General features: G+C 32.7%; 2 protein-coding genes across 2 annotated transcripts; both read left to right on the forward strand.

Annotated features, from left to right (window-relative positions):
* Nucleotides 1-21,414: 21,414 nt before the first annotated feature.
* Nucleotides 21,415-39,051, forward strand: LOC115705135 (uncharacterized protein At3g06530). The gene is made up of 39 exons (XM_030632374.2): nt 21,415-21,744; nt 22,023-22,236; nt 22,351-22,446; nt 22,551-22,668; nt 22,745-22,918; nt 23,782-23,952; nt 24,781-24,836; nt 24,943-25,047; nt 25,134-25,282; nt 25,493-25,575; nt 25,653-25,784; nt 25,894-25,968; nt 26,317-26,485; nt 26,654-26,793; nt 26,924-27,016; nt 27,367-27,547; nt 28,138-28,235; nt 28,359-28,511; nt 28,641-28,788; nt 29,019-29,158; nt 29,864-29,945; nt 30,025-30,187; nt 30,586-30,661; nt 30,851-31,024; nt 31,122-31,187; nt 31,332-31,436; nt 32,299-32,388; nt 32,991-33,202; nt 33,330-33,540; nt 33,631-33,813; nt 34,100-34,195; nt 34,302-34,369; nt 34,465-34,801; nt 34,882-35,097; nt 35,233-35,898; nt 35,998-36,404; nt 36,823-37,072; nt 37,866-38,036; nt 38,310-39,051. Exons 1-39 carry the CDS (start codon nt 21,582-21,584, stop codon nt 38,538-38,540), a joined length of 6,462 nt encoding a protein of 2,153 aa, XP_030488234.2. The 5' UTR covers nt 21,415-21,581; the 3' UTR covers nt 38,541-39,051.
* A 27,738-nt stretch (nt 39,052-66,789) lies between these two features.
* LOC115706584 (uncharacterized) lies at nt 66,790-70,520 on the forward strand. Its single transcript, XM_030634283.2, has 8 exons — nt 66,790-67,042; nt 67,347-67,548; nt 67,916-68,129; nt 68,405-68,571; nt 68,881-69,005; nt 69,162-69,222; nt 69,668-69,716; nt 70,267-70,520. The coding sequence occupies exons 2-8, from the start codon at nt 67,357-67,359 to the stop codon at nt 70,335-70,337; spliced, it is 879 nt and encodes a 292-aa protein (XP_030490143.2). The 5' UTR covers nt 66,790-67,042; nt 67,347-67,356; the 3' UTR covers nt 70,338-70,520.
* The last annotated feature ends 1,569 nt before the right edge of the window (nt 70,521-72,089 follow it).

The raw sequence follows: 72,089 nt of genomic DNA on the forward strand, positions 1-72,089 counted from the left end.
CAACTAGTGGGGGGACCATGGGTCTATATAACCGAGCTTCCAACAAGCAGATCAAGAATTTATAACCTAAATTCACTGACTTATTAATTCTTCGTTGAATCCACGCACAGAACTTAGAATTGCACTCTCAGTATATAGAACGCTCTATATGTTCCACCATATAGACACGTCATTAGTTATCCATTGTTATAATCCTAATTTGATCAATGATCCTTTATATGAATGATCTACACTGTAAATGGATTAGATTACCCTTACAATGTATTTTATCCTTAAAACACTTAACCCCGTATAAATGATATTTCAACTATGTGAAATGAGTACTCCACCATTTATTTTTGTTTGGTCAAGCTCGAAGGAAATCATCCTTTACTTTCTATTCGCCAGATAGAAGCTATAAATTCCATATTTATGTTAGCGCTCCCACTCAATTGCACTACCGTGTTCCCAAAATGTACGTATCACCCTGACCCAAAAGTAGGCTTAACTAACAAATCAAAGAACACGACTAACACTCTTGAGATTGAACCTAATCATATCAGGATTTAGATCATTTGATCTAGGATCAACTAGGCGATATTGACTTGAATAGATATTACGGTAAGTTTAATAAATCTATGTCAAAGTTCAATATCGGTCCCTTCCGATGCATACTCTATGCACGCAACCTGAGCTTTACTTTAACCAATGCTCTGGAAAGAACATAGCATTATACCAAATGCAAGTAAACTCTGTTGTAGATTATCATATCAGTAAAACCCTGTGTCTGATAAATCTAGGAATCTTAATTCACATAGTCATGTTTACTTTCCAATGTGTTGACAACACAATAAACAGGATCAAGTATGTGAAAAGGGTTTCAGATGAATTTATAAATCAAATAGACAATCAATTGACAAGATGAACCAAAACATACACAAATGAATGAAAAATACTTCTGTTTCTTTATTGATGTTAAATAAAATGGATTACATTGAAATGGAGTATTATTTAGGGCATAAAACCCAACAAACTCCCACTTGTACTAATATAAAACTAATCAGTACATATCAATTAATCCTGAATTCTGACGGTGCTTTTCAAATGCAGTTACTGACAAGACTTTGGTGAATGGATCAGCTAAGTTGTCTTCTGTGTCCACTTTCTCAACCAGTACATCCCCTCTTGCCACATATTCTCTGATGATGTGATACTTCCTTTCTATGTGTTTGCTTCTCTTGTGACTTCGTGGTTCCTTACTATTGGCTATTGCTCCATTATTATCACAAAGTAGGACCAGAGGCTTATCCATTCCAGGCACGACACCGATACTGGTGAAGAACTTTCTTAGCGAGACAAGCTCTTTAGCAGCTTCTGCTGCAGCTATGTATTCTGCTTCCATCGTCGAGTCCGATATCGCGGTTTGTTTAGCACTTCTCCAAACCACTGCTCCACCCCCAAGAGTAAACACCATCCCAGATGTAGATTTCTTGTCTTCAAGACATGCCTGGAAATCTGAATCGGTATAGCCTATGGGATTTAAAGCACCACCCTTATAGACTAATACAAGATTTCTTGTACTCTTTAAGTATTTTAGAATATACTTAACTGCATTCCAATGTTCCTATCCTGGACTTGACTGATATCTGCTCACGATTCAACCTGCATAGCAGATGTCAGGTCTAGTGCATAACATTGCATACCTTAGACTTCCAATTGCAGAAGCATAAGGAATTTTCGCCATGTCCTCTATCTCTTGAGGATCAGTGGGAGACTGTTCCTTAGATAGACGAATACCATATCTAGAAGGCATGTTCGCCCCATTGGTGTTGTTCATGGAGAACCTCTCTAAAACTTTGTCAATATAGGTTGTTTGAGAGAGAGCAAGAGATCTATTCTTCCGGTTTCTAATAATCTGAATACCTAGAACATAGGCTGCCTCACCCAAATCTTTCATATCGAATTGAGTGTTAAGCCATTCTTTGAAGTTAGTCATTTTCTTGATATTGTTTCCAATAATCAAGATGTCGTCAACATAAAGGACCAGGAATACTACCACTTGGTCTTCCTTGAGTTGGTAAACACAAGGTTCATCTTCATTCTGAAGAAAGCCGTAGGTCTTGATGATTTCATCAAACCTTTTGTTCCATGAGCGAGAAATTTTCTTTAGTCCATAGATAGACTTATTTAATTTGTAAACTTTCTTTTCCTGCCCTGGAAGAACATAGCCTTCTGGTTGCTCCATATAGATGGTTTCTTCAAGTACCCCATTAAGGAAGGCAGTCTTGACATCCATTTGCCAGATTTCATAATCGAAAGCAGCAGCTATGGAGAGAAGAATTCGGATGGATTTGAGCATGGCAACAGGACTAAAAGTTTCCTCTTAGTCCACACCTTCTCTTTGGGTATAACCCTTGGCTACAAGTCTAGCTTTAAAAGTTTCGACTTCGCCTCCAGCACCTCTTTTCTTTTTGTAAACCCACTTACATCCGATTGGATGATAGTCATCAGGTGCGTCTACATATTCCAAGACTTTATTCTTTTTCAAGGAATCCATTTCTGAATCCATGCCGGCTGACCATCGTTTCCGTTGTGGACTAGCCATTGCCTGTTTATAGGTTAATGGGTCGTCATTAATACCGTCACCAACAACCATATTGATTTCACCATCCAAGCCATAACGAGCTGGTTTTGTTGAAACCCTCCCACTACGACGAGGAGCGGTGATCTTCTGAACAAGAACTTTGGTAGTACTTTTCTCAGTAGGTTCGACTGAGGGAGTGGGATTATCCTCTTCTTGAGTGGAAGAGGACGGAACATTGGAAAGAGTTATATCTGAAAACATTTCCTCTAAAACAACTTTACTTTTCGGTTTGTTGTCTTTAATATAGTTTTCTTCAAGAAAAGTAGCATTTGTAGAAACAAACACTTTGTTATCCTTGTGACTATAAAACAGTCCACCCCTAGTCTCTTTAGAATCTCCGACAAACATGCAAACTTCAGTTCGTGATTCAAGTTTGCCTTCTTTCTTTCTCAAGACATGAGCAGGGCACCCCCAAATTCTGTAGTGGCGTAAACTAGGTGTACGACCATTCTATAGTTCGACGGGTGTCTTAGGGACTGCTTTAGATGGAACAACATTTAAAATGTCATTTTCCATCTGTATAGCATATCCCCAGAAGGACGTAGACAGAGTTGAATGACTCAGCATAGACCTAACCATTTCCAAAAGAGTGCGATTTCTTTTTTCTACAACTCCATTTTGTTGTGGAGTGCCTGGGGCAGTGTATTGGGATTCAATTCCAAGTTCAATTAAATGATCTTTGAACTGCATATCCATATATTCTCCACCCCTATCAGTTCGCAAGATCTTTAATGTTTTACCTTATTGGTTTTGAGCCAAAGCATGAAACTCCTGAAACTTTTCAAACGTTTCAGATTTCTTTTGCATTAGGTAAAGAAAACAATATCTAGAGTAATCGTCAATGAAAGTGACAAAATACTCATAACCACCTCGGGCTTTGACATTCAGGGGTACGCAAACATCTGAATGCACTAACCCTAGGGGTTGTTTGGCACGCTCTCCCTTTGCAGAGAAAGAACGTTTGGTCATTTTTCCTTCTAGGCAAGACTCGCATACTGGCAATTCACTTAAGACGACATTTTTCAATGGACCGTCTTTGGTTAGCATTTTGAGTTTAAAGCCTATATGACCTAAACGTAAATGCCATAGATAAGTTTGATCATCATTATCAATCTCTTTTCTTTTAAGGTTTCTAGGTTTAGCTACATTGAAAAGTTCAGTACTTAGTGAGATTTGTGTATTTGGTCTTAAAACATAAAGCCCTTGTTCCATGGGAGCAACACATATATGAAATCCATTACGAGAAATTGAACAATAAGAACTCGAAAAATTCAATGTATAAGATTGTGTTTGCAAACATGAGACACTAATCAAGTTTCTACTAAAGTTTGGAATAAATAAAACATTTTCTAAAATTAAAAATCTTTGTTGAAACTTGATACGGGCTTTTCCTCTAGCTTTGACCAACACTAACTCGCCATTCCCAACTTTAAGCTTTAACTCTTCTGGAAGCAGATTTTCCCAAGTTTCAAGCAGCTGTAATGAAGAACATACATGGTTAGTAGACCCAGAATCAACAATCCAAGTGGATTTGTCGTTCTCTAAAACACATGATTCAAAGACAAAAGCATTACCTTCGTTTGAATTGTTTAGAAGCCGGGGACATCGTTCTTCTTGATGTCCCTTTTCATTACAATTCGAACATAGAAGATTATGTCTGATAATTGTACTTGAAGAAGCAGCTTTGTTAGAGCCTTCATGCTTAATCTTTTTCCTCTGTTTAAGATTTGCAAACCCAGGAGGTCCCATTGCAATCAGATTTTGTTCATGGGCTCGTAATTCTACTTCGAGCTTGTCCATGTCGGAGGAGTTAAAATTGTTGATCATGTAAGATACAACAAATCCATTATACTCTAGAGGAAGACTATTAAGAATGAATTGTACCCATTGTTCTTTTGATAGATCAATTCCTAGTAGATTTGCCTTTTGGAACTTCAGATTCATCATCAACAGGTGCGAGTTTATGCAACTACCAGGATGCATTTTCACATTATAGAGTTCCTTTGCTAAGATATTAATTAGGAGTGGAACGGGGTGAGGGTTATTCATATTGGCACTACAATACGTCAATAAAACAGAAGTAAGGTTTTGGTTCAAATAAATTCATACACATTTCAGAAAATAACAAATAATCACATATGTTATAAAAATACTAAATCTAACATAGTTTATTTTCCAAGGTTTTCAACAAACTGATACAGTGTCCTGTTTAGGCTAGAGTCAAAGCATCATCCATTGAATAGAGTTGTCAATTCATCTAAAATGATAATCATTCTAGCAACCTTTAATTCGATCAAGATTGGAATTCAGCGTTGTCCCGTTTAGGCGAGAGTCAAGGCAATTCTATCTTATGAGCTTTCACCATTGTTTCATATTTTGTAAGTCAAATACAGTCGCCACCATTAAGGTGATCCATACCATATAAAACACTTACAAAGCTACTTATCTTTCGAGATTAAACGGTGCTAACTTGCTAATGAACGCTCCTCCATTAGGGAGGATTACTCACTAAAACAAAAGCTATGTAAAACCAACAATGGAGATCGAATGTCTCTTGATTAAAGCTCATTATTTTAAAATATGTATTTTATTTAATCATTTATTCCGTATAATAATAATGAAAAATTACAAATTAAAGTTGGTTTTAATGAAAAATCAACTTTAATTAAATTTCAATTATTATTTAAATTCGAAAAATAAATTCGAAAATAATGGAACAAATTTGAAAATATCTTGTTCAAGTTGTTTAGAAAAATCTAAAAAATCAACTTAAATATCTTTCAAATTAGATTTAATTAAATATAAAATTAAGTTGTAACCACTTACTTTGAAAATATTCCATTTTAAGTTAATATTTGAAAAAATATCAACTTAAAAAAAAAATATCTAAAGAATCTTAATAACCAATTCCTAAAATTCCTCAACTTAATTTTAAAATTTGAAATTCAAAAGATATTCAGATTTAAGTTGATTAGTTAGAGATAACTTTTTAAACTTAAATAGGAATATTTAATGAAAAATTAAAATTAAGCTTCAGAAAGAATCTAGTTGGTTATAATTCTATATTTAATTAAATACAAGAAAATACATATAGTTTAGCTTAGAATATAATTCATTAAACTATGTTTTTCTTAAATTAATTTTAAAAAAATGAAATTAATTATGTTGCTAATCAATTTTATTAGGTTACACTAATTTAATTAACCTAGTACAGTTATCCAAATCAGGCAAATGGGCCTTCACAATTAGGGTAGTTCATGTGAGGGGAAGCTGGGTTCAGTATGTCGTACCCACTTCTATGGCCCCCAACTCTCACACAAGGCCCAAAAGAGAGGAATTTAACTTTAAAATGAACAACTGTTATTAATTGAATAGGCCCAAAAACTAAATGGGCCTAAATAAAATCTATCAAAAACTATGATATTTTATTTAGCAACAACAAACTATATGCATCTATAACAAAATTAAACATATAGGCTCACACATGCACACATTTGGATGGATCCTATCATGTTGCTAGGTCATACACAGATGAAAGAAGATTGTAAAATTTACCTGTTACAAATTATTTACTTGACCTATTGACAATTGAACCATGGGTTAAAATCAGATCATTGGATCTGTCAACAAGTTAACCATGGCAATTTAGATCAAGCAATAATAGGTTTTATAAAACTTACAAACAAGCTAAAACACATACTCCTGCAACAAGATGAATTGGATAGTTGGATGTAGGAATTATTTAATTTTAAATAATAATTTTCGAAAATATTTAAATAATTAAAAAAAAATCGGTATTTAAATAAAATAAAATAATAAAAAAATTTAAAATTAAACCTACAATTTTTGAAAAATTAGGTTTCAACTAACCTAAATATCATTTCAAAAATAATTGCTAACCACTTTTTAAATTTTTAAAGTTATTTTATAAATTAAATATAAAATAAAAAAAATATTTTTTTGATTTTATAATTTAATTTAAATAAAAAATTAAAAAATTTAAAAGTTGGCAAAATATCTTACTTCTATTTAAAATTACATGATTATAGTAATCTTATTTTAAATTTAAATAAGGTCAAATAATTTTAAGAAAATAAATATCTGACCTTTAAATTTAAAAAATAAGATAAAATAATCAAATTTAAAAATAAGATTTAAAATCAAGCAAAAAGATAGATTTTTACTTGTTTTTCAAATTCAAATTACACTAATATCTAAAAATTAAATTTAAAAATTCAAATTAATTTATTTCTGATATTAGATTTGAAAATTGAAAAGTAAGAATCAAAATACAAAACTACACATAAAATCGGAAGTTAATTCCATGAAATAGCATGAAAAATCGAAGAAAAACGAAAAAATTGCGGGTTGTACGGACAGTATGCATTGCATACTGTCCATGGGCGTGCACGGGCTGGACTGACTGAGGAATGCCGGCGTGCGCGCAGCCCTTAGTTTCAGACACGAATTTGTGTCCGTGTGCGTGCTGTCTGAGGGAAGCCCCTCATGCGCGCGCTTGTGGCAGTGACACCATCCCGATATTTTTCGAAACTTCAAAAAATCATAACTAATTCAAATTAAATCAAAATTGAGTTCGGTAAAAAAGTAAATTGCTTAATTTTTTTCCAAACTATCCAATAAAAATAATTCCAGAAATAGATTTTCAATTATTTTTAACGAAAATTCACAAACATCAATCAATCATCATACAACACACAAAACAACATGATACCATCCAAAACACAAACAAATCGTTTTAAGTCCAAATTTCTTGCTAGCAAATCAATTACCATGGCTCTAAGGCCAGTTGTTGGAAATTATTTTACCAGGATCTTAGATCTACTCACAAGTATGTTGATTAACACCCAAAATATGAACTTCTAAAACGATTATAAATTAAACACATATAAAGTATGAGAAACCTTACATTGGGTGCAACGGAATAAAATGTCTCCCTCCGTTCAGATCTCTAACCCTTGTATCCTTTCTGTCGCAGAGTATTATCAAGATCTGAACCTAGATCTCTTTCTCTCCTTTCTTTAGTGTTGAATCTCCTTCTTGCTGAATGTCTTTCTTCACGATCTTCCTCACTATGATTGAGGTATCACTTGCTGTGTGTGGGCACTACTCTATCACTAAGAGGTTCGAAATTTACAAGAGAGAAGAAGAGAGTGAAGGTGGCAGCTAGGTATAGAGAGAGAAGGCTCAGGTTTTTCTCTGAAGGAAACAAGATGTGAAAGTTGTTTTTTTTTTTTTTCTGAAGCCTTCACTATCTATTTATAGCCTTCCACATAGGGTTAGGTTTGAATTATTTGGCATTAAAATAATAAAAATATCATATGATAATCCCTATTAAAGTGGCCGGCCATGACATTATGGATTTGGGCCTCACTTTTTGCAATTTTGCAGTTTTATCATTTCTGCATCTCATTTTCTCAGAAACGCTAATTTTCAAATTCAACCATTTAAATGCCAATTCTAACTATTTAATAACTATAAATAATTATTAAATAATATTGTCATTTATCATATTTATTAATTGAACCATACAAAGTATCTTAATTAACAAATATGCCCTAAAAACTCTTTCTTTACAATTTCGCCCGTACTTAGTGAAAAATTCACACATAGACATAGTCTAATTTGAGAATTATAATTGATTAATCAAAACCAATTAAATGAGTCTTACAAGTAATATTGTCTCAACTAGTGGGGGGACCATGGGTCTATATAACCGAGCTTCCAACAAGCAGATCAAGAATTTATAACCTAAATTCACTGACTTATTAATTCTTCGTTGAATCCACGCACAGAACTTAGAATTGCACTCTCAGTATATAGAACGCTCTATATGTTCCACCATATAGACACGTCATTAGTTATCCATTGTTATAATCCTAATTTGATCAATGATTCTTTATATGAATGATCTACACTGTAAAGGGATTAGATTACTCCTACAATGTATTTTATCCTTAAAACACTTAACCCCGTATAAATGATATTTCAGCTATGTGAAATGAGTACTCCACCATTTATTTTCGTTTGGTCAAGCTCGAAGGAAATCATCCTTTACTTTCTATTCGCCAGATAGAAGCTATAGATTCCATATTTATGTTAGCGCTCCCACTCAATTGCACTACCGTGTTCCCAAAATGTACGTATCACCCTGACCCAAAATTAGGCTTAACTAACAAATCAAAGAACACGACTAACACTCTTGAGATTGAACCTAATCATATCAGGATTTAGATCATTTGATCTAGGATCAATTAGGCGATATTGACTTGAATTTATATTACGGTAAGTTTAATAAATCTATGTCAAAGTTCAATATCGGTCCCTTCCGATGCATACTCCATGCACCCAACCTGAGCTTTACTTTAACCAATGCTTTGGAAAGAACATAGCATTATACCAAATGCAAGTAAACTCTGTTGTAGATTATCATATCAGTAAAACCCTGTGTCTGATAAATCTAGGAATCTTAATTCACATAATCATGTTTACTTTCCAATGTATTGACAACACAATAAACATGATCAAGTATGTGAAAAGGGTTCCAGATGAATTTATAAATCAAATAGACAAGCAATTGACAAGATGAACCAAAACATACACAAATGAATGAAAAATACTTCTGTTTCTTAATTGATGTTAAATAAAATGGATTACATTGAAATGGAGTATTATTTATGGCATAAAACCCAACAGCTTATGATATACATAGTAATTTACTTACTCTAGTACAAGCAACTTACTTTAGTAAGATGCTGAAGTATTTTTTTCTAATGGATAACTCTATATGAAGTCTTTTGGCTCCTAGACATAGATTTTATTTATCTAAAGAATAGTTTTAACTATTCAAGAAAAGATCAAAGTCATAAAAGAATTCCTTAAGGATCAACAGTGAGAGGTCTTATGTATATTTTGGTATGCATTAGACCAAACACCTGCTGTTGAGTAAGAGTAGTGAGTAGGTATCAGTTTAATCCAGGAAAGGAACATTGGAAGACAATCATGTAAATCTTAAGATCAAAAGAGGAACTATATGTTAGTTGATAAGGGTGGTATTTTAATACTCTTAGACTACACCAAATAAGGTTTCTAGACTTGTGTTAATGCTAGAAAGTCTACTTATGAGATGGTAATTACTCTGGAGGTGGAGCAGTGATTTTTGGAGAAGTGTAAAAACCTATTTGAAGTCTCCAACTCTGCCAATGAGACTGAATGTTAAAGTTGTAGAAATGATACTTATTCAGCCTATTAAAAATTCTATACAATTTTTGGCATTGTACAAATAATGAATTAAATATTAGTGTTGCTTCCTGACCAACACAAATATAGTTGCCAAATAATAAAGAATCCAGTATCCCAATATGAGTAAACATATAAAGAGGAATTTTACAATATCAAGGATTTTGTGACTAAGGAGATGTAATGGTAGAGAAAAGTTTGTATTGAATACAACCTGTCAGATCCTATTACAGAGATAATACTACATACTACACTTGATTTGGACATCAAGGTGTTGAGATTATTGAAATGCACTTTGAGTTTTATATTAGTGCAAGTGGGAGTTTGTTGGATTTTATGCCCTAAATAAAACTCATTTTAATATAATGAGATTTACTAATTAATAAAAGATTAGAATTCATTTTATGTTGCATGAATCACATGATTTATTTCTTGATTATATATGTTTAATGTATGAATTCTATTAAGTTCAGAACATATAATTATTCATGATCATAGTGTTGTCAGCACAATGGAATATAATCATGATTATATGTTCAAAAGTTTAAGTCCCATGATTTGTTAGTACACTGAATTGAGACTGACATGATAATCAGCGATAAGGTATACTTACACCTTGGATTAGTGTTATGTCCTTTATAGGGCATTGACAAAGTATGCCAATATCGAATGTATGAAGTATACATCGGATTGGACCGATATTAAACTTGGATAAGATATCATAAACTTGTCGTTATATCTTTCTAAGTCAATATCACTGGTTGATCTTAGGTCTATAGATCTTAATCCTGAGATGGTTAGGTTCGATCTTAATTGTATTATTTATGTTCTTCAATTTGTTTGTTAAAGTCAACCAATTGGATCTTCTCGTGACATACAGATTAATGACATGGTAGTTCAATTGAGTGGGAGCGCTAATCATAGATATGGAATCTATAGCTTCTATATTTGTTTAGAAGTGAAACAATGATTTCCTTCGAGCTTGGGTTAATAGAGATAAATGATTGAGATATCATTTCAGTAATTATATTAGTTTACTAAAATATCATTTATAGATAGCTAAGTTTTTTAAGGATAAAATACATTGAAGGGTAGAACAATAAATTTGTCCCTATTTGATGTAGATCATCTATAGAGGATCTTTGACTATTTGGATTGAAACAATGGATAATTCATAGCGTATCTATATCTTGGTACATATATAGCGTTTTATATAATTAAGAGTGTAATTTCGAATCTATAGTGGCGCAAGGAGGAATTAATAAGCTAGAGAATTTACTTGGTAAATTCTAGATCTGCTTATTGGAAGCTTGGTTATATAGGCTCATGGTCCTCACACTAGTTGATATAATACTACTTGCAGATAAGGGTGTTCATCCAATCCAATCTGCACTATGTTGCTCATAATGCATCTGATCCGCACTAAGTGCGGATTTTATTTTTTGGACCCAATCCAATTCACACAATAGCTCAAATCCAATCCAATCCAATCTGCAAAAGTGCGGATTGGATCAGTTATTTTGGATTGGTTACTTTTTAATATTAAATTATTTAATATTTATGAAAAATATTTTTTTTTCTTCACATAACTAGCAACAAAATAAAACAAATTATAGTTATTTTATGTCTCCAACAACACATTAAAATAAATAAAATAACAAATAACAAATTCAAAGGAAGAAAAAAAATTATATGTATAAAAAATATTTTTTATTTTAAATTATACGTAGAAAAATATATATAAGAATAGAATATATATTTGTTTATTAAGTTTTATAATATAATTGTATTACATGTATTAGACTTTTAAATTACTATTTTCTTTACATTGAAATGTTATTTATATATATAATGATTAGTGTGGATTGGAGTGGATCGGTTACTTTTACATGTTAATCAACATCTAATCCGCACAAGTGCAGATTTTGAATTTTCCAATCCAATCCGCACAAGTGCGGATATCCGCACTTTACGGATTGGATTGGATCGGCTATTTTATGAACACCCCTACTTGTAAACTCAGTTAATTGGTTTTAATTAATCAAATACAATTCTAAAATTAGACTATGTCTTATTTATGAATTTTCACTAAGTAAGGGCTTAATTGTAAATAAAAGAGGTTTTGAGGTTTATTTGTTAACTAGGAGACTTTGTTAAGTCTAATTAATGAATAAAATAAGTGGTAATTTTATTTAATAATTAATTATAATTATTAAAAAAATAGTTTTCACATTTATAGGATTGAAATTAGAAATGGTATTATTGAAAGAGGAATAAATGGTTGAAATAAAGTGGCAAAATTGTAACTAGTGAAGCCCACAAGTGTGGTCGGCCACTTAAGGTATTTTTGTCCATTATTTTATTCTTTTTTAATCCATATAATTAAATCCTAAACCCTAGTTGAAATACTATAAAAGGAACATAATGCTCTCATTCTCATCTAACAATCTACTTCAACCAAATTAAATTTAGTTTTCATTCTTTGTCAATTAGTAGATGAGAGACTCCTTTCTATAGTTATTTTGCACCTTATCATTGTTCTTCATCTATTTGAGCCATAGTGATAGAGTACCATGTCCACACATAGCAAGTCAAGTACTCAATCATAGTGCGAAAGATGGTGATTAACCAAAACCCAAAAGAGAGAAGGAGATCTAGGCTCAGATCATGTTATTACTCTGTGACATAAAGGAACAAAGGTTAGAGATCTGAGCGGAAGGAGTCATATTATTCGCTGCGATTAATGTAAGGTTTTTTAAACCCTTATATGTTTAATTTCACCATATTAGAGAATTCATATTTAGAGTGTTAATCAACATACATGTTAGTAAATCTAAATCCTAGTAAAATAATCCTCAACAAGGGATGATGTCTAAATAGGTCCGATGGTTTAGGGTGTCCGATTTAGGTCAATTGTGTGTTCGATGGCAAATTAGAATGTGGTTTTATGGGTCAGGTACGATTATTTGTCCGATAGTGTGATCCAATTTTTATTTGTTGAAATTGTTCAAAAGTGATCCAATATTTGTCCGATATGGGCCCGATGGTGTTCGGTATTTTATAGATTTATAGTTTTTTGAGAACTTTTTTTATCACTTTTCTAGTAGTTTTTCGTTCAAAATTTTTAATTGTGATTTTTTTAATGTCTGTGGATGACAGGTTCAATTCTTTTTGCGTTCATTATGTATAATGGTGTTTGGGAGCTTAAGGGTGGAGATTGGGTTTATAACCGAGTTGAAAATTCGACATTCGAGATTGATACGAACATAACTTACTCATGTTTGGTTGATCTTTTGCACGAATAGCTCAATGTTGAAAAAGTGCAGTATGCCTTGAAATTAGAAACGAATTAAAAGTACAAAATATGATTAATGTATCACCCTGAAGTTATTGGAAATGATAAGCGTCTAAGGCTATTTTTGTCTATGCTTGCGAAGAATCCATATGAATTTACTCTCTTATTTGTGACTTTGGTGAAGAACAATGTCCATATCGATCTTAGTCCTACACCAAGTACTAATAAGGATACTCGTAGCGAGGTTGGGACCTTCATTCCATAAATGAATTCAGAGGTGTTGGCAACCGATGTGTTACCTGAATTAAATACTAAGATGCTGACAGTTGACAATGTAGCACAAATGCCCTTTCATGATGATAATAGTCATTATACATCTACGGGTGGCACACTAGGTGGGGAGTTACATCTAGGAAAGTTTTAGAGACCAAGAGCATTTAAAGATGCTTGTTGGCTTGTATGCAATGAAGAAAGGGTTCAAATACTTTGTTAAGAAGTTCAATTATGATGTGTGGGACATTACATGTAAGGATCTAGATTGTGGGTGGAGATTAAGAGCGAAGAATAACATACTTTTTAACATATTTGAGGTGACTACATTTCAAAATTTAAACATATATTCCCTTGATGTTCGAGGGAAAGATAACTGTCACACATCACCTTTGATAATTGCCCACCTAATTAAGGATAAATTTGCAACTGACAACTCGGATTATTTGGCCTATGATATAAGGAAAGATATGCACCACGATTACAGGATCCAAATGAGTTACGAAAAGGCTTGGAGGTGCATAGAGAAGGCACTACACCTGTTGGGTTTTATGCCCTAAATAAAACTCCGTTTCAATGTAATCTCTATTATTCAATATCAATAAAGAAACAGAAGTATTTTTCATTCATTTGTGTGCTATTTGGTTCATGTTATCGATTACTTGTCTATTTGATTGATAAATTCATCTAAACCCTTTTTCACATTTATATTCTTCTTTATTGTGTTGTCAGCACAGTGGAAAGTAATCAAGATTAAGTGATTAAAGATACATTCCTAGATTTATCAGTACACATGGTTTAACTGATATGACAATCTACAACAAAGTTTACTTGCATCTTGGATAAATGCTATGTTCTTTCCAGAGCATTGGTCAAAGTAAAGCTTGTGTTGGATGCATGGAGTATGCATTAGAAGGGACCGATATTGAACTTTGATTCAGATATATTAAACTTACCGTAATATCTATTCAATTCAATATCACCTAGTTGATCCTAGATCAAATGATCTTAATCCTGATATGATTAGGTTCAATCTCAGGAGTATTACACATGTTCTTTGATTTGTTAGTTAAGCCTACTTTTGGGTCAGGGTGATACGTACATTTTGGGAACATGGTAGTGCAATTGAGTGGGAGCGCTAAACATAGATATGGAATCTATAGCTTCTACCTGGAAAATAGAAAGTGAAATGATGATTTCCTTCGAGCTTGGCTAAATAGAGATAAATGGTTGAGTACTCATTTCACTTCGCTGAAATATCATTTATACGGAGCTAAGTGTTTTAAGGATAAAATACATTGAAGTGTATAACGATAATTTAGTCCTTATACAATGTAGATCATCTATATAGAGGATCATTTATCAAATTAGGATTATAACAATGGATAATTAATGGCGTGTCTATATGGTGGAACATATAGAGCGTTCTATATAGTTGAGAGTGCAATTCTGAGTTCTATGCGTGGATACAACAAAGAATTAATAAGTCAATGAATTTACTTGGTAAGTTCTTGGTTTGCTTATTGGAAGCTCGGATATATAGGCCCATGGTCCCCATACCAGTCGAGACAATACTACTTGTAAGACTCAGTTAATTGATTTTGATTAATCAATTATAATTCTAAAATTAGACTATGTCTAGTTTGTGAATTTTTCACTAAGCAAGGGCAAAATTGTAAAGAAAGAGTTTCTTGGGTATATTTGTTAATTAAGAGACTTTGGTTAGTCTAATTAATAAATATATTAAATGACAATATTATTTAATAATTAATTTTAGTTATTAAATAGTTGAAATTGGCATTTAAATGGTTGAATTTAAAAATTGGCGTTTTTGAGAAAATGAGATGTAAAAATGATAAAACAACAAAATTGCAAAAGTGGGGCCCAATATCCAAAGCCGAGGTCGGTCACTATTGTAGGCTTTTATCATTTATTTTTTCATTATTTTAATGTCAAATAATTCTAACCTAACCCTAGGTGGCATACTATAAATAGGTAGTGATGGCTTCAGAAAAAGATGATGCATCTTATTCCTTCAGAGAAAAACCTGAGTGCCTTCTACCTAAACCTAGCAGCCACCCTTCCTCTCTCTTCTTCACTATTGAACCGAACCCCTTGAGTGATGGAGTGAGTGCCCACACACATCAAGTGGTACCTCAATCATAGTGTGGAAGATCGTAAAGAATCCAGATTCAACAGAAGGACATTCGGGCTCAGATCTTGATGATACTCTGCGACAGAAAGGATACAAGGGTTAGAGATCTGAGTGGAAGGAGACATTATATTCCGCTGCAACCATTGTAAGGTTTCTCATACATTATATGTGTTTATTTATAATCATTTTAGAAGTTCATATTTAGGATGTTAAACACCATACTTGTTAGTAAATCTAAGATCCTGGCAAAATATTTCCAACAACGCCTAGTTCGGGGTACACCTGAAGCTTCGTACTCAAAATTGACAAGTTACTTGCACATGCTAAAGGTGAGAAATCCAGGCCATCACAAATTTTGTGGTAGAGGATGGTCACTTCAAGTATTGTTTCTTTTCCCTGAGTCCTCGTAGGCATGGATTTAGGTTTTGCCGTCCTGTTGTATACGTTGACAAGTCTTCTTTGAAGACTAGGTATGGTGGGCAAATGTTGTGTGGCAGTGGCACTGGATTAAGGCAGCCACATTTTTCCAATAGCTTTCGCGGTAGTTGATAGTGAAAACCATGACTCTTGGACCTATTTTATGAGAAACTTGAAAGAAGTGATTGGTGATGTTGAGAACTTAGCCTTCGTGTAGGATAGGCATCAAAGCATTATTCATGCTTTGGAGCTCGTGCTCCCTGATGCACACCACGGTGCATGCTACCACCACATTACTATGAACGTCAACCATAAGTTCAAGACTGACGTATTCACGAATCATATTTACACTCGTGCTTACACATTTCAAAAATAGAGTTTCATAAAGAATTTGAGAAGGTTCGGGCAATGAATGTTGCAGTTGCATTATATCTTGAGGAAATTAGATTTGAAAGATGGGTTCGGTTGTACTTTCTAGGGGAGCGTTATAATGTAATGACGAGTAACTGGGCTGAAAGCTTCAACAGCACAACTAAGGACTCAAGAGGCTTTCTTATCATTGCTTCTATTGAATTCTCGAGGTTAAAAGTCCAAGAGTGGTTTGCTACAAAAAAAAAAAAAAAAGCTGACAAGTGGACGAAGATACTAGCACTGTAAATGGAGGAGGACTTGGCATTGCAGTTTGAGAAATCTCAGTATTTAAACGTTGACACATGTGGACCTTACACGTTGAATGTCCACCCTAGAGGATCAGTTGAGACCGGTGTTGTAGTGGTCTTGTAGAAACAAACTTGTAATTGTGGATTGTTCCAAATCATAAAGGTTCCTTGCCATCATGCATGTGCTGCAGCTTAGCAATGAAATATTGGCATGTACACAGTATTCTCACTATTTTACACCGTAGAATATTAGAGGAGCACATATGAAGGTACCATTATGCTAGTTTGTGATGAGAATGAATAGGAATTGCCTGATGACAAAGAAAATGACAGTTAAGAGTGCCTATTGAGAATAAACCAGTAGGGCGACCCAAAGAAACAAAAGGTTAGAAGAATTAAGATAAACAAAATTGCTTGTAATGGTGAAATGATTGTGATAAAATGAACCTATAGCAAGCGCGATGGTAAGGGGCACAATAGAAAGTCTTGCAACTACCGAATTATAAATTCTTGTTGAATTTCAGAAAAATCGATTGTTATGTATTGTACTATTATGTATTATTATTGAAATTTGGTGTTTTTAATATTTTTTCTTTGTGTGGAAATTGTTGTTCTTCGAAAATTATGTTGTATTTTGGATTCTAGGTTTTTTTTTCTTTATGTCCGATGGTGTTCGATATAAGGACGATAGATGGTTCGATGGTCAGCTCAACTTATATTTAGGGAAGATGTCCTAATTGTGTTCAATGTAGGTACGATAAAGGGTCTGATAGTGCTTCACTTGAGTGGTTAAAGGTGATTAATTATTTTTCTTGTGCTTTAGTCCAACGAAGGACAATGGTCCTCTTGATAGTGCCTCGATACTTCGTTATTTTAGTGGTTAGGCACCATTAATTATATGGGTGGATTTTTGTTCGATATAGGACGATGGTCATCCAGATGGTGGCTCGATAGTTCGTCAATTTAGTGGTTAAGAACCATTATTTCTATGGGTTTTGTTTTTGTCCGATATATGATGATAGTCATCTTTATGGTGGCCCGATACTTATTAAAAAAAGTATCAAATTAAATTGCTAAAAACATAATTAAACAACTAGAAAAGACCAAGTTACATTGTCCCATTATATACATATATACAAAAAAAAAACATAGAAGTTCATCTTAAGTTTTGGTAGAATAAATCTACATATCATCGCTCCGTAAATTGCTTCATATTGTCATCATGTATACTATCAAATAGAAGTTGTAGCATTTTATGCTCATTATGCTCTACTATACATCCTGCAATTAAGGCCGGCCTTGAGTTGAAATGGGTTATAGGCAAAAAATAAAATTTGGGCCCTTACTATAAAGATAAATAGTATTTTTAAAAATTATTAAAAAATAAGTATATTTTTTAAAATGCAATTTTTTTTATTTGGGCCCCTAAAATGAGTGGGCCCCAGGCGCGGGCCTAGCCCGCCTATGCCCAGTAGGGGTGAGCATAAAATTCAAAAAACTGAAAAAACTGTTCAAACCGACATACCGAACACTGTTGAAACCGAAACCGAAAACCAAGAAAATCGCTAACGGTTAAAACCGCCATTGAACGGTCAGTTTTTTTTGGTAATAAACCAACGAAAAAGCCAAAACCGACCGTTATACATATATATATATATTAACTTATTAAGTTTTTTTTTTGGCATGTATTATAGTTACTAATAATATATAAAAATAATATATTATTTTTTTTATTAATATTAAAATTAAAAGAATAAAATAATTAGTTTTTGAACAATTAATTTATATGTTTGTAGTTGTAAAATATAAAATAATATATTTATAGAATAAATTAGATTATTTTTTTAAAAAAAGTTCAGTTTGGGCAGTTTAAACCGACCAAATCAAGGTTCAAAACGGTCGGTATTAAGATAGGTTTTGATTGGTCGGTCGATTTTCAGATTGCACCAATCCAGACCGAAAATCGAATTTCAGATTTTTATATAAAAAAAAATCGACCAAACCGACCGATGCTCAGCCCTAATGCCCAGGGCCGACCCTGCCCGCAATCACCGTTTTATGAGAATAAAAAATAATTAAATAAAATATTAAAAATTAAATCAAGTTACTTAATAAAAATGCACTTATAATTAAGTTATTTTTATTTTGTCTATCATACACTGTTGTGGTCGATGACTTCTGAACTGAATTGTCTAAATTGACTCTCTGATACTGCCAATTGAGGCATGACGAATAGTGGTTGAGAAGGATTATGTTAGAAACTTTAGGTATTTTTTAGCAAGATGAATAAGAGGATGATGAAGAAGAAATGAAATGATATTCCAGATCTTTATTTTTGTTTTAATTTTTAGTTAAAGTTTTAGTTTTAGGACTTTAATTAATGATTTTTTTATCTTAATTTAATTAAAGGGATATTAGCGGTAATATTACCCAAACTATATACTTAGTTACACTTAACTCCACAATGCTAATTTTTGGTGGTAAAACCATCTGAACCTCACTTTTGTTTTGCTCATTGCACCTCTGTCCAAAAATTTCAGTTAAGTGTCACAGTGAACTGCCCACGTGTACACGTGTCAAATTTTTAGTAGTCTTAAAAAAATAATTTAAATATTTAAAACTTTTAAAAAGCAGAAAAAAATATAATTTTTTTTTATTTTTATCTTTTTTCTTCTTTCTTTCTGATCAAACAAAGGGTACTTCTTTCTAATCAACCCTTTATACATTTCCAATATGAGAAATCCACTAACTACAACAAATAAACACTTTATTATCTTAAAACTTCGAATGAAACCCAAACTACAAAATTAAAATAAAATCAAAATCAACAAATAAGTAAAATCCCATGTACAAAAACACAATAATAAAAGGTTTCAGGTGAAAAATCTTTTCTAAAAATGTTACCATAATGGATTGAACACAACCAATCTTGATTTCATAAGCTGGATGAAAAGGAAGCAACTTTTCAAGAATTACATTCTCATGCTCATCACTGAGTTTATCACCAATCTTATATATGCTCTAATACGAAATGTAATCAATCAAACCTAAAACAAAAAACAAAAACACACGAAGAGCAAAAGAATTGAAAGAATAGAAAAATTACTTTCTAGAGTGAATGATGGTTCGAACAAAGCCAACAAGAGGAACAATCTCCTCTAAAATCCGGTCTTCTCAATCTACCCATTGATCAGATTTAGACCCATCGATTAGCTCATTGGGACTCGAAGATGGCTCAATTGGAGCTGTGGAGCTTCGACTCTGGCGAGGTCCACCACGAAAAGAGAGAAGAGACAAAAAAGAGGGTCTATGAGAGACATGAAGAGATGGTTCGAACCCTTTGTCGACGATGGTGGCTCATCGAAGCCGTATCGAGAACAACGAGGAAGAGAGAGGGAGACATGTCGAGAAATAGAGAGAGAATTGGGGTAGGGGTTTTGGGTCTTGGGGTTTTTGGGTATTGGGTGGGGAGTGGCGGACCCAGAATTTAAAGTGAGGAGGGGCGTTATTTATTATTTTTTTTTTTTGTAAAGCAGTGGCAAAAGTAAACTTAAAAAGAAAAAATAAAGTGTTGTTAGTGAAATTTGAACTTTTAACTTCTAACATATATGTAACTTACCTTAACCATTATACCAAGCCTACTATTATGTCTATAAATATAATCTTTTATTACAAATATATATTGTAACTAACTAAAATATATATACATTTTTTCTAGATTTTTTTTTTCAGGAGGGGTGACTGTCCCGTCTCGCTACAATGTGGGTCCGCCCTTGGTGTTCGTCGATCTCGATGATGGTGGCTCATCAGAGCTAGGGTTAGAGCTGCATGCAGCTGACAGAGAAGGAGATAGAGAGAAAGCTCTGAGGGAGAGAGAAAGAGAGAGATTAGGGTTTCATAAGAAAAAGAAAGAAGGAGAAAGAAAGAAAGAAGAAAAAGAAAAAAAAGAAAGTAAAAGTAAAAAAATTAATTATTTTTTAAAATTATATTTTTTTTTTCTGATTTTTAAAATTTTTAAATATTTAAAATTATTTTTTAATAATTAATATCAAGTAGACCACTAAAAATTTGCCACATGTATACATGGGCAGTCCATTGTGGCACTTAACTGAAGTTTTTGGACGAAAGTGTAATGAGCAAAATAAAAGTAAGGTTCAAAGGGTTTTACCACCAAAAATTGAGTTTGTGAGGTTAAGTGTAACTGTAGTTTGGATAATATTACCGCTAGTATCCCTTAATTAAAATATGAATTTTAAATATTTTGATTTTAAACTATTTTTTAAATACAAATTAAAAATTAAACGATCTAGACCAATCACAGAGTGACATATAGACACTTAACAACAAGATACCAATGGAAGTTCCATAATCCTAACAAAATGTATTTTTACCGCTAAAAGTTTTACTTAGGTATTAATTTGCAATCAGAAGTTTTTTTTTTTTTTGAATGCTATGATTTTTCTTCTTTTATGAAATTTCTAATTTGATCGAGCGTCGTCTCAGTCCTGTTGCATTGAAAAGTACCTATGAACTATTTTTGATTCACTGATAAGGAAGATAGAGTTGGGGTGGGGGTGTTTCCGACTCGAAAGCAAGAAGAGCGCGAAAGAATTTGATTAAAAAATGTAAAAATTAAACTTAAGTATTTTCGCCTAAATTAGTGTAAAAATAAAGACTAATGTGCTATTATTGAGGACCTATGTTAAAGAAAAAAAATATTAATATTAAAAAATGAAAAAGAAAGAAAAACTCTAAAACCCTCGATGATGAAATAAACCCTAAAGCCTTCTCAAAGTCGGCTCTTTACCGTTTCCCTACTCTGAGGATACTGAAGCAACCCATCCAGCACAATCGAAAGCTCCATTAATTCTTGACTGGGTTCTGCTTTAGAGAGGAAACAGAGCCATGGCTACGTCCATCGCCTCTCAGTTACAGGCCATTAAATCCTTCGTACAAGTTGACTCCGACCCGCAGCAGAAGAGGCCTTTCACTCGTCCTTCTATTATCTTCAAATCCGAACAAGCCGCTGACATTGATGTTGAAACCATTCTCTCTATCGCACTTCAAGGTCAGCTCTTGCTTTCTTTTTCCGTTTGTTTCCCGAGAAAGCTAATGACAGAAATTGATAACTAAAAAGCTGTTAAATGAAGTTTTATTATACGAAGAACCAAAATTTGGTTGTATATTCAAATTTATTTACTTTACCGGGTCTCTTTATTTTGGTCTCTTCTCGGTTTTTGTATGTGGGCTTAACGCCAACTTTCTAAGATGAAATTCTGCCTCAAGGAATTTATTTTAGTATATTTTTGTTTATTGAAAATAATGGATGTATGGATTACTTTTCAGGTCTTGATGTTCTTATAAGCATTGATGAGCGATTTAGGAACTACAGGAATGATCTTTTTAGCCATAAAAGTAGGGAAATGGATAGAGAGTTGTTGGGAATAGAGGAAAATAATCGCATTAATGAAACAATTAGTTCGTACTTGCGCTTAATATCAGTACATTTCCAACATCAATCATCAATCAAGACTCTCGAGTACTTGATAAGAAGATACAAGTAAGCTTGCATGATATATCCTTACTGGGTGTTTTTTTTTCTTCTCTTCCTCTTCTTTTTCTTTGAATTGAGTGTTTTTTCTGTTTTTTAATGTGGCCTTTGTTTTTATTTCAGGATTCATGTTTACAATTTTGAGGAACTGATTTTGTGTTCTTTACCATACCATGATACCCATGCCTTTGTTCGAATAGTAGAGTTGATTGACACAGGGTTAGCAGGCTGTTTTTTAATGTGTTTTTTTGCTTTCAAATTGTTGTATGCTAATTTTAAGAAGTCTGATATATATATTTTATTTTAAATAACTGATGTTGCAGAAATAGTAAATGGAAATTTCTGGACAGTGTAAAACATTCTGGTGCACCACCACCTAGAAAAAATATAGTGCAGCAATGTATACGTGATAAGGGGGTCTTGGAAGCTATATGCCATTATGTGAGTATTTTCTCCATTTGATTGTTGATTCTACATCTTGTTTTGGTGCCATTATTACTGATTCCTTTTGCCACAGGCAACACCGTCAAAGAAGCTTCAGCCCTCTAGACCAGTGATCAGTTTTTGCACAGCTGTTGTCATTGAGGCTTTGGGTTCCGTTGCATCTCCTGAGAATGATTTCGTCAACAAAATTCTTCCATTTGCTCGTTCAGGACTTCAGCCTGATGCAAAAGGTGGTTCAGATCACAAGGTCAGGTTTAGATACACTTTTTGTTAGGATGGTATTTTTATTGTCCCCTGTTGTGTCATGTCTAGTAAAACATATTCGTATTTATAACTTCTAATTTTGGCTCACAAGCTTTTAAGAGACTTAGTAGAGAAGCTTTACATAGATGTTTGGTATAATAGTCTAGAAGCATTTATATGTGTTGCTACCACTAATATGTGTCTTGATAATAAATAATGAACTGCTTTACATTTGTTCATGTTCCTTCTTTGCGAGTAATGTTCCAGAGGATTACATATGTAGTGTATTCTGTATGGATCGTAATTTTTTCATTTCTCCCCACATATGAATTCCATTTTATTATATTTTTTGCTACCTTTAAATTCCATATAATTGCTTCCCCCCATCTTTGACATGAGTTCTCTTGTTGTATTAATTAAGCATATGTTTGGTTGGGACTTGGGAGTAATAGAAACATTGTTGTGTGAGTGGAATTAGAATAACAATGGAAAATGGAATAAAATTTAACTAGTTAAAATATTATTGTACGTTGAAATGGCCTTTCTCCTCTTGTTTGGGATGAATAGCCGTTCCCCCAAAAGAATGGGAAAGCTATTCCATTGAAATGACATTCTAATGCTTTAGATTGTAACCAAACAAACTATAAAGGAAAGAAAAAGGAATCAAAATTGTTTCATTCCATTCCCCCAACCAAACTAACCCTTAAGTCATTGCATATTAATGCGTCAGTGTTTGTTTGCATAGGGTGCTGAATGTGAATTTGACTTTTCTTACATGTTTCAAACTTTGAAGCCATAACTCATTCTTGAACGAGGATTCTGTTTATTTAATCGTGTTTGCTAAGTATATGATTTGTTTGTGTATAGGCTGGTGCTATGATGATCATTGGTTTACTGGCTAGAAAAGTTGCATTGTCTCCCAATCTTGTCAACACTTTGATTCGGTCTATTGCTGAAATTGCTCAAGATGATGCAAAAGAGTCAACTGATCTTCAGTGGCTTAGGTTGGCACTAATGACTATGATCAACCTTATTCAGGTATGGTCTTATTTCCAAAAGATGCACATGCACATTTGTACCATCTCATTGCTGACAGTATTTGTTGTTGTGAAGTGTAAATTATTTTTAAAGATGTTTTTTCTTCTCTTATAAGGGATTGGAGTATTTTTCTGTAATTATTTTGTTTTATTCATTGCGGTTTCTTTTTCCAAGCATTAATACAAGTCTTGTTTCTAATAGAAAATCTGGAGATTGTTGTTGAATCTAAATTTGATGCATTGATTAGTTAGCATAAATAATGTTTAAGTTCATTGATATTTGCTGTGAAAATTCTTCTTTTAATAATGTTTCAAGCTCATTTATGTTATAAGATGAAAGGGATCACTTGTGTGTATTGTGTATGAATTGTTCATGCAATTTAGTGGAGCAATGCTTAGATAAAGAAAAAAAAAGAGAAACTAACGTCAGCAGAAGATAACAAGAAATTCTGTTTATTATGGCAAATGACTGATTGAGGGAAAATTAGAACAGTGTAAGATAAGAACTTATAAAACTGGAAATTTATATTTCTGGTTATGTGGGCCACACAATTGTTTATAATTTTCCTTTTTAAGTATCATATTTGAGGAATCAGTGTGGAAGGTGGGCCTTTTTGCTGTACAGTTTACTTTGTCTTTGTAGTAAAGATCTTAGTTGTGGTGACTGGTGAAGGATAGGTGTGGTATAGATGCCCAACACCCTTTTTATCCTTAATTGGATTATAAATGTTACTGCATGTACTTGCTTGTGGTTATTGTCTTGTGTATATATATGTTGTGACTATTAATTTTGATCTTCTTCTACTAATGTTGACACGGAAATTTTCAGTTGCAATCTATTAATATGGTCCCAAAAAAGGCTTTGGAGATTCTGATGGAAATCCGGTAATGCTGATTGCCTAGACATACTTGAACAGTTCCACATGGTTATATATTGCTTCTTTATCTGTATTTTCAAATTTCTTATTGTGTTTTGTATTATAATCTGAAGGGATTTCGCTGGGATTCTTTTGGAACTGTTTAATGAGTTCAATATTGACAAATTCCTGTCCGTGTTTTTGGATACTCTGTTTAATGAGCTCAATATTGACTACAGGTGAGGAGGAAGATTGTTGTCTTAGAGCATTACTTGTAATTGTATCTTCTTTCTTTAGTATAAACTTATATTCTTTTTGTTCGCAGTTTTTCTAATGAATCATCTCATCATGTATTGATCTCGATCTTGGAGGTACTTCCTATAAAGGGTTTTGTTAACCGTCTGGTCACTAAGGTCCTATCTCATTGCTTGAAAGCGTCAGAAAAAGATACCCTTTCAACATCATCCTTGTCAGGTACATTAGGAGGAAGACTCCAGTTTTGAACTTTGGTCCATTTAAGCAGTTTGAATCTGGCTGGGGAATTTCATATAAGTATATGATGTGTATATATAAACCCCAACTTTTGAAATAGTTTTTACAGTCTCTCTGCTTTCATATCATTTTGCCCTTGCTTATTTTTGCAATAGGGTTCTTATTGCTGCTACTATCTTTCCTGATAAATAGGAAGCATGGTGAAGAAATTTTTATTTGTTCTTAATAAGAATTATCCATCAGAAGTACAAGAAGCGCTTCGCAAATTCCTTAAAGTATGTATTCATTCTCGTCTTTCTTTTCCCCTCGTTTTTTTATATACTTTTATTTTATATTTCATGTCTTTTGACAGGAAAAAAAGGTTCAGTCCAAGAAAGGGGTTTCAAAGTATGATATTTTGTGTAAGTTCTTGGATGATAATTTGGATTTGTCACAAGCCACACTTTCTCATTCAAAACTTTGGTTTGCACTGCATCATCCCAAGGTAATGTGATTTTTCAATAATTTCTTGTATATAACTCTGTTTCAGTTGTTGCACATCCCTTGGGGGCATTCTATAATTTTCTTTCTATTGACTTGCGTTTATGTTTTAGGCTGATGTGCGGCGGGCTGTGCTATCTGGTTTAAATGCAACTAGTGTCTTGACAGCCAAGGCTACTGACCCACAGGTTGTATTTAGTGAAGTTAATTTGTTCTTTGATTGTATTTGTTCCTTTTTACATTCTGTGGACTGTTTGTATCGCCGTTAGGTTTCAACCAATCACTCTTACTATACATAGGAGGTTAACTATCTTTAGTAAGTTTTAAACAATCATTTAGTGGTGCCTTTTTCAGTTTGGCAGCATTGTGTTTGATACTAGTAACTTCTTTCTCTCACCTTTTCTGCAAGTGCTGTAAAATTAAGTAATTATTGTATCTGTATTTTCTCTGCACTTCTTAGTTGATTAGCTTGTGGTTTAAATTTTATGTTTGTATGTTTCTTTTTACTAATAATTTCTCTATCTCTTCTGGAGCAGGGCTTTTCATCGGTTCAAGATGCTATATTGCAACAGCTGCATGATGAGGATCTTACTGTTGTGAGGGCTGCTGTTTCTCTTGATGGAATAAATGATATGTTAAATACAACTGAGCTTTTAAAAGTACTGAATAACGTGCTTAAGCGGTGCATTCGTATTCTTAATTCAAGTGAGTTTGTTATGTAATAATTGCTTCGGCAGTTTGGCATGAAAATCATTAGCCAACTTTTGTTTTTTCTAGTGGGTGTGTTTTTTATGCATTCTCCTGCCGATTATTGGTATAGATATCTATCAAATTGGGAATAACCTCATCTAATTCCTCCATTTCTGCTTGAAGGTTCATCAGAGAACACCAATCTGGCTTGTGATGTTGCTCTATGTTGCCTGAAGAAATTAGACTTTATTTCTCGTGATCACAAGGATCATATGAATACACTTGCTGCCATGATCTGTCCTCTACTCTTAGTTCTGCCGAAGGTTGTCCTTTTTTTTTTTTTGCCTATACTTTCTTTGGTGTACTTCTTTTACTTTTACATTTTTGAACCAGGAACTGGTCTTTGCTTTTATTTCTCTGTTTACGTTTTAAGTGTATTATTACTGAATCCAGACTCAGAGGTTAAACCTGAAAGCGCTGGAAACAGCCAAGAATTTGAATTGGCCACTTTTTGAGAATCTTCCTAGCGTCTCCAGTACAGAATTGGTATGTAGGAATTTGTTTAATTTATTTGAAGTAGAACTTTCCTATTTATCTCTTGTAATTTGCTGGTTTTTCATTTCTTATTTGTATATATATTTAAGATTCAATTATGATTGCTTAGCACCCAAGAAGGGTAGCTCAAATGGTCAGGCATGTGGTTTGCGCCAACAAGATCTGACATTTGAGTCCCTTTTGGGTACCTACATGGAAATTGCTATGGTTTCATGATCCCCAAATATTGTAGGGTTAGGTGGGGAGCCTAGTTTGAAATATTTTTATTTTTTGATTGCTTAGCATTTTTTTGGTGATGATAGATATTAAACTATTTTTGTTTGTGGAAATTCAAAATGCAGGTGCTGCAACCAGGAAGCATTTCTTCAATGAATATGGACACAATTACTTTTTTGGCAGAAAGATTCTTAATGCATCCTGAACAGTATATTGCTTTGATTACTGAGGATTTTAAAGAATCTACATCATCAAAGACACTTTTCTTGTTGGTTATTATGCAGTCATTTTTAATGCAAAAAAATAGTATGGTTCTTATTCCCCTCAGCCACAATTATATGCTTTTTCCTCTATTTTGTTTTGTTTGTTGTGATTTATTTATTTATTTATTTTTTAAAAAATTATTGTAAATAAGTCATTCTTATGATTTTGTGTTTTGGTCTGGTGCCTGATTCTCTATGTTTCTCCTGTTGTATCTTTCTTTTGCATATTCTTTTATATGTTTTCATTAAATAAATATCTGGTGTAAGTAGCTGTCCCAAACATTTTAAGCACTTAATGAATTTTGGAAGGGTTGCAGTAGTATTTAGTTAAAATGCATGGACATCCAGTTTGGTGATTAAAAGAAAATTAAGTGAAATGTTGATAGAAACAAATCTTGCTCTAATAATTTTGCGGAAGCACAAAATAAATAAAAAAAAATATTAGGCAATGTATTTGTGAAGGCGGGCCTTTCTTCTCCTTTTTCTTTTCTTGTTTTTAAAGGTTAATCTATCATTTTGATTTGCTTGTCTCTCGGGGGTAGATCTCTGCATGCTGTAGAAACAATTTTTTGTTTTTACTCTTCTGATATTTTCAGTACTAATGCCTTGATTTTAATTTTTCTTGTATCTCAGAATCTGGTCAATTTGTGGCATTGTTGGAAGCCTGCTATCCAATACTAAAGACTGAATGGGAAGCATTTGAAAAATTGGGCGATGGCTCTTTAAAAGAGGTATGAAAGAATATCAATTTTTTTATTGTATAGCATGTTGTAGAATGTTCAGAACTTGTTTAAAGCAAGCAAAACTAGTAAATTTTGATGAAGTATATTGCTTGACTTGTCTGTTTATTGCAGTTCAAGATAGAGATGCTAAATTGGGATTGCAGAAAATTCATAGATCAGCTCTCTGGTTTCAAATTCAAAGCATTGAATCCAATTATTATAATTTGTTCCTTTTGGAGGTTACTAGAGGCCTTTAAATCATCTGTGCATGGAGAAGTCTTACAGGTTGGTGATACCATTTCCCACTTCCTGGTTTCTTCGTTTTGAAAGGTTTTCCTTTGTAAATACTTGACTGTAATTAGTCACATGTTTAACTTCTTAGAATAATTGGGTATATGTTTCTAATGGTTGCAGGATGATAACAAAAAGTGGCTCCAGGACCTGTTTGTGTTTTTTTCAGCCTCTCAGTTTAATCATGTTTTCAAGGATCATCGTCTCTACCTCGTCACAAAGTTCAATGCTTCTCCTCTCCAATTTTTGTGCAGGCTTTTCACAGAACAAGGTGCTTACTGCGATTTCTGTTTCAAGTGTCATTTATACTGTCGTCCAATGTCATTTTATTTTAATGTTTATTGCAAAGGAAAGTGCCTGAGTTATTTTGGTTTAGTGATTTTACATTTGTCCTCTATACTGATTTGATTTTATTAGATCAATCTGCATTGGATCCTGTGTAGCTTTAAAATCTTCTCAATAGATTTCTCTCTTATGCTGATGTACGATTTTGTATTGCAGATGTTCCTGTTGCAGCTCAAGTTGAGAGTCTCCACTGTTTCACATATCTTTGTTGTCAGCCAGAAGGAAGATTGCAGTTTTGTGGTCAACTTCTTGCTGAATTTCCCTCAATTCTTGTTCCACTGTCTAGTTTTAACCAGGTATCTGTTTGATCTCTTGTTTCTGTCGGTCAGTACTGCCTTTGTTTTAATGTTGTGGAATTAAAAAGGGTTTTTTGTTTTAATCTTCTTTTGTATGCATTTAAGCTATTATATATTTTTCATTAACTACAAGTATCATATCTGGCGTTGGCACATATTTTTAAACCTGAGGTATCAGATGTGGTAAAGGACATATGCTACTAATTTAATAAGTGTGCCCCCATGTAGTTTTTTTTATAAAATTTGTAGAATTTTGGTTTTTAACGTTTGCCCATAACTATATAATTATTTGAGTCTTGTTTAATTGAAAAATATTAAGTAGATTTAGAATTGGTTGGGAAATAATAAATAGGTATGATTAGCTTTCAAGTATATATTAATTTGAGTACGTTAAGACTTACATCAGGTATCTTACTTTACCGGATTTAGCTTTCAAGTATAATTATTTGAGTCTTGTTTAATTGAAAAATATTAAGTAGATTTAGAATTGGTTGGGAAATAATAAATAGGTATGATTAGCTTTCAAGTATATATTAATTTGAGTACGTTAAGACTTACATCAGGTATCTTACTTTACCGGATTTAGTTTATACATGTAATGTCAGTGGCCGGTGTAATTAGACATTTCTTTTCTATAAAAGAACTGTTTGTGGTTTGTTTCTGTGCTAAAATGGTTTTACCTTATGGGATCTGTTTCTCTTCTAGGATGTAAGAATTGCAGCTATGAATTGTGTGGAAGGATTACGTGCATTATGGGCACATATTGACTGTTCCAGCAAGAAAAATGGTATGACATGGTCTCCTGTTTATCTGTTTCCTGATGCGTACTTCAATTTTTGCATATACTGATTTTGTTTAAATGCCAGGAAACCAAGCAACTTGGAGTCATTTTCTTGATAAACTTTTGGACTTGATAGTTCAGCAAAAGAGGCTAATTTTGTCTGACAGAAAATTCCTTCCTTCACTTATGGCATCTTTGCTTGGCTCATCCTGCCATAGCTTGTTGGTACAAAAGAATATTGAGCAAAGGTATTTATCTCTTCTTATTATGGTGGTATCATCTGTTGTTATTATGGTATTTGTTTTCTGTTGATTAGTACAGTTTTTATTTTTATTGTTTCATTATCCATTTAGAATAGCTAAAAAAGTAAGAAATATTTGGTTGCAATATTCATTGATAACCTGCACATTGTGAGATTTCAAGTTATATGAACTGTCATATATTGCTTCACATGTTCTTGTTTTTTCTTGTTTGATTATATAATTTCTATTTTCCATTTTACCAATCCGATGACTTCTTCCTCTAAATTATTTTGTGCTTCTAAGGGTAGTACTAGTGAATAATAAAGGACCAATAAGAATCTCCAGAATTTTTGTTACCTTTCATGCCCAGCAATAACTATCATATGTCTCTTTCTTCTGTGCAGGTTTGATCAACCCACCAGGGAAAAGATTCTTGCGTTCATTTTGGGTTCAGCTCTTAAGCTCTCTGATTATTCAAAGGTTAGCTAGCCCTATGATGATTAGCTTTACATTTTATTTTTGCACATTGTTTCTAAGTTACACATTTATTTTCCTTGCTATTATTCTTTTAATTGTTTCGGTTATTCATCTTTGCATAATTGTTATATTTATTTATTACAATGTAGTACATATTTTGTGGAGATGTTGATGGGCTTTATGTTCTGGCAGCTTATGATTTTATCTTTGCTCAAAGGAGTTGGCAGTACTGTTGTACATGTTAAGGAACTTGAGTCATTCTTATCTCAACTTTTGAGAAGACGCAGTCAATATCATTGTAAATCTGATACATCCAGCCTGAAGTTGTCAAACATTGAGGTTGATATCCTATGCCTTCTACTAGAGGTAAGTTGATAGATCTCCTAAATATTTCCTACCTGGGTAATCTTGAATCATACCACATCCTACTGTTAATTAATTTGTTACCATTTGCTTGTGCTAGAATTGTGCCATACCCTCTTCATTTGATGGCCATTTGTTCGAAGATCATTTATTTAAGGCTTTGCAAGTAAGTACAGTTGGAAGTTGAAACTTATCTATGTTGTAGCTCTACATTGTAGTTTCATAAGTAATGCTTTCTGTGCATCAATGCTTTTTGTGCAACAAATTTTATCAATGATTCACGCATTTTCTGAACTGTTTGTTCTTTCAGTTGGATGGCTTGGCCGTAGAAGACCCAGCTGTAATGCGTCCTTGTGTGACTGTCTTGCTGAAGCTTGACAACCAAATCTACGGTGGATTGAAGACTGAGTTGCAGGTTACATTTTTTCACATAATATGATTGAAAATAATAGCTTTTTTATTTTTATTTTCAATATGTTAACTTTATGATAGAAAAAATCTTATGCCATGTCACTAAGATGTGTCATCCAATGTTAGTTTTTACTAAATGTTTGGAAAGGGAAGGAGAGTACAAGCAGTTTCATTATTAAAACTTTTTATTGGATTTTTTTTCCTGTCTTTATAGTTCTTTATTTTGTTGGAACATATTAAAACAAGTAAGAAGCATGCTACATTGATTCCCTAAATTCTGGAAGATGAAAATAATGTAAAGTTAGTATTCCAATTCAGAAAGTTCGCCAGTTTTGAAGGTTAAAGTTAAACATGATGTTGCACAGGACTTTATTGTTATGATTCCAACCAATTCATTATACTTTCCCCAAGTTGAATTTCAATTTGTAAAGTAGTTGTAAGCAATCAATTCAGGAAACAAAAGATTATATATTCCATTGAGAATTCGATTTTTTTTTTTTCAAGTCTCTTGAGTTCTCTAAAGAGCTTTCAAGATAAGATGGATTTTTAGGTTTGACTAAATCTCTCAGTACGGGGGATATGTATGAACTGCAGTTTGTTCAGAGAGGTCATGAACTAAGTGTTTAATTATTACATGTGCTCAAGTGTTTCAAGCGTTTATACAGTGAACTTAATTTCTTAAGTGTTTCTTTTCCAAGTAAAATCCTAGCTTAGTGATTCAAGTTTCTGTATTTAGGCATGTAATATTAACTGCTGGACTACTACTTGGAGAATAATTTTTCTAGGTCATTATTTTTGCTTCGCTCCTTTGACAGAAAAGATTTTTACTGATGGGTTAAAAGGAGTTTTAATTTTTGTGTATGCAGGAGCTTCTGTTTCGTGAACTTGTCATTTTGTTTCGGAATTCTAGTGGCGATATACAAAATGCTGCCAGAGAAGCCTTGTTGCGCTTGAATGTACTCTCTTTTCTTCTATCTTTTATTTTTTTATATTGGTACAGTTGATCTTAAAGTAGAACATGGTTGTATGCCATGTGTATACTAAAATATACTAACTTATTGTCTTATTCCTCTTTCTCTTCCCATTTTGACATGGAGGCTTATGGGATTTGAACTTACAGTAAAATTACATAAACTAGGCCGATCAAGTACGATAAAGAGTGCTAGACACCATATAGACAAGATACAATCATACAACTGCAGAGACCAACAAAAAAACTTCTAGATTAGTAATGCCATTTTAAGCAACTGATTGTCCAAACAAATCTTAACCTGACAAGTTCTACATACTATTCTGTTTGCAGGAATATACTTTAATTTGCTACGCCGCTAATCATTTCTTAATTGAACTTCAAGAGCCACTAGATACTTAAAAGTTGTCTAGAAATTCCTTTAATTGCTATCTAATTTTCATAAAATGCTTCAAGGAATGTAATGTATGTAACTAGCTGGACATCATAATTATTAAATTACAGTATACATAATGGTGAATTTCATATTTATTGCTCTCAGTTCAACTGAAGCATTGGAGACTGATTGAACACCTTTGGTTGTATCAGATTACTTGGTCCACTATTGTTCAGATGCTTGATCATGTTTTAAAGAATAAAGGTCGTGTGATTAGTTCAGCATATGGGAAGAAGAAAAGGAAACTAGTTGGAGATCAGAAGTCCACTCTGCCTGTTGATGAAATTTATAAAGGAGAAAATGCACTTTCTTTTCTCAGCTCCTTTCTTGATGTTTTGCTACTGAAGAAAGACATAGTTAACAGGTTTGATGATGCTATTTTTATTATAATCTTATACTTCATGAGCACATAAACTTCTCATCAGTCCTGTGTTGTGGGAGTTTCTATAAGTGCTTTCTTATCTTAATTAGCTTCAATTTGGATCATGTAGAGATTTGCTGCTGGGGCCTTTATTCAACCTGATTGGCAAGACTTTTCCAGATGAATGGGTTCTCCATTTTGTTGTCCTTGATAAAAACATGGTTCAACCTTCTTCGGATGGTTACAAAACCACTGCAGCCACAGTGCGTTACATACAACAGACATTACTAATAATCCTGGAAGATATTAGTACTTCGCTTATCAACAGTCTGCCACTAAAGGTAGTTTCTCATCTTGTGGAGTTATGAATGTACTGCACATTTGTTTTTTAGGATGTTGTTTTGTTTAATTTTTCTGTCCTTTCATTGCAGGAAAATGTAAGAAATGAGATAAACATCAAAGTTCTAGTTGAGTGTGCCTGCACTGCGAAGGACGGGGTAACTCGGAACCATGTATTTTCACTGATAACCACTCTTACAAAGATCACACCAGAGAAAGTTTTAGAGCACATAGAAGACATTTTTACTGTTATTGGAGAATCGGCAGTCACACAGGTTTGATGATATATTCATTTGCCTTGACTAAGCTGTTATGAGTCACTGTAATAACAAATATGTAATTGCCTTATTGGTTCTGTTTGTAGTGCTTTATTTGTGAGTTATATAAATTAGAGCTGTGAAACTTTGGGATTCTTTAAATTTCTATCTATATTTTGAAATTTGAATATGATGTTGCATGAAAGATTTATTTATTTATTTTTTTGAAAATGAAAATATCCTTAACATCCTCTTTCTTTGATGTTAGTTGTATGCTTATTATTGTGATTATCATCTTTTGTAGATAGACAACTATTCACAGCATGTGTTTGAGGATCTTATATCAACAATTGTTCCGTGTTGGTTGGAAAGAACAAAAAACATGGACAAACTTTTGCAGGTAATCTAGTCATTATTTGATATTGTCATGAGAATATCACCTGGGAGTACTTGCTAGTCAAGTAAAGCACTGATCTGTTTTTCCTTTTTCTTTTCTTGTTCTCTAGATTTTTATGGGTGTATTGCCTGAAATGGCTGAGCATAGAAGACTGTCAACCGTAGTATATCTATTGAGGTACACTGTTCACTCATGTGTAACCGTTAGAGGTGTGTTTTTAATTTCTATATTATTACTAGACTTGTAGTTGATTTCGATATGCTTGTGTGCAGGATATTGGGGGAGTCTAATAGCTTGACTTCATTGCTTGTCCTTCTATTCCGGTCATTAGTTTCAAGAAATGGGTCACTCTTCTCTGATAATATGAGTGCTTCAGATTGCTCCATTTCTACAACAAAGAAAGAATGGGAGTATGTATTTGCACTGCAAATATGTGAGCAATATTCATGCTTGATTTGGCTTCCCTCCGTTGTTATGCTACTTCAACAAGTAGGTACTGGTAGTCTGCGCCAGGAGATGTTCGTGGAATTGCTTTTTGTAATCCAATTCACTCAGCACAAGTTGCATGATCCTGAGTTTGCATTAACGTTGGAATCAGAAAATGTTCAGGTTGAGAATTTCAAAACAAGTGTTTGTGCTGTTATTTTTCTGAGTGTGAGTGTAAATGTTTGCTTGATATAACTTCACAGGTGTTGCTTGAAGATCTCATGGAGCAGATAGGCTTATTATCTCAACTTGTTGACACAAAGAAGAAGCAAATGACTGTCCCTCCTGTTATAAGGAAAGAACTAAAGGATTGCATTCGAGCTGTCTTGAGGACTGTTACCACACTCATGATTCCATCAGCATATTTTAACGGCATCATTAGATTGCTTCACCACGGAGATAAAAATGTGGGGAAAAAGGTACTTAATAACTGTTACTTGTTCATATTGGTGGAGTATTTGTTACCTCGTTTTTGTATGTTTGTCAGGCTCCTTGTTTAAGTCATATGTAATTGAAGGCATGTTTAACTTAATAAACCTGAATTTTTAATGCAGGCTCTTGGATTTTTGTGTGAAATGTTGAGAGAAAGCGATACAACAAAATCAAGGCATAAGGAGAGAAATTTGTATGCTCAATGGAAACATATGGAAGAGACCGCTCTTGAATCTTTCCGCAGACTGTGTCTAGAAATAGTGAAGATAGTTGATTCTGTCGATGTTTCAGATTCTCTGAAGCTGACAGCTGTTTCAGCTTTAGAAGTTCTTGCCAATAGGTTTCCTTTTGATTATTCCATCTATGGTGATTGTTTGCCATCTGTTACCAAAAATATTACTCCAGAAAATTTTGCTGTTTCTTCTGGCTGCCTTCGGACAACTGGTGCTTTTGTCAATGTTCTTGGGCCAAGGGCGTTAGTTGAGCTTCCATGCATAGTGGAGAATGTAATTAAGATATCTCGCGAGATCTCTTTACGTTCAGATGTTAAGTGCATAAAAAGTAATGATGACACACCTACTGCATCATCAACTTCTAAAGAGAATATTATTTTGTCCATTCTTCTGGTTCTGGAGGCTGTTGTTGGAAAGCTTGGGGCTTTTCTAAATCCGTACCTTGGAGATATCATAACAGTTATAGTGCTGAATCACGACTTTGCAACAGGATCTTATCAAAAAGTCAAATTTCAGGCTGACACAGTACGGAGACTAATAGCGGAAAAAATTCCTGTAAGCCCTGTTAAACTAGTACACCTTGACTTGTACTTTTTTTTTTTTTTTTCACATTATTACTCATTTGGTTACTTGGACTTGTATCAATTTTTCCAGGTTCGACTTGCTTTGCCACCTTTGCTGAAAATTTATGAAAATGCTGTTTCATCTGGGGATTCAAGTTTGACAGCCTATTTTGGAATGTTGGCAAACTTGATCGGTTCAATGGATAGACCATCTGTTAGTGGTTACCATGCAAAGATTTTTGACCTTTGCTTGCTTGCTCTGGATCTACGCCGTCAAAGGCCAGCTTCCCTCCAGGATATTGATTCTGTAGAAAAAAGTGTTACCAATACAATAATTTCTCTGACAATGAAACTGACGGAGACTATGTTTAAGCCCCTTTTCATAAGGAGTATTGAATGGGCAGAGTCTGATGTTGAAGATGGTGTTGTGGGGAACACTAATGTGGATAGAGCAGTATCATTCTATGGTATGGTAAATAAGCTTGCTGAGAACCATAGGTGAGTCAGTTATCCTTTAATGCACTTTTATTTGTTGATTTTGTTTACTACATAATGAAAACTAGGGTAGCCAGTTTTGACTTCATGAACCGCATGAAATCTGAATGTCTTTTTGTTGATGCAATGCAACCCTTGATATTAAGAATTAATGTAAAATAATTAATTGCACATGAATATAAAAATATAAGTTCTAAAGCAAGTATATATCTTGTGCATATCTCTGCTGCATACATTCTTGTAACACTCCTGAGAAAATGTTTTTTCCCAACCATACAAGGCTCTTGAAGGAAAGAGTAGTAGTGAAATTCTGTTGCTACATGATACTATTTATTGCTTTAAGTTCTAGGTTTTATTGTTAACCTACCGACATTTATATTGTTCGTTTCCTTTAGTAAATCAGTTGTCATAAATATTGCAGGTCTCTGTTTATTCCATACTTCAAATACTTGCTTGAGGGCTGTGTCCGTCTTCTCACAGTATCTGGGGATGCAAAGACTTCTGGTTTAACACGGAAGAAGAAGGCCAGAATTCTAGAAGCGAAAAGTACAGAAGATACCAGTATATCAATTGGAAACTGGCACCTTAGAGCAACAATTTTGTCATCGTTACATAAATGTTTTCTCTATGATACTGGAAGCATGAAGTTTCTCGACTCTTCAAATTTTCAGGTTAGTTAACATCTTTATCTTCTGTCTTTTGTTCTCTTTGGTTAGTTAAACATTTAGCAGTCAGATTTAAGTTTTACCCCACATTCAGCAGTCAAGTTTAGGTGCGGGCAGTCTTGGATTTACTTAAAATATGTTGGTACAAATGTGTATGAGTGCTGCATTATCTCTACTACCTCCATTAAAATAGTTTATATAGCTGGGAAAAGAGAGGAAAGTACGAAAATAGTCAGTGCTTGCGTTCTATGTGTGAATAGTATTATCTACCACGCTGATATTTTTATTTAAATTTTTTTTAAAAAAAGTTAATAATTTATTGTTACATAATTTACTATTATTATTTTTAAAAATATTTTTATTTAATAAGTTTTTATTATTATTTTAAATTCTCGTTTCCCTTTAAACATTAAAGTAATCAGAAAGAATAGTGTTTAGTTGTTTACACGTTACTTTCCTTCTTTCAATCCCTTTCTGATTGAATATGGCCTTTTTGGTAAGAAGTTTGACTAGATATTGGGTTATGGTTACGAGTAATAATGAGTAGTTCTCAGTGTCACTTGTGGGGTTATAGTGATGTCTTTTTTTTGTAACCACGGTCTTCCTCCTCCATGTGTGAAGGCTCTCAATTTATTTGGGAGGAGGTCAGTCATAGGCATGTGATATCTGTCTCTTCTAAAATAATAATTAGAAATAAATGGCCTTTTTGGTTTGTAGGTTTGTCAAAAACATGTTTTGCAGCTTACTAGAGTAATTACCTGTTTCCTTGGTTGATTGAACTTGGCATTTCTGTTTGTAGGTTCTTTTGAAGCCCATTGTTTCTCAGCTCACTATTGAACCACCAAGTTCCCTCGAAGAACATTCAAACTTGCCATCAGTGAAGGAAGTTGACGACTTGTTGGTTGTTTGTATCGGTCAAATGGCAGTGACTGCAGCAACTGACGTCTTATGGAAACCTTTAAACCATGAGGTACTTTTGGAATCTTATATACTTCCATTATTAGTCATGCTTTTAGAGGATTGATTCTTTATATTTATATTGCTATGTTGTGACCAATTACTAATCCTGAGCACTTTCTCCTTGATTTTATAACTTTTTCTTTTCTTTTTTTTGTTAATTGGATCTTTTCAAAAGTTATCAATGGTTCCGCTCACCTATTCTTGCCTCTTTCAACTATTTACTGCATTTGACCAGCTGAATAGTTTCTGACTCATATTTTGCATTTCTGTACACTATGTGTAGGTACTAATGCAGACTCGAAGTGAAAAGGTGCGGGCTCGAATTCTAGGCCTAAGAGTAGTTAAGTATTTGGTTGAGCATCTCAGAGAAGAATATCTAGTTTTCCTGGCTGAAACCATCCCCTTCCTCGGGGAACTACTCGAGGATATGGAGCCCTCTGTCAAGTCCCTTGCGCAGGAGATTCTCAAGGAAATGGAATCCATTAGTGGTGAAAGCCTTCGACAATACCTGTGATGACACACAAACCAGGTCCTTGCATTTACGAACTATGTATCACCATCCAATTTTTTTCGAGCCGAAGGTCTGGACAGGGACAGCCCATATATGGTTTCTTGGGGTTGGGGCAATGTGAGTGTCTTCAAGTGTAATTATGAATGCCCTCTTATTTCATCAAGCCCTTGTCAGTTTCCTTGTGTTTTGCTCTTAGAAGGTGTCGACAATGATTGAGCTCAAGCTGGATTAGGGGGTGATTTCTGTTCCGATATTTTCTTCTCGGAAACTATGGACCGGTTCTGACTATGAAACCAAACATGCTGCAAGAACCTCAAATGATATGGTAGACAAGGTTGAGGATGCCTAGTGGGCATTGTATTTATTCAGTAGGTTGATGAATTAGTTTGTCTTTTGTTTATTTATAAATGTTCCTATAAAAGATAATAGCACAGCTTACAGGCGATTTTTCTAGCGCAGTGGTTGTGAACCAAAATTTTGATCTGATAATATAAGCAATTTATTTATTATACGATTTTTTGGTTCAGATTTTCAAAGAAAGACAGTTGCTAGTTGAAGGTGATTATCTTGTTCTGCAGTGTATCTTATCGTTGAGAAAGTGTTGGCGTTTCGAGTAGTGTAATTATGTTTCTTTCATGTTCGTATTTCCTACCTTTTAATTTGTTTCAAGCATAGAATTTACGTTTGTCATTATTGAATTAGCTATAGGTTTGTCATGCACGTTTACTACACAATACTTATATAAAATTAGAGTAAATTAATTGAGAAATGTAACAAAATAAATAAAAAATAATTAGAATTAATATTTGTAATATGTTATTAATAAAATTATTTAGAAATAGAATAATAATAATTTATCTCCTTTTACTTTAGAAACATTAAAAAGTAAAATAAAAGTATATAGAAGCTATTATTCTTAATGACATTTAAAAAAATAGGGAGAGAAGTATTTTCTTTTATTCCATAATTAATAAAGTTCTCCTTTTGATTTTTTTTTTTTTTCAGTTTTAACCGAAAAAGTAACAATATTACAAAAATACTTTCAGCTAGCCAAATAAACGAATATACAACTTAAATAAAAAAAATTACACAAACACCTCTTACACACTCCTTCAATCAAGGATTCATGCTTGATGGGAGTGAAACCTTTGTCTGATGCAACCTTCGGGCAACCACCTAGCAACCCAACACAACCAAAACGAAATCCAACCAAAAAGAGAACCACCATTAATTCCGGCGACTTCACTAAAGAAAACGATTGGAATCAATCAAAACAGGGGCTGTTTTGAATTCATGAAAACAAAGTGCAGAAAAACTACTACGAAACTAAAATTCAACCAGAAATCCAGTTTAATTCGCATAAAACTAATGCCCTGATTTTAATTTTTAGATTCATGAAATGCATATCTCAAAAAGTTGAATTGGTGTTCCCAAACAATTCAACTCAAGTATAATCCAAAAATAATTACATCAATACTATAGTAAAATAGTTATCATGGTGTATTTTTGTTGTTTTTCAAATTTCTAATGGTGAATTGTTCATATTAAATCATGAAGAGACATGTAGATAGAGTTTTGTACGTGAAAACACTATTTTGATTTTAATATTTCATAACAATTGCATAAACATTTTACTAACAATTATTTCTCCACATATTACTATTAAGGTACAAGTAATTATTGATCAGTGACCAAAAAAATACTAACAAATAGTTTCTTACATATGCACATTCACATTTTATATTTTCAGTTGCAATTAAGTTGCATGTTAGTTGGCTCACAACAGATATAACTGTTGCATTACAGTTTCAACAGCAACCCACGATCCATGCTTCCTAGGATTGAAACATTCGTCTAATGCAACCTTCGGTCAACCACTTAGCAAACTTCGTCTGATTGTGAGTGTAAGTGATAGTGTAAGAGGTAAGTAACTAAAAGCACTTAAAAAGTATAAATATTGTTCACACCTTATGAAGGTGTTTTTATAAATAAAGTGTCAATTTATATTTTTCATGTAATAATTCCTAATTTTAATAAATTAAGGTGGTGTTTTCTGTTTTTAAAAGTAAAAAAGTGAAAATATTTTTCAAAAACATGTTCTATAAAACTATTTTTACTTTTCAATTTTATAATTAGAAATTAATTTTTTTTTTTTTTAAAAAAAATCACTTTCAATATTTTTTTAAACAGTTTTTTTTCTTAATCAATCTTTTGGATTACGACCAGACTCGGACCCAAATCCCCTCCCCACGACCCTGGCGTTGAACCCAGCTTCTGACTTGAACCTGAATCCGACCCCGGATCTAAACCCGACTTAAATAAAATCAAAAAATAAAAATAAAAATAAACTTTGTAGAACACACTTTTGTTTTCGATTTTTAAAATTAAAAAACAAAAGTAGTTACAGAACGCATTTTTGTTTTTCAAAAATAAATTTTTTAAAAACAAAAATTTTACTTTCATTTTGTGATTAAAAAATTAAAAACAAAAGTGTTACCAAGCGACACTTAAGTAAACAAATGTAAAGGAACGACTATCTTATTATTGATTTCTATTACTTATTAGTAAATATGTCAAAATGTATTGATTCGTGCTAATGTGAAAATAGAAACTAGAAATGACACGTTAATAGTTATGAAATATGAATATTTAAATGGAAAATTTATAAATTTTTATACTTTATATTAATTAGTAATATTATATGTGTTTAAAAACTTATTATCCATGTTAAATATATTTTTAATTTTATATAAAAATAATTTATGATAAAAAATAAAAAATAAACATATATGAAATGAAACATATAAGAAAATGGGTATTTACATAAATATGGGAAAAATAAAACTACTTTACATAAATATGGTAAGAAAACTTAATAGAAAAAAATATGGTATTTAAAATAAAAACGTAACATATATGAGATATGCCACTTTGAATTACCATAAAAAATATTAAAATCCCCTTCATATATTTTTTTTTTTTAAAAAAATAAAACAAATGAAACTATATTGATCACCTGAGTTGTCACTGGTGCCGGAAAGGTCGCCGAAGTTTACCGTCGGCGCTAAAAAAGTCACCGGAGTAGCTGTTGGTGCTGGAAAAGTCACCGGAGTTGCTGCTAGCGTCGGAAAAATCGTCGGAATTAGCATTGTCTCCAGAAAAATTACTGGAAAAATAATGAAAAATTGGTCTTTTCATCAAGAAATGAAGAAACCAGTTTCTTGGTGATTTTTTCGGCGATAATGCCAATTCTGAAAAAAATTTCGAAATTTTCTGTCGGTGTCGGAAAAGTCACCGGAGTAGCTTCCTCTGTCCGAAAAGTCGCCGGAGTTGTTTTCGGTGCCGGAAAAGTTGTCGGAATTGGCATTGTCGCCAACAAAATCACCAAGAAAGTGGTTTCTTCATCAAGAAATCAATTTCTTGGTAATTTTCCGACGACAATGCCAATTTTGATGACTTTTTCAGAGTTGACTGTTGGTGTTGAAAAAGTCGACGGAGTAGCTACCGGTGTCAGAAAAGTCATCAAAGTTGCTGCTGGACCATAAAAATCATCGAACTTGGCATTTTTGCTGGTAAAATCACTAGAAAAATCACCAAGAAAGTAGTTTCTTCATCAAGAAGCCGATTTTTTTTTATCATGAAACTAGATTTTTGGTAATTTTTCTGGCGATAATGCCAATTCCGACGACTTTTGCGGCGCCAACAGAACAAATGGTGACTTTTCCGGTACCAGTAGCTACTCCGACGACTTTTCTAGTGCCGACGACAAACTCCAGCGACTTTTCCGGCACTAGTGACAAATAAAACTACCTAAACAAATAAAAACATTAAATATGGGCTTTGAAAACCTAATTTACATATGTATATATGACATATCAAATACCATAAAAATACCTAAAAATAAAAAAATACCATATAAATTGGTCAAACTTAAAAGTGCTATATTTAAGTAAACAACTTTTAAAATCCCATAATAAGTGTAATTTCCATTTAAAAAAAAAATAATAAACATTGCATCAACACATTATCACAAATATTTTCATAATAAATATATTAGATTAAAAATTTATAAAAGTTATTAATAATGATATAAACATATTACTTTTACATAACGTCACATTTAATTACAATGCTATTTATTTTTTAGACATGAATAACTAATAAACATAAGTGTTCTCAAAACAAAATAAAAAACAAGTTTTAATTTTAAATTTGCTTAAAAAATATATTAATTATCATAATTATCATAATTAATATATTAAATTAATAATAGCATTATAAATATTTTTAATAATAATAATATATTTAATAACCATATCTATACACTGTTTATAAAATATAAAATTTGTAAATATGTTTCTATATATATTTTTTAATTTTTTAATTAAATTTTAGTAATATATCAAAATATAAATATTGATTTACATATTCATATATTTAATTTTATACATTTATTATTTTTTAGAAAATCAATTTTCTTTTTTTATAACTTTGGAGGAGGGAGATTTGAACTTGTGACTTCTTCTTTGTGAAGAGTGTCTATGCCTATGATCACATTTTTTTAGAAAACCAATTGAATATAATGAGTATGTTAAAATTGTAAAAAATTATGTTTGTTTCTATGTAAAGTCAACATGGTGGTTATTTATAAAAAATTATAAAATTGTACCGTAGTTATTTTTTTTACACATTTTTTTTTTTAAAAAATTTAGTAGATTTACTTTTCTATAGTGAAAAATGCTTTTTGATTATGTATAATAAACATTAGAATTGAGGAAAAGGTGGACAAACCTATTGTGAAGATAAACATTCTCAGCTATTAATAAGTAAAATAAAATAAAATAAAGATTCTACGCATTCTCTTTTTAACATTTTCATTCTAGAGCATTTAATTTTCTTCATACTCAAATTACTATGTTCACATGTGACTTATACATAAAAATAATACTATATAATAATTTAAAAGTAATAATATTTTGTAATTACAATTAATTCTTATTGAAGTGAGAAGATTATATGATAGCTTTCTGTATTGTAAAGTTACGAATAAGAAAGTGTCTTACATTATTAAACTTTTGGAGAGCTTTGCTAATGCATCAGGGCAGCGGGTGAACTTTGAGAAGTCCACTGTTTTCTACAGCAATAACACTACTCAAACAATGAGGCATGCTATTTGTCAAAGGTTGGGTATTCATGAAGCGGATGAGCGTAGCAAGTAGTTCAGGTTGCCAAGCACCATTAGAGGAAATAAAAAAGCGATCTTTAGTTACTTAATAGAAATAGTTCAGAAGAGAATTCAAAACTGGGATAACAAGTTTCTTTCAAGAGCAGGAAAAGAAGCCCTCATCAAGTCTGTGGTTCAAGCTCTCCCTGGATACACTATGAATATCTTTCTAATTTCAGTTGGTATTTGTCAAGATATTGAAAGATCAATAAGCACGTTTTGGTGGCGATCTAATAGCAACAAAGGCATACATTGGTTGAGTTGCGATAAGCTCTCGATGCACAAGAGTATGGGAGGGATGGATTTTCATGACTTTAACCTTGCTCTTCTAGCCAAACAAGGATGGAGGTTGCTTACTTTTGAGGATAGTCTGGTTGGAAATTTTCTTAAAGCAAGATATTATGCAAATGGTAACTTTCTTTCTGCAACTTTAGGAAGTAACTCAAGCTTTATATGGAGAAGTGTTTTAGAATCCTAAGTGTTGGTTCGGGCTGGAGCTAGAAGATTGGTTGGTAATGGTTCACAAATTAATATCCTTAACGATCCTTGACTTGTTGATGATGTATACCCTTTTGTTGAATCTCAACAGCCGTGCCTTGTTGGTAGAATGGTGAAGTCTTTAATGAAAGTTGATGTGCGTGAGTGGGATGAGGATGTTATAAATGATGTGCAAGACCTGGTGTGGAAAATTCCATTGGCTACTGATGTTGAGAGTGATGACTGGTATTTGAGAAAGGAATCATCTGGTTTGTATACTGTTCGAAGCGCATATGCTTTATTGCAGCAGGCAAAAACCAGCAATGAGCAACCAAATAATTCTTGTGTTTGGATGAAATTATGGCAGCTTAAACTTCCCCCAAAAGTAAAAGATTTCTTATGGCGAGTGTGCACAAACAGTCTACCTACTCAATTTCAGCTTACAACCAAACATGTACCTATTAACTCTGACTGCCCATTATGCATGGCCGCACCAGAAACGACTCTACATGTCTTAGTTCGATGCGAGTTTGCTCAAAGCTGTTGGAGGCAGGTTCGGGTTCCTGCTGTAAGAGCTGCTGCTATGATTTTTTGTAGCTGGTGGGAAGATGGTTTGAGAGCCTGGAACTTGACAGAATGTTTGGAAGCTGGTATGATATTATGGTCGATTTGGAGCGTTAAAAATGAGGTGATTTGGAATGCTAAACAGCCTACATCCGAGGAAGTGTTACTATTGGCAAAACTAAACTTTGTTGATTGGTATAATGCTCAAAATCAAGAGTTAGGATCTCCTAATGAACCCAATCGGGTTCGAATTGAGCATTGGACCCCCCAATTTTTTTTATAATCAAAGTTAATGTTGATGGAGCACTTTTTACTAATGAGAGAAACTTTGGTGTTGGCTTGGCGGCTCGGAATGCGACTGGTACGGTCATTCAAGCCAAGACATTGAAGAAGGTTGGTGCATTACAACCTCACGAAGTTGAAGCTATTGGAATAAAAGAGGCTTTGAGTTGAATTAAAGATAATGAATGGTCAAGTGTGATTGTGGAGTCTGATGGTCTTAGAGTTGTTTTAGATTTACAGAGGAATAAAAGTATGGTCTCTCCTTATGGCCGTATAATTTCAGATTGTAAGGCTTTGTTGGCCAATGTTGATAATGTCTCTTTTAATTTTGTAAAGCGGTCTGCTAATAAGGTTGCGCATGCATTGACACGATCTTCTCTTATAGAGGATGACCGTACTTTTAGTAGTGTTGATTTACCTAGTGTAATTGCTTCCATAGTTTTGGAAGATTTGATAAAATGAATTCTCATTATTATTCAAAAAAAAAAAAAAAAAAGAGAGAAGATCATATAATTAAGACATTGTTATTTCTATTCCATATATCATACTTGATTAAATAAGGATACGTTTGTAATATTTTTTTAATCAGTTTTTTATTTTTTAAATTAGAAAAATATTTAAAATTATTTTTACTTTTTAATTTTTTAATTAAGAATTATTTTTTTATTTAAAAAATTACTTTCTAAATTTATTGACAATTTTTTTTCTTAATCAATATAACCTAGACCTTAAAATCTAGACAGACCTCAGACCTAGACCCAGGCCCCTAACCAAATTTAAATAAAATCAATAAATAAAAATAAAAATAAAATTTACAGAATATACTTATGTTTTCTATTTTTAAAATTAAAAAACAAAATAAAAAAAAAAATCATAAAACGTATTTTTATTTTTAAAATTAAAATTAATTTTTTTTATTTTTCTGATGAAAAAATTTAAAAATAAAATATTACTGAACGTATTCCAAACTTTAGATACATAAATGTATTTCAAACTTTATTTAAAAATTTAAAAACTTGTTGTTGTAAGCTTCAAAATCTCTTTCTCTCTATTCCAAACTTTAGATACATAAATGTATTTCATTGGAAACAACTCAAGGCATTCATGATTTTTTTTAAAGACATAAATGTATTTCATTGAAAACAACTCAAGGCATTCATGATTTTTTTTTAAAGACTCCGACGTTTCAATTGCATTAGATTTGAGAGAAATAGTTCATAAGTTCTCAAAATTTATCGAATATTTTACTTTTTCCATTTCTATTTGTTTTTTTTTTTGGAAAAGAATTAACCGTTCATGTGTTTTTATGGGGCTGATACAAATTACTGAGTATCAATTGATAGCAATTAACTTGGGTTTTCTTGTTTTCTATTTTGTTCTAAAACACAGCTGTTGTTTTTGTTCATAGTAGTGAAAATGGTTGCTATTGACTTATTAGAAGAAAGACAGAGAGGAAACAGAGAGATTTTTATTGAATGAGTGAAAAGTTTTCATTGAATTGGTACAATTGTGTTTTGCTGAGTTTATATAATGCAGTACATCAAGTAACAAAAAATAACGGAAAATAACAGAATAACGGTCTAAGAGCCCCCTTCAAAATGAAGTGTAAAAATTTTTCACACTCATCTTGGAAATAAGAGCAGAGAAGTGTGCTGGAAGCAGATGCTTCATCATGATGTCTGCGATGTTGGATTTGGGTGGAACATGATTTGTTTTGATTGTACCAATGTTGATCTTTTCACGGATAAGGTGGCAGTCTATCTCGACGTGTTTGGTGCGCTCGTGGTAGACTGGATTTTCTGATATGTGAAGTGCTGCTTGGTTGTCACAGAACAGGGTGGAGGGAAGTTGGATGTTGATGCCGAGTTCATTGATGATGGAATGAAGCCAGGTGAGTTCACATGCAGTGTTGGCCATGGCTCTGTACTCGGCTTCAGCAGATGACCTTGACACCGTTTATTGCTTTTTCGATTTCCAGGATATGAGAGAATTTCCTAGGAAAATGCAGTAGCCAGAGATGGATCTTCTTGTATCTAAACATGCTCCCCAATCCGCATCTGCAAAGGCTTGAAGTCTGAGTGGTGAAGGTGATGTTGTATGGAAGAAAAGTCCTTGACCTGGAGTGCCTTTTAAGTATTGGAGGATGCGGTTGGCTGCTTGTAAATGAGGGTCCCGTGGTGCTTGAAGATATTGGCTAAGTTTATTGACTGTAAAAGAAATGTCAGGTCTTGTAATTGTGAGATATATTAGCTTCCCTATGAGACTTCTGTATTGTGTAGGGTTGGTGAGTAGGTTGCCGGTTTTATTGTTGAGTTTTGTATTGGGTTCCATTAGAGTTAAAACCGGTTTGGTACCAAGCTTGCCACTGTCTTGTAATAATTGTAAGGTAAAGGATCTTTGACTTACAGAGATTCTATTTTTGCAACGAGCTATTTCAAGGCCTAAGAAAAATCGAAGAGGGCCAAGATCTTTCAATTTGAAGTGACTGTCGAGAGTTGATATGAAGGAATTAAGGGTTGTAGTGTTGTTGGTGGCGACTATGATGTCGTCAACGTATATAAGTAAGCCAAGAAATGTGTCATGGGAGCGTTTTATGAACAGGGAGTTGTCATTCTGTGATTGAGTAAAACCTTGTTTGATTAAGGCTGTACTGAGCTTGGCATACCATTGTCTAGATGATTGTTTGAGCCCATATATGCTCTTCTGCAATTTGCAGAAAACATTTGGAGGGAGAGGGCCTTTCGGTTTGTAACCTTGGGGTAATTTCATATAGATTTCTTCATGGAGGTCACCATGAAGAAATGCGTTGTTTATGTCCATATGGTGAAGGTGCCATTGGTTAATGGCAGCGAGAGAGAGAGAAGTAATTTGAGTGTGTTGAATTTTGCTACGGGAGCATAAGTTTCGAAATAGTCAACACCTTGTTGTTGAGTATTGTTGGAAATTATTTACCAGGATCTTAGATCTACTCACAAGTATGTTGATTAACACCCTAAATATGAACTTTCTAAAACGATGAAATAAACACATATAAAGTTTAGGAAACCTTACATTGGGTGCAGCGGAATATAATGACTCCTTCCGTTCAGATATCTAGCCCTTGATTCCTTTCTGTAGCAGAGCATTATCAATATCTGAACCTGGATCTCTTTCTCTGATTCTTTAGTGCTGAAACTCCTTCTTGCTGAAAGTCTTTCTTCACGATCTTCCTCACTATGGTTGAGGTATCACTTGCTGTGTGTGGGCACTATTCTCACACTAAGAATTTCGAAATTGAAGAGGGAGGAGAAAGAAGAAGTGGCGGCTAAAGATAGGGAGAGAGAAAGGCTCAGGTTTTTCTCTGAAGGAAAAATAGAAAATTTAAGTGTAATTTTCCTGAAGCCTTCACTATCTATTTATAGCATTCCACTAGGGTTAGGTTTGAATTATTTGGCATTAAAATAATGAAAATATCAGTATAAATTCCCTACAAAAGTGGCCGGTCATACATAGTGGATTTGGGCCTCACTTTTTGCAATTTTGCAGTTTTATCTTTTCTGCATCTGATTTTCTCAAAAACGCCAATTTTCAAATTCAACCATTTAAATGCCAATTCTAACTATTTAATAACTATAAATAATTATTAAATAATATTGTCATTTATCATATTTATTAATTGAACCATACAAAGTATCATAATTAACAAATATGCCCCTAAAACTCTTTCTTTACAATTTCGCCCTTACTTAGTGAAAAATTCATAAATAGACATAGTATAATTTGAGAATTATAATTGATTAATCAAAACCAATTACATGAGTCTTACAAGCAATATTATCTCAACTAGTGCGGGGACCATGGGTCTATATAACCGAGCTTCCAATAAGCAGATCAAGAATTTATTACTAAAATTCACTAACTTATTAATTCTTCGTTGAATCCACACATAGAACTTAGAATTGCACTCTCAGTATATAGAATGCTCTATATGTTCCACCATATAGACACATCATTAGTTATCCATTGTTATAATCCTAATTTGATCAATGATCCTCTATATGAATGATGTACACTATAAAGGGATTAGATTACCGTTACACCCTACAATGTATTTAATCCTTAAAACACTTAACCCCGTATAAATGATATTTCAGCTTATGTGAAATGAGATCTCCACCATTTATTTTCGTTTGGTCAAGCTCGAAGGAGATCATCCTTTACTTACTATTTGCCAGATAGAAGCTATAGATTCCATGTTTATGTTAGCCCTCCCACTCAATTGCACTACCATGTTCCCAAAATGTACGTATCACCCTGACCTAAAAGTAGGCTTAACTAACAAATCAAAGAACACGAATAGCCTCTCGAGATTGAGCCTAATCATAACAGGATTAAGATCATTTGATCTAGGATCAACTAGGCGATATTGACTTGAATAGATATTACGGTAAGTTTAATAAATCTAAGTCAAAGTTCAATATTGGTCCCTTCCGATGCATACTCCATGCATCCAACCTGAGCTTTACTTTAACCAATGCTCTGGAAAGAACATAGCATTTCTCCAAATACAAGTAAACTCTGTTGTAGATTATCATATCAGTAAAACCCTGTGTCTGATAAATCTAGGAAACTTTATTCACATAGTCATGTTTACTAGGGGTGTTCAATAAAATTTACAAACCGCTCAACCCGAATAAACCGCCCAAACCAAACCGAATAAACCGACAAAAAATACAACCCGAAATAATATAATGAAAATCCAACCCGCCCAATGAATATATTGGGTGGTTTACAAATTATTCTAAACCGCCCAATTAACCCGAATAAACCGAATTAAACCGATTTATATATTTTTTAATAAAAGTGTATATCTTATATTATATAAATTACATTTATTAGTTAAATTATTTTGTATTTAAAGTTTGGACATTTTAATTTTTAACTTAAAACTTAGATTTTATAGTTAATAATTTTTAATGTATTTGGATATTGAAGTTAAAGTTTAAAATCTACACTATATTATCACTTTTTTTATTATTTTATTCAATTATTTTATGTTTACTCAATTATATTTATCTTATATTAAAGTTCTTAAAATTAATTTAAACTATAGCATTATTTAACTTGAAATATAAATAATATATTTTTATTTTTTTAACTTTTTTGTTACTTGAATTCTAGAAACGAACAATAATAATTATAAAAAAAAAATGAAGAACGGTTTGGACGGGTTAACCCGACCAAACCGACAAAATCATTGGGCGGGTTGAACTTTTTCTAAATTTTCATTGGGCGGGTTACGATTAAATTTTGCAACCCGATATTTATATTGGGTTAATAAAAATATGCTATAACCCGACTAAACCGACCGACGTACACCCCTAATGTTTACTTTCCAATGTGTTGACAGCACAATAAACAGGATCAAGTATGTGAAAAGGGTTTCAGATGAATTCATACATTATGTACATATAATCATGAAATAAACCATGTGAACCATGCAACATTAAATGTTATTTCTGATCTATATTAATAAGTAAATCTGATTATATTGAAATGAGTTTTATTTAGGGCATAAAACCCAACAAATATATCCTTTGGCAACGAGACGTGCTTTGCATCGTTCAACCGAGCCATCAGGATTGAGTTTGATTCGATAAACCCATTTGTTACTAATTGTGTGTTGTCCCGGGGGAAGAGGAACAACGATCCATGTTTCATTTGCTTCGAGAGCGTCAATTTCTGTGTCCATGGCTGTATTCCAAACTTTTATTTTGCAGGCTTGTGCAAAAGAACTTGGTTCAGTAAGGCGGGAGATGGCAAGGGCGGCAGCCCTGAACTGAGGAGAAAATTTCTTATATGACAGGTAGTGTAACACCCTAACTATCATAGGCGTATTACGTGATTTTTAAACATACTGTACAGCTCGTTGCTAATCAACGAGGTTTATGGAAAACGTGATTAATTAAAATTTTTGCTTTTTAATTAAACTTGTAAAATATTTATACAAAATACTCGGGATCCCGATTACAAAACCATTTACAAAAGTTTACTGTCTATACAAAATACTTGTCGCCTAGCGACTAATTACAAAAATAGCCTTGCTGTCCCGATGATCGTACGCTCCAGGCCTAACCGCCCCGACATGTACAATCTTCACCGGCTCGCTCACGGTCCATCAGCCCTAGCCTTGCCCTTACCTACACATAAACATAGCACTGTGAGTCGACAGATTCAGTAAGAAAAGCATAATAATACTCATACATAAATCCCGGTCATGATCAGACGCCCATACCCCTGACCATAACCCTAACTGCCGTGTCCAACACGATACTGAGTCCTGAACGTTCATAGGGACGGTACTATTGACAAGTAACAGCCTATACTCGGTCGAACTGGTCATACTCCAGCTGCTGGTCATACTCCAGCCTGTACCGATGTGTTACAGTATCAGCCTATACTCGGTCGAACTGGTCATACTCCAACTGCTAGTCATACTCTAGCCTGTACCGATGTGATACGTCAAATAGTACGGAACCACCAACCTAAGTATCAGCCTATACTCGGCACACTGGTCATACTCCAGCTGCTAGTCATACTCTAGCCTGTGCCGATGTCATACAATGTCAGCCTATACTCGGTCTGTTGGGTTTTATGCCCTAAATAAAACTCATTTCAATATAATCAGATTTACTTATTAATATAGATCAGAAATAACATTTAATGTTGCATGGTTCACATGATTTATTTCATGATTATATGTACATAATGTATAAATTCATCTGAAACCCTTTTCACATACTTGATCCTGTTTATTGTGCCGTCAACACATTGGAAAGTAAACATGACTATGTGAATAAAGTTTCCTAGATTTATCGTACACAATGGTTTTACCGATATGATAATCTACAACGTAGTTTACTTGTATTTGGAGAAATACTATGTTCTTTCCGTAACATTGGTTAAAGTAAAGCTGTGTTGGATGCATGGAGTATGTGACTAAGGGACCGATATTGAACTTTGACTTAGATTTATTAAACTTACCGTAATATCTATTCAAGTCAATATCGCCTAAGTTGATCCTAGATCAAATGATCTTAATCCTGATATGATTAGGCTCAATCTTGAAAGGCTATTCGTGTTCTTTGATTTGTTAGTTAAGCCTACTTTTAGGTCAGGGTGATACGTACATTTTGGGAACACGGTAGTGCAATTGAGTGGGAGCGCTAGCATAAACATGGAATCTATAGCTTCTATCTGGCGAATAGTAAGCAAAGGATGATCTCCTTCGAGCTTGACCAACCGAACATAAATGGTGGAGTACTCATTTCACATTAGCTGAAATATCATTTATACGGGGTCAAGTGTTTTAAGGAATAAATACATTGTATGGTGTAAACGGTAATTTAATCCCTTTACAAAAGGTGTATCATTCATATAGAGGATCATTGATCACATTAGGATTATAACAATGGATAACTAATGATGTGTCTATATGGTGGAACATATAGAGCATTCTATATAACTGAGAGTGCAATTCTAAGTTCTATGCGTGGATTCAACGAAGAATTAATAAGTTAGTGAATTTTAGTGCTAAATTCTTGATCTACTTATTGGAAGCTCTTGCTTATATAGACCCATGGTCCCCCCACTAGTTCGAGATAATATTGCTTGTAAGACTCATGTAATTGGTTTTGATTAATCAATTATAATTCTCAAATTAGACTATGTCTATTTGTGAATTTTCACTAAGTAAGGGCGAAATTGTAAAGAAAGAGTTTATAGGGGCATATTTGTTAATTATGATACTTTGTATGGTTCAATTAATGAATATGATAAATGACAATATTATTTAATAATTATTTATAGTTATTAAATAGTTAGAATTGGCATTTAAATGGTTGAATTAGGAAATTGGCATTTTTGAGAAAATCGTATACAAAAGGTGTTAAAATTGCAAAATTGCAAAAAGCAAGGCCCAATCCACTAAGCGTATGGCCTGCCACTTTTGTAGGAAATTTAAACTCGATATTTTCATTATTTTAATGCCAAATAATTCAAACCTAACCCTAGTGGAATGCTATAAATAGATAGTGAAGGCTTCATGAAAATTACACTAAAATTTTCTATTTTTCCTTCGCAGAAAAAAACCCGAGCCTTTCTTCTCCCTATCTTTACCGCCACTTCTTCTTTCTCTTCCCTCTTGAAATTTCGAAATTTCTTAGTGTATGAGTAGTGCCCACACAAAGCAAGTGATACCTCAATCATAGTGAGGAAGATCGTGAAGAAAGATCATCGCAAAAAGGAGTTTCAAAGATAAAAGATTCGTAGAAAGAGATCCAGGTTCGTATATTGATAATGCTCGCGCGTAAAGGAATCAAGGGCTAGATATCTGAACGAAGGAGTCATATTATTCCGCTGCACCCTAATGTAAGGTTTCTTAAACTTTATATGTGTTTAATTTATCGTTTTAGAAAGTTCTTATTTTAGATGTTAATAAACATACTTGTGAGTAGATCTAAGATCCCGGTAAAATAATTTCCAAATAACCGGTATCGTAGCCATGGTAATTGATTTACTTACATGTAATTTGGACTTTAAAACGATTGTTTGTATGTTCTTTGGATGGTATCATGTTGTATTGAGTGTTATTTGATGATTGATTGATGATTGTGAAATTTTCGTGAAAAATAATTGTTATTTCGGTTCTGGCATTATTTTTATTGGATAGTATGGAAAAAAATTAAGCAAGTTAGCCTTTTACAGAACTCAATTTGGATTTTATTTGAATTAGTTATGATTTTTTGAAGATTTGACAAAATCTGGCCGTGCCGATAGTTTCCTCGCGATCGCGTAACTGTCCGTACAGTTTCGAATTTTTTCAATTTTCTTCAATTTTTCATACTTTTTCATGGAATTAACTTCCAATTTTTTGTATGGTTTTGTATATATACTATTTCTATTCCTAATTCAATTTAATTATCATTTTGAATTAATTTAAATTTTTTTTAATTTAATTCAAGATATTAGTGTAATTTGAATTTGAATGTAATTCGTATTTATCTTTTCGCTTAAAAATATATCTTATTTTTAAATTTGATTATATTTTTTTAAATTTAAGGTCAGATATTTTAAGATATTTATAATATCTTTTAAAGATATTTATAATATCTTTTAAGATATTTTAAAATTCTTATCTTTTAAGATTTTTTTAATTAAATCTTTTTAGATATTTTGACCTTATTTAAATTTAAAATAGATATTTATAATCATGTAATTTTAAATAGATATAAGATAAAAAGTAGGTTTAATTTTAAATTTTTTTTATTTTCGAAATTTAATTTTAAATTCCGAAATTAATTCTTTTTTAAATTATTTTTCGAATATTAAATTTTTTTTTAATTTAATTATTTATTTATTCGAAATTATTTATTTAAAATTAAATAAATCCTACTTCCAACTATCCAACCTAACCCCGTTGCAGAGTATGTGTTTTAGCTTGTTTGTAAGTTTTCAAAACCTATTATTACTTGATTGCAAATAGCCATGGTTACTTTTTGCCGATCTAATGATCTCGATGGCTCCTCGGGTCAAGTTAATAATTTGTAATAAAAAATTTTACAATCTTCTTTCATCGTGTATGACCTAGCAACATGATGTGACCCATCCAAAGTGTGCCCGTGTGAGCCTATGTGTTTAATTTGATTATAGATACATATAGGTTGTTGTTGCTAAAATAAATTATCATAGCTTCGATAGAATTTATTTAGGCCCATTTAGTTATTTGGCTTATTCAATTAATAACAATGTTCTTATTAAGGTTAAATTTCTCGGGCCTCAGGTGAGTAGTTGGGAGCCATAGAAGTACGACATACCGAACCCAAGACTCTCCCCTCACACAAACCACCCCAATTGTGAAGGCCCATTTGCCTGATTTGAATGACTGTACTAGGTTAATTACACTAGTTTAACCTAATTAAAATTGATTAGCAACATAATTAATTTCATTTATTTTGAAATTAATTTAAGAAAAATATAGTTTAAAGAATTATTTTTTATTCTAAGCTAAACTATATGTATTTTCTTGTATTTAATTAAATATAGAATTATAACCATCTAGATTCTTTCTGGAACTTAATTTAAATTTTTCATTAAATATTCCTATTTAAGTTGATATTTAGTTATCTTCAACTAACCAACTTAAATCAATATCTTTTGAATTCAAAATTTCAAAATTAAGTTTGAGGAATTTTAGGCATTGGTTATTAAGATTCTTTAGATATTTTTTAAGTTAATATCTTTTCAAATATTAACTTAAAATGGAATATTTTCAAATTAAGTGGTTACAACTTAATTTTTGATATTTAATTAAATTTAAATTTGAAAATATTTAAGTTCTAGATTTTTCTAGTACAACTTAAATTAGATATTTTTTCAAATTTTGTGGAAAAGATACTTAGTCAAATAAGATATTTTCTAGATAGTTATTTCTAGACTACTTATTATTTCTAATATTAAATAGGAAAATATTATAAATTGTGAAATTAATTATTTAAATAATTAATTTTGGTACAATTTATTTTAAGTATATTTTTCCTAGTATTAAACTAGAGATTAATAATTAAGCCTTCTCTACACTTAATTATTTATTTCTTGAATTTAATACATTTAATTAATTTGAAAATTAAATATCTAAGTTGATTTTTATCATCATACTTAAATATTTCTTTTTCATGACATTTAATTAAATAGAAAATTATTTTTAGTTGAAATTTATTTTTTCAACTAAATTTAAATAATTTTCAAAATATATTTTTTCTTTATTTTATTAATCAATTTTCGAAATTGCATTTCTTAAATGCTAGAATTTCGAATTTATCTTGAAAAATAGATTAAGTTGTAAATTAATTATTTTAATTAATTCTTGGATCAACTTAAATCAATGATTTTTTCATTTATTGATTAATTTAAAATAAATTGAATTAAAGTATATTATTAGAAATAGAATTAATTAGTCAAAGGAAAATCTAGATAGGTGATATTTTTGCTTGAAGTTTTTTTTCTAGTGTATTTAATTAAATAGAAAATTAATATTTAAGTTGATTTTCATCATCATACTTAAATATTTGTAATTTTTCTTATATATTTAATTAAATAGGAAAATTATATTTTTTGTTGTAAATTAATTTTATTAATTAATTTTGGGCCAACATTAAATTAGAATAATTTTTCCAGATTTATTTTTTATTTTAATATGCATTTTTCGAAAATTGTATTCTTATATACTTTAATTTTTCGAAATGCAATATATATTTATAGAAAATTAAATTTGAGTTGTAAATTAATTTAAATTAATTTTGTAACAACTTAAATATTTTTTCTAAATATTTATTGGAAATTATTACTAAGATGGAAATAATTCATATTATTTTCATATCCATCTAAGTAAAATTTATAAATATTAAATTAAAATTTATATTTAGAATTTTTCATTCTAAATTGGAAATTTTAATTAAATAAATATATATTTAAAATAAATAGAATAAATAAAGAGAATAATAGAAAATACAACTCTTTTCAAATAATGAGCTTTATTATAGAGACATTCGATCTCCATTGTGGGTTTTACACCGCGTTTGTTTTAGTGAGTAATCCTCCCTAATGGAGGAACGTTCATTAGCAATTTCGCACCGTTTAACCTCGCATGATAAGTAGTTTGTAAGTGTTTTGTATGGTATGGATCACCCTAATGGTGGCGACCATACTTGACTTGCAAATTATGAAACAATGGTGGAAGCTCATAAGATAGAATTGCCTTGACTCTCGCCTAAACGGGACAACGCTGAATTCCAATCTTGATCGAATAAAAGGTTGCTAGAATGTTTAACATTTTAGACGAGCTGACAACTCTATTCAATGAATGGTAGCTTTGACTCTCGCCTAAACGGACACCGATATCGCCTTGTTGAAAACCTTGGAAATTATTTAGGATTGTATGTTTTAGTATTTTCACTAGTCATTCCTACTTGCTATATGTTTATAATTTCTGAATTGTGTATGAATTTATATTGAACCATGTTATTTTCTGTTATTAAGTTGTAGTTTAATTTCGAATCTTCATTGTTGGTCTAACATGTTTGTTTATCTAATGAGATAAATTCCTAGTGGATTTTCACCATTAGACATACATAATAGTGTAAGACCTCGAAAGATAAGTATTGTATATGCGACATCTAACTGTTCATCAATTGATGACACCTTAGACTAGTATTTTTTACAATATGAAACAAGAAGATTACATAAATAAGATTACTTTGTCTTTCTCTAATCGAAGCATCGTTGGATTCTTATTTATAAACGAAATTATCCTAATTCCTCTTAGCTTATTCATTTCGAATTAGCTTCAAAACATATCATTGGATGAATGGTCTATAAATCATTTCATGTCATTATATTTTCTCTTAAGAAATTAAATGATGTATATGATTATAATCCCGAAATTCTATTCCCAATTGATATAAATCCTCAATCTTAGAAATCTCCTACTTGTAATGGGCAAATCGACTTAGAGTTTGTATTAGTAAAGTGGTGGTCCAAGAAAGAATTACTCATTATATTTGGTTGAATTTAAGTCTTTCACTTTAATTTTAGAATCCAAATGTAAATTTTCTTATATTTCTAATTCCGTATACAATACGCTTACACTTTCTCAAGTGTTTAAATGTCCATCTTTTATTAATGGATTCAAACCGTATGGAATATGAGTTAGGTATTCTCATGGACCTGTGGATCCACTTGCACTATTCTAAGAACTCTTTGATGTAACTAAACCTATGTCATCAAAAGACACTACCACATTTTTTTTAATCTATGGCATTTGTATCTTGTTCATAGTGAATTTGACATGATCAATCTCTGCAAAGAGATAATATGCCTCATATCCACCGAAAGTAGTTCATCTCATTCGCATGGATGTACATTCAGGGGTGGATAGGAGTTTTTCGTTGCATTCTTAAGACGATAACTCTAGATTATACCTTTTAGCAAAGAAATTTGAAATGTTTGAAAAATTTCATTAATTTCTAAGCAATGGTTAAAAACCATTAAGGTAAGTGGTTAAAGATCTTGCGAACCGATAAAGGTGGAGAAATAGTTAGTAGATATGCAACAAAGATCATTAAATTGATTTTTGAATTATATCCAAACTTACCTCCCGTAAATTTCGAGTTGCATGTTGATGATTAGTTACTAGTCGTTGCCTAAATCCTTCTATGGTAATACAATTTCAGAATGATGTAATGGTTGTATACTTAATGTAAATCATTACTAGATTCATGGATGACCTAATCAAAATCTTAAGAAAAGCTAGAACTGTTAACCATGGTTTCTTAGCTATTCTAAGTGATTAGGGGTGGACCATCCCATTGTCAATAGATAAGAAAGTGTTTGTTCAAACAAATACTACTTTTCTAAGAAAATGACTAAGTCTGAAAACAAGTAGCAAATAAAGGAGATATTTAATTCTTGATTCCAAAAGTGTTCTATCATCTTATATGACATATGATGATCCCACCGCCCGTTGTCTTGTCACAACCGAAGAGATCAATACCATTTAGTTTTCTTAGACATAATTCACGGTGCCTTGTCGTAGTGGGAGAGTTTCTAGGAACTCACCTTCTTATGACTTGGGAGACACTAGTGATTAAAATCCATTGTGAGTTTAAACAAGTAATGGATTGTCAAGATAAGAAACTAAGAACAAAGCCAATAGAACTATGGTTTAATCCATTCACATGGAGTAACCTAAAGTTTTCTATTACAAGGACATAAAAGGAAATTTTCGTTAATAAGTCTATTCTATGGACTTAACAAACTTCCTGTTCCTAGTATTATAGGTTTATCTAAACCTATGGCTTGTGGTATACCTGGTAATTACTTACTCTAATGCAAGCAACTTACTTTAGTAAGATGTCAAGCATTTTCTTTCTAATGGCAATCTATAAGCTTCACAACTTCTTAGGCATAGATTTTATTTATCTAAGGAAAAGTCTTAACTATTCCTAAAAGATAAAGCCATGAAAGAATTTCTTATATCAACAAGTGAGAGGTCTCTTGGATATGCTTTTGTATGCCTTAGACCGACTTTACACCCGCTCGTTGAGTGGGAGTAATGAGTAGGTATCAGATTAATCCAGGAGAAGAACATTGGAAGACAATCAAGTAAATCTTAAGATAAAGAAGAGGAACTATATGTTAGTCTATAAGAGTGTGTTTAAAAACTCTTAGACTACACCATATCAGATTTCGAAATTTGCCTTAGTGCTAGAAAATCTTTCTGATAAGATGGTGGTTACCTGGGGTGGAATAGTGATTTTGGAGAAGTTTAAAAACCTATCCGAAGTCTCTAGGTCTACTAGAGAGAGACTGAATGTTAAAGCTCAGAAAGGTACTTATTCAGTCTAAGGAAAGTTCTATACATCTTTGGCACCATTCCAAATTGCCTTAAACTACTAAAGGTTAATTTCCCCGATTAACCAAAAGTAGTGCCAAAGGTATAGAATCCAAAAGATCCCAAGAGAGTAAACATATAGAGAGGAATTTCACATTATCAATGATTTTGTGATTAAAGGAAGAGTAATGGTGGAGAAAAGGTTGTGGTTAATTCAACCTTTCAGATCCTATTACGAGGAGTTTACTACTACTACACTTGATTTGTATATCAAGGTGTTGAGATTATTTGAAACGCACTTTTTGTTTTATATTAGTGCAAGTGGGAGTTTGTCGGGTTTTATGCCCTAAATAAAACTTCATTTCAATATAATCGTATTTTACTTATTAATATAGATCGTAAATAACATTTAATGTTGCATGGTTCACATGATTTATTTCATGATTATATGTACATAATGTATAAATTCATCCGAAACCCTTTTCACATACTTGATCCCGTTTATTGTGCCGTCAACACATTGGAAAGTAAACATGACTATGTGAATAAAGTTTCCTAGATTTATCGACATGTGGTTTTACCGATATGATAATCTACAACAGAGTTTACTTGTATTTGGAGAAATACTATGTTCTTTCCAACATTGGTTAAAGTAAAGTCTGGATGCATGGAGTATGCATCGAAGTGGACCGATATTGAACTTTGACTTAGATTTATTAAACTTACCGTAATATCTATTCAAGTCAATATCGCCTAAGTTGATCCTAGATCAAATGATCTTAATCCTGATATGATTAGGCTCAATCTTGAAAGGCTATTCGTGTTCTTTGATTTGTTAGTTAAGCCTACTTTTGTGTCGTGGTGATACGTACATTTTGGGAACACTCAGAAGGCAATTGAGTTGGGAGCGCTAGCATAAACATGGAATCTATAGCTTCTATCCTGCGAATAGTAAGCAAAGGATGATCTCCTTCGAGCTTGACCAAACGAACATAAATGGTGGAGTACTCATTTCACATTAGCCGAAATATCATTTATACGGGTCAAGTGTTTTAAGGAATAAATACATCAGTAGGGTGTAACGTAATTTAATCCCTTTACAAGGTAGATCATTCATATAGAGGATCATTGATCACATTAGGATTATAACAATGGATAACTAATGATGTGTCTATATGGTGGAACATATAGAGCATTCTATATAACTGAGAGTGCAATTCTAAGTTCTATGCGTGGATTCAACGAAGAATTAATAAGTTAGTGAATTTTAGTGCTAAATTCTTGATCTACTTATTGGAAGCTCGGTTATATAGACCCATGGTCCCCCCACTAGTTGAGATAATATTGCTTGTAAGACTCATGTAATTGGTTTTGATTAATCAATTATAATTCTCAAATTAGACTATGTCTATTTGTGAATTTTCACTAAGTAAGGGCGAAATTGTAAAGAAAGAGTTTATAGGGGCATATTTGTTAATTATGATACTTTGTATGGTTCAATTAATGAATATGATAAATGACAATATTATTTAATAATTATTTATAGTTATTAAATAGTTAGAATTGGCATTTAAATGGTTGAATTAGGAAATTGGCATTTTTGAGAAAATCAGATACAAAAGGTGTTAAAATTGCAAAATTGCAAAAAGCAAGGCCCAATCCACTAAGTGTATGGCCTGCCACTTTTGTAGGAAATTTAAACTGATATTTTCATTATTTTAATGCCAAATAATTCAAACCTAACCCTAGTGGAATGCTATAAATAGATAGTGAAGGCTTCAGGAAAATTACACTAAAATTTTCTATTTTTCCTTCAGAGAAAAACCTGAGCCTTTCTCTCTCCCTATCTTTAGCTGCCACTTCTTCTTTCTCTTCCCTCTTGAAATTTCGAAATTTCTTAGTGTATGAGTAGTGCCCACACACAGCAAGTGATACCTCAATCATAGTGAGGAAGATCGTGAAGAAAGATCATCAGCAAAGGAGTTTCAAAGATAAAAGATTCGTAGAAAGAGATCCAAAGTTCGTATATTGATAATGCTCGCTACGTAAAGGAATCAAGGGCTAGATATCCGAACTAAGGAGTCATATTATTCCGCTGCACCCAATGTAAGGTTTCTTAAACTTTATATGTGTTTAATTTATCGTTTTAGAAAGTTCTTATTTAGGATGTTAATAAACATACTTGTGAGTAGATCTAAGATCCTGGTAAAATAATTTCCAACACGGTCATACTGGTCATACTCCAGCTGCTGGTCATACTCCAGCCTATACCGATGTGACACAGTCGGATGGTTTGAAGCCAACATACATATCTAATGTAATCTAACAGGCTTCCTAACATGCACGCTAAACATGTAATCTATATATGCATACTGTTATACTAATCTTACCTCAATTCCGAATTCAGGTGTGCCGGTCAACCTGATTGGAACTATCTGCGCGGCGGATTACAGGCTCCTAAACCATAAAAATCACAACACTATAAGTGATACGCTAAATCACTTCCCGGGGACTTAAGGAACTAAAAGTTTCCCTATCGATAAAAAGCATGGCAATACCCCAAATAACATAAAAACGAGGAAAACTAGGGTTTCTGAAAATCACCCAACCGGCAGACCGGTTGTCCAACCGGAATTCCGGTTCTGGGAATTTTCAAAACCCATCCGGAATTCTGGATGCACAACCGGAATTCCGGTTCCTCGCAGGCAGAATTCAAAAATTCATAACTTCACCAAATCAAATCCAATTAAACTCAAACCTTCCAGACCTATTCTAAACATCCTATAGAACATTTCTAAAGCAATAAAACTACCCAGAATGCACAGAAACAAAAAGTGCCATGTGAGCTCCAAGCTTTGAGTTTCAAACTCAAACTTGGCTAAAGCTCACCAACAAGCATCAAACCATGATTCAAACACCTAAACATGCATACTAAAGCTGTAGAAAACCAAAACAAACTCATGCAATAATCACAGCCACCAAAATCTCAATTTCACTTTGAAAAACCATAGCTTTTTAACAAGAAAATTATCCAACTAAAGCAAGAACAACTAGCATGCATTTCAACCTAACTAAACATATTTAATTCAACATTTTAAACATAGAAACCAACCTAGAACTACTGCAGCAACAACATCATCAAAATTAAACATGCATTACTCATCTTTTTCATCATTTTTCAAGAAAACAAAGGAAGAAAAACTAGACAAGAAATACCTCTTCAAGGATCACACTAGACTTGCTGAAAATCACTAGAATCACAAGAGAAAATCCCCTTTTTCTTGCTGCTCAAAGGGGCCGAATAGAGAGAGGAAAAGAGAGAGAGCTTTTCCTTGAAAATTTTGTAATTTTTTTCTAAGTTTTGAAAAATGAAAGAAATGCCACTTAATCCCTTTACTTAAGCCAACAAAAGCATTAATTAAACATATATTTTCCAATTATTAAGCCACAAAAAGACAAACTAACAATGGGGCAAAATGACCATTTTGCCCCTTCACACTAAAATCACATAAATAACACTAAAGGGTATTTTTGGGAAATTCTAAATTCCCGGCCATTCCCGACATTCCCAATGTCTAATAATCCGTCCCACACTACTAACATACTAAGTTGTGATTTTACTGAGCCAAACACCGAGTTCCATGTTACCGGACACCGGAAATGCAAAATTATGAAAACTACTAAATGACATAAAATGCATCTCAGAATTCAATAATAACAGTATAAATAATTATTTAAATAGCTATAAATAATTTTCATAATTAAACATGATTAACTGCTAATTTCCAAATTAAACTAAGCGGTCTTTACAGGTAGTTTGCAATAGGATGTTCTGTGCTAGAAGTGGCACAGTTGTAATCGGTTAAATGAGCAGGAGGTTTGATTGTTCTTCCTGATTTTGTTGTTATTGGCAGAGTGTGGGAAGGTTGTGAAGGAATGAGTGTGGTTGTTTGAGAGGTGTCATTGGAGGGCTGTTGAGAATTGTCACTGGTATGAGATGAAAAAAAATTGTCTATGTGAGAGTGATGAATCGTTCCTTGTAAAGGGTATATGGATTCATAAAAAATGACATCTCGTGAGTAAAAAATGTGTTTGGTCTCAATGTCAAGGAGAGTGTATGCTTTCATATGTTCGGGATAGCCTATGAATATGCAAGCTTTGGCCCGAGGGGCAAATTTATGAGGGATGTGGATGTTGGAAGCATAAGCAAGACATCCAAAATTCCTTAAATGAGTATATTCGAGTGGCTTTTTGTTAAGTAACTCAAAAGAGGTTTTGTCCTTGAGCAGAACCGATGGTGTTCTGTTGAGTAAATACACGACTGTTTTGACCATATAGCTCCAATAGGGTAGTGGTAAGTTAGATTGGAAAGCTAATGCTCGAGCAACATTTAAAATGTGCTGGTGTTTTCTTTCCACTACAGCATTCTGCTGTGGTCTGCCAACACAGGAATTAAAATTGGTTGTTCCTTGCTGAGTATAAAAAGAATTGAGTATTAATTCCTTTGCATTGTCTGTTCGAACAGACTTGATTTTTCTTTTGTAATGAACTTGTACAAAAGTGAAGAAATTTTTAATAATGGTGGGAGCATCAGATTTTGCTCGAAGGAGATATAACCATGTGTGCCTAGAATGGTCATCCACAATGGTTAGGAAGTATTTGTATCCTTCAATAGAAGGTATATGATAGGGTCCCCATATGTCTAGATGGAGCAAGTCAAATATATCTTGGGAAAAATTGTTATGTGAAACAAAAGGCAATTTCTTTTGTTTAGATAAATGGAAAGTTGGACAGTCATTATTGTTGCTGAAATTAGTAGGAAAATTCAGTTGTTTATTGATTTTATTTGTAATGAGTACAGATGGGTGGCCAAGGCGTGAATGCCATTGGTCACTTTTTGTGTTTACATTACATAAAACTGAATTGGAAATGTGATTGTGAAGTTTGTCTTGCTGCAGGTAATATAGCTTGCCGTATTTTTCAGCTGTCCCAATCCTCAATGTCCGAGAAGGGTCCTGGATTTGACAATGGTTAGAAGTGAAATGAAGATGGAAAAAACTGTCATTGATTAAGCTACTAACATATAGTAAATTTAGTTTGAACTTAGGGACATATAAAACATTATATAAGGTTATAGCAGAATTTATTTTTACTGTTCCTATAAGTTCAATGTTGACAGTTGTAGCATTAGGTAAAGTAACAGATCTATTAGTAATAGGTTTCTGTATAGAAGAGAAGCAATTTATGTTGCAACAAATGTGGTGAGTTGCACCACTATCAATGATCCAGGAAAGGGGAGATAAGGGATCGGGTTTACCAAAAAAATTGTTGATTTTTGGCCCATCTGAGGTAGAAGCATCAGTGGGTTGAAGTTGCTGAGTAAGCATTGAAATGATTTGCTGACATTGAGCATGGGTTAATGGTGCTTCCTCAGTGGTGTTGGCAGAAACTTGTGAGGATTGAGGGGTGTTCCGAGATGTGGAAGCTCCATCATTCTTACGATTTTGAGGAGTGTTGTTGTCATTGTTTCTTGGCTTTCCATAGCCAGGTGGAAAGCCATGAAGAAAGTAACATTTGTCTTTGTAATGACCCGACTTTTGACAATGAGTGCAGTGAGGCCTAGGTCTTTTGTTCTTGGAAGATGCATTTGCCACGGGATTTGTTTCAGTTGTTGGAGTGGTACTGCTGGTATGAGTTGCAGCTGCAGTGAGGGGTTGTGGGGGTCGAGTGCCTAAGGTTCTTTGCCTTTCTTGATGAATAACCATTGAGAAAACCTTATTGAGAGAGGGACATGGGTCAAGAAGGAGGATTTGATCTCGGATGGCATGGTATGACTCATTTAACCCTTTAAGAAATTGTAAAACTTGATCGTGATTAAGGTGATCTTGGGATTGAGCAGCAGCTGCACAAGTGCAGTGTATTCGAGGCCTTAACTGGTTGATTTCATCCCACATGGCTGTTAATTTTGTGAAGTAAGAGCTGACAGATTCTTCTCCTTGATGAAGGTAAGTCAAGGATTCATTTAATTCAAAGATTCGGGGACCATTTCCTTGGTTGAATCGGTTGTTTAGGACTGTCCACATCTCAGAAGCAGTATCAAGATACATGATACTGCTCTTGATTTCAGGTGATACAGAATGTAATATCCAAGACATTACCATTTGATTGCATCTAGTCGAAGAACTGTAAAGAGAATCTGAGGGTAAAGGTTGAGGTAAAGTACCTTCAAGAAAAGGAGTTTTATTTCTTGCACCGATTGAGAGGATGAAGTCTCTCTTCCAGGGTTGAAAATTTCGATCAGTGAGGAGAGGAGTTGCCAATGCAAGACCAGGATGATCGACATTACTGAGGTAATAAGGAGATCGAATATCTTCATAGGCAGGACGTTGAACTGGATCTGATCTGATCTGTTCTGGTATGGGTGGTGCAGATGGAGGCAGATTGCCGGCGGAAGCGTTTGATGGTGGAGGAGCGGTGGAAGCATCGACCACTGGTTGTTGAGGATCTGTGGAAGTAGCTGAAGAGTGCGCTCGAGTTCTCACCATGATTGGAACCTTGATGAAGCTTTTCGAATGATCTTGAAGAAGCTTTTAATGGGTTCTTGAAGATGTTTCTACTGATACCATATTAGAAGAAAGGCAGAGAAGAAACAGAGAGATTTTTATTGAATGAGTGAAAAGTTTTTATTACAATTGTGTTTTGCTGAGTTTATATAATGCAGTACATCAAGTAATAGAAAAAAACGAAAAATAACAGAATAACGGTCTAAGATGACTAGAGTAGGTTTTAGTAATGAATCTAACTATTTTTCTTTATAAATAAATAAATAAATAGATTTGAAATAAAAAAATAAAAATAAAAAAGCAGGTCGGATCTGACCCATTTATATCGTGGTCAGTCCGAAATGATGTCAGGCTGAGCCCGACCCGGCCAAATTTACATTCCTAGACCCATTAGCAGAGAATAGAATTGTAGGCTAAGTAAATTGCAACTTGTAACTTGTTTGGAAAAAAGAGGAAATTAGACTCTATTTTTTTTATACTGTTCTCTTTTAGTTTTACCTTCTTTTTTAAAGTCTATTACTTTTACTTTTTTTTTTTTAAATATTGTACCAATTTTGCCTCTCTTACTTCAAATACTCTCTATGTAACTCCCTTATGTTAGGGCATTTTGAGTACAATACATATAAAAAGAGGTATGTTTCGATTAAAAAAAAATTTAGAGGTAAATTTAGTTAATTGATTAATGAAAGAGGCATTTTTAAACTCACCCGTTTGGAAAATGCATTCTCCCTAATTCCAAGGGCTTGTTTGGGAGGAAAGCGAAACCAGCTTCTTCAATTTCTTCGGTAAAATAACTTGTTAAGCATTTCCAACTATGGGGCAACGCATACTGCCACGCCCTACCACTCTTAGCCCTTAGATTTCCTTTTATATATCTTCTGAGGTTTATCATCCATTTTAACCACAACTCACATTGAACCTTGTTTACGCCTCAGTATTGAAACCAGAGAAGCCTTTGTTTTCTAAGGTAAATCAGATTGACAAACTCATTGCCTCTCTATACTTATTATTTGTTACTTTGAATGAATTGAATGATGAAAATCACTTGATTTCATAAACGGGTTCTCTTCTTTATGATTCGTTGGTTTCGTTGAGGTGGAAAACGAAGATGCTTATAATTGAAAGATTGATAATATATTATTAAATGAGTGTGTTAGTTTATTTATTTATTTATTTTTTTTGGTAGAGGGGTAACCCCTAAAAGTTAAAAGGTATAATTTGCTATTTGTGTTGTTTTTGTGTTTTTGGTAATGTTTGTTTGAATCCATTAGGTATTTCACAATGTTACAAAGATGGAACAGGGCTTTTTCTCATTTGTCAAGACTGGGATCACAGTCACAGAAGAACTTGAATCTTAGAAATGATTTCTATGTCATTTCACGTCAAAGTTATAAGAAGGCTGCTGCAACTGCAACTGTGGCTCCTACTACTTCTGATAACGTTGAAATGAGATTTCCAAGAAATGAAACTGCGGTAGGTTTTCGAAGACACCCTTCTTGAAATTTAATTTCCCTATTATTTCTAGCTTCTGTTTAAGAATCATTTAGTGTTGGATGATATGTCCCTTTAATAAAACTCAGACGTTTCGTTTCAGGAAAACTAAAACAGAAAAGTATTGGATAGTTTTGTGTACAATCTTTTGAGTGATTTTATGACTCTTGTGATGTCTTATATGATTGCAAATACTATACATGCCTTGTGTGTTATTCTTTTTTTTAAAATTAGTGTCAGCATGCACAGTTGTTGGTTATATTAAATTTGTCAATAAGTTTGAAATCATATTATGGACACTGCTGGCCATTACATTGCTCCTGAAAACTGGTCTGCCAACATTCAACAGGTTAATCTTGATAAAATGTTTTGGTCCAAGCCCTGCTCATTGGCTTTGGATCCCTCTTCCCCACTGAGAATTGAAGAGCCAAAATATGAGGGCATTAAGCATGTTATGCTCAAGCTGATGCTGTTTTATTCTAAACAAAGCAGATCTATTAGGGGGGCAAATGCAGTTTACTCGCGGATTACCTCCCAAGTTGATGAACCTGCAATTTATGAAGGTGAAATTTTTATCAGCATCATTTAGCACACACAGTAAAATCGAATAGGAACTTTCAGGAAAAATGTGTTTGAAACTTAGTTTGCTCCTTAGCCATCGGGGTGATCCAATATTTATGGTAAAGAAAAAAGGAGAAATAAACACGTAAAGGAAAGCATTAGTGATCCGAAACTTTCAAATGGTCATGTAGAATTAGACTATTTCTATTTGAGTTTCCTTGCCATTCTTGGGTTGTACTAATTGATTTTTTTTGTTTATCTGAATTTGAACTTGCAGTGTTCAACTTAGAGAAGACCTTTAAAACAACTTTTTCTTTACTCGTGCTTCACATGTGGCTTTGCTTACGCCGCTTGAAAGAAGAGGGAAAAGAAGGTGTTGAATTTGGGCAGTACTTATATGAGATTTACAATCATGATGTGGAGCTTAGAGTATCTCAAGCTGGGGTGTGTATTCAGTTCTTACTTGTTGATCATTATAATCTGCCAATGACTTTTTTTGTTTGTAAGTTGTGTAATTTTAAGCCACCTGCCACCTGTGCTCTCCAGAAGCCATTGAATCTACTTTGTCAATTGGCTTAATCATGAAATTTTAAGATTCTCAAACATACAAGGATAGGAAATTCTGGTTGTACATACATAGGATTTACAATAGAACCTTTTCAGGCTGTCTTGTTAGTATTTGATTTCTCTTTTTGATAGAATAGGGCTAAGGCTTTTTCCATGCAGACAGTTGATTCAGCACTGAAATTGCAGGTTAACTTGCTATTGACTAAATGGATGAAGGATTTAGAGAGAATATTCTATGGAAACATCGTTGCTTATGATGCCGCCATTGTTCCAGAAGCTAAACAAGATGAGCTTCCAAATGTCATATGGAGGTAAAGTCTTGAAATTGATAGGTCCCTATCCATCTTCCTGTTACTTAAAAATTATTGCAACTTATGCGCAAACTGTGCTCATTAATGAGAACCGCATTTCTTTCTTACCTTTTGTCTTTTTTTTTTTGGCTGAACTGCCATTGATGTGCATTGCAGGAATGTTTTCTCTGATGATGGTTCATTAAAGCCAGATGCTGCTGCAGCTCGGACAGTTCAGGCATGCACTCATTATGCCCCTTACTATTGTTATATACAGTCATGCTGGATATGTTCTAGTATTATTTCAGACATTGCTCCATAGACCAGACACGAACTCTACAAATCTGTGTTGAGAAGTCCTTGATATTGCTGAAAATCAATATTAGTAGTGAAGATGAATTAGACATGGTCAAGATTTATTTGCTTTTCAACAAACTAGTCTTACCTTAACATGCTAGTTGCCCTGAGTTAGTTGTACATTAAATCAAACCAGTTAGACCGCATAGAGCAAACAGTGGAATCAAAAACAGATTTTGTGTTTTGCCGAAACTCTTTTTTTCTTTGCTTTCTTCTTTTTCTATTCACTACTGTATAATTATATATATATTTATATTAATTATATGTGGAGAAGGAGGATAGATTGTAAATAATTCACTTGTCTTATGACCTTTTAATATGTGCAGGCAATGGCGAGGTATGCTTCTCGAGAAGTTAGTTGTCTGTCATTAACAGGTATGTTTTCTTTTCACTTTTCACAATTGGATCATTTATTATTTCTTAGTTTTTAGGTATATAGTAGGATAAAGATTTGCACTATTTTCTTCATTAAGTATTGAAATATCATTCTAATAGAATAACTTTTCCGTAACACTTTGAAAAAAAAATTAATAATATTAATTTATCAATTTTTTTTAATGTATTTTAAATTTTATTCTATTATATTCTTATTCCTATTCAATTTATTCTCATTGTTATTTCTTTATTTTTATTCTTCCTAATCAAATGTAGTCTTAATCTTTCCATCATGGTCATTAAATTTGATACAGTAAGGATTCAGTTTTGTGTAAAAAAAAAAATGAAAAAAATACTAATAAGGTTTCAATTTTAATTAATTATCTGGCTTGTGAAATTTGTAATGTCCATTTTTATTTGGGAGTGTTGAACTACTCATGATATTATGACATGTTCTCTCTATATATATATATAAAAAAAAAGAACATTTGTTATATTTGTTATCTATGAACTTTATTTTGACAAAGTTGTAAAATGTTTGAATGGGCAGATAAAGATGCTATGTTTTCTGGAAACTTTACATTTACACCATTGAAGAATGTGAAGGCAAAACACGTTTAGCTAAGATGATGCAGATTTAATCTTTTCAAAGTTTATGATACATATTTGTTTATTTTTTTTTCAATTAAATGAATCATTATTACTTAAAAAGGAAAATAGTTGAATGTAAAAGCCCATGTATTGGTGTACTTCAAAAGAGATGATCCTTTTATTTCAAAAGAAAAGATGATATTTATTTAGGCCTCTTTGGTTTGGATTTTGAATAAGTTAGAATAAGCTTTTTTTTTTTTGTAAACTTTTAAAGATATTCTTACATGAACTACCTAAAATCATAATTATTTATTTATTTTTATTTTTAGGGATATATCTTTATATATAAAATATATGTAAACGTACCCTGACACTCATTTAATGTACTCTGACACTCATTTAATGTACCCTGACATCCATCTAATGTACCACGGAATACATTCTGTAAAAGTACATCGCAGGACAAAATCATATCCCTATATATATATATAGTCATGTAACGTTATTTTTAGTTTAATAGATTTTGTTAGCTTAATATGTTTTTTATGTTAAAGTTAAGGATGTTACAAGTAAATAAATAAATAATAACTATCAAACCAAAACTTTTCTTTTGTTGAAAAAAGAAATTGAAACCTCTCTTTTGTCGCTCTTTAGTCTTCATCCAATTTAATAAATATATATGTTGTAATTTTAATGAAATTTTATCAGTCTTCGAATGAGAAGAAAGTGTATGTGAGTGTATTGAGTCCCACATAGGATAAGATCTTAAATTATCTATACTTTTGTGTTATAAGATTCTAAATCAACACTTGAGTCGTCTATTGAGTCCAGACTCTAAGATTATATTCCATCTCCCTTTGCCAATGTCTTTTAAGCCTCTTAAAAACCTTAATGTTTGACATTAAAAGAATCACTTTGTGTTCTTCCTCCTCTCCTCTTTTCAGTGTGTCACTATATTAACCCCGAAGAGTCTTATAAACTTAAGCTTGTTGTGCAAAGCATTTCTTTTCTGAGTACATTTCTTATATGAATTCATAAATTTAGAAAGAAAAAGTAAGTGATATGTTGAAATATATATGCAGTGACATGACACGTTGAGTATGAATTTAGGGTCTAAAATAAAGTGATAGAATAGTGAGGGACATGTTAATTAACTGTGAAAACCAATCTTAAAACACTTTTCTTCAAACAATACAACAAAACCACAGAAAGAACAAGAAATAAAGTCTTGATATTGATACCTCAATTCTCATAGATGATATAACAAATAAATAAGTTGTTGGTTTTCTAATTTTTTTTTGCCAGTGATGCACAACCTGAGCCTTTTTGACTATCTAAATCCACAATGTGAATCGTAGATCAATCCAAAAACAATTTATAGCAACACAAACATATAATTGTAATTGAGGCTTAAAGAACATGTTCAAATCAATATTTATTGTACTAAACTTGATGAATACATGTTCTGAAGTATTTCTCCAATATGCATAATAAAAATATAAAATAAGTATTATATTGGAGTTTGACTTAAATTATTTATTTATTTATTTATATTTGTGAAGTTACAATTCTTTTGGGTAATTATTAATTGTGTGAAAAGGAAAGTCTTGGTGGCCAAGTTTTGAAAAGTTTTTTTAGAGGAAACTTTGGAATGTCTTGGTCCCCAGTTGTCTTAGTGCCCAAGTTTTGTACTTTATAAATATATATATTGTGTGTAAGAGAAAGGTATGTGTGTAGAGAAAAATAGTGAGTTGTGAAATGAGAAGTGGGTGTGAGTTTGTT

This window comes from Cannabis sativa, chromosome 1, assembly GCF_029168945.1.
Source record: "Cannabis sativa cultivar Pink pepper isolate KNU-18-1 chromosome 1, ASM2916894v1, whole genome shotgun sequence".
Lineage (NCBI taxonomy): Eukaryota > Viridiplantae > Streptophyta > Magnoliopsida > Rosales > Cannabaceae > Cannabis > Cannabis sativa.

Coding starts and splice junctions, on each gene's coding strand:
- LOC115705135 (XM_030632374.2), top strand. CDS start 21,582: ATGGCTACGTCCATCGCCTCTCAGTTACAGGCCATTAAATCCTTCGTA. Junction 21,745..22,022: donor TCTCTCTATCGCACTTCAAG/GTCAGCTCTTGC, acceptor ATTACTTTTCAG/GTCTTGATGTTCTTATAAGC. Junction 38,037..38,309: donor GGAAACCTTTAAACCATGAG/GTACTTTTGGAA, acceptor CACTATGTGTAG/GTACTAATGCAGACTCGAAG.
- LOC115706584 (XM_030634283.2), top strand. CDS start 67,357: ATGTTACAAAGATGGAACAGGGCTTTTTCTCATTTGTCAAGACTGGGA. Junction 69,223..69,667: donor CTGCAGCTCGGACAGTTCAG/GCATGCACTCAT, acceptor TAATATGTGCAG/GCAATGGCGAGGTATGCTTC. Junction 69,717..70,266: donor TAGTTGTCTGTCATTAACAG/GTATGTTTTCTT, acceptor TTGAATGGGCAG/ATAAAGATGCTATGTTTTCT.